Below are 72,089 nucleotides of genomic sequence, written 5' to 3'. Positions count from 1 at the left end.
CGGTTGAATAGTTTATCTTATAATTGCTTATAAATGCAACTTGAACTCCAAAAATAACCCCAAAATAAATGATTCCATAATAAAAATAATCCAAAAGTTATCCATATTAAAAAAATAATACAAAAGCACACACTTTAAAAAAAATAGTCCTAAAATTTATACGTTTCAATGTTAATTATTGGGTTAAAAGTAATTGTGAAAAAATATGGGCCCAAAATATCAAAAATTTCTCATACTTAAAACCGGTTTGCCGGTAAAACCAAAACAACCGATTCGATATTCTAGCAAACCGGTCAAAAATACTGTGCTTAAAATGCCGTCTTGCTGTGTGAAATCTGGTTTAACCGGTTTTAAAACATTGGTTAATCTAGATTATATAAGAGTTATTCTTGATTGTTTCTTTGTAGTTCTATGGTTACTTATTTAAACATTTGAAAAGAAATCGATTGCAAAATGTGAAATTGAGTTCCACTACCTTATCAGACCGGGCTATATGATGCTGTTTAATCGGTCTTTATAGAATATAGCCCTAATGGGTTTTATTTTTATTATCTCAACCAAGCTATATTAACCTTGAAAATATATGAAAATATATTTTGTGATTGATGTCCTGAATGGTTTACATAGATGATATAATATAGGAAATACCTAACCGTAAATAAGGAAAAGAGATATGCTAAGCTATTATAAATATACACAGTATCAAAAATACAAATAATGCATGCTAATACGCCCCCGCAGTTCGAGCGGGGTCTTGACCAATGCTCAAACTGGATCGAAACGACTGAAACAAATCACGTGGTAAACCTTTTGTAAATATGTCGGCATACTGATACGGAGCCGGAACATGGAGAACACGAACATGACCCGTACGGACTTTTTCCCTGACAAAGTGAATATCGATCTCAATGTGTTTTGTGCGTTGATGCTGTATAAGGTAACCAGACATGTAAACCGCGGATACATTATCACAATACACGATCGTTGCATGAGTAATGGAAACATGAAGTTCCAACTGTGACATCTGACCCGATCCGACCCGACCCAGGTACCCGTTTCTCCGATCCGATCTCCTTCTTTTATGATTTAATATTTATTTATACTTATACTTTATTTTTAATAATAATAATATATTTCCTTCCCGCCTCTTTCTCTCTCTTTTTCTTTCCGCCGTTCCGTCCCTCTCCTTTTCTCTCTTTCCGCCTTGTTTCCCTCTTTTTCTTCTAACTCTTTGCTTGTCCTTTGTTCCTTTCCGCCTAAGGTTGTCTGCGCAGCTCCACGCGCCAGACCCCTTACAAGGAATCCTGCGTGAAGACCACCTGTTTCAGCGATACGCGAGACGAACTCTTCTCGCAGCGCGCTAAGAATTGTAATTCTTCTCGCAGCGCGCTAAGAACGGTAGTTCTTCCCGCGACGCGCTAAGGATTTGTAGTTCTTCCCGCAGCGCGCTAAGGATCGTAGTTCATCCCTCGACGCGCGAAGAATTATAGTTCTTCCCGCGGCGCGCTAGGAATTTTAGTTCCTCCCGCGGCGCGCTAAGAAATGTGATTCTTCCCGCGGCGCGCTTAGAAATGGTAGTTCTTTCCGCGACGCGTTAAGGTTGTTTCTGTCTGCCTTCGCGCTCGCGCTCTCTTGACCTTTTGTGTCAGCCCTCTCGCGCTAAACCCTTTTGAGTTTTCTTCTGTTTAATCTAGCCGTTGCTTTTGAGTTGTCTTATCTTTTGAGCTGATTGACCTAATCTGCTTTATGTCTGAAAAGTTACTTTCGGCGCAGCATGCGCACCAACCCCATTGGTTGACAGATAAAGTGACTGACATAATCTTTTGAGATCTGCTTTTGCCATGCTTGACCAGTAACTTTATCTGTCCTCTCCCATGCCTTTTTTTGAATCCTGTCAGCCTTTTTCTCTTTTTCCCTGCTACCATATCTTTTGATATCTTTACTTTTCAGAACTTTTTACTGTTGATATCTTTTCTTTTACTTTTGGAGATCTTTTCTAGGGTTTGTGTCCCCTAGGGTTTGCCTATATATAGTACTATTTTCTTAACACTTCACACACTACACTTATTCTCTTCCTCCCTTTTTGCTCTCTCTGCCGCCTCCCTCCTCTCTTGCCTCCGTTTTCTCCTCTCCTCTGCCCTGTTTTCCGGTAATATATTATATATAATAACTTACTTATTAATTATGCTAACTTGTAATCAAGACTTAAAACCAATCATTAAAACAATAATCTTGTTTATAGGTTAACTTGTGCTTGTTTAAAGTTGGTTCTTGCTTTATCTATCATCGCATCTTTATCAAGTGAGTAATCTCGTACCTAATCCCTTTTTGCTTTTAATGTTTTGGGATGTTCATGTGTTCATACAAACTTAGAGTCTTAAACTTGTTTATGAGCTTTAGTCGCGCAGTATCCCATGTGTTGAGGACGTTTACTTGGCTGTTTATTTGTATGTGTGTATCATTAACCGCTTTGTTCGGCCTATTCCGCAGTTTTCATGGATCCATTAGATGAACACGGGAGACCTATCGTTTACGGTTTTCTTTGTTTACACTTGCACAGATGTTTTCTCGTTTTTGTGCTCAATTGGGAGCACGGATTGAACTATGAACTATGAGCTATGATCTATCTAGGCTTGATCACAATCTGATTGCACCCTTGTTAAACACCAGACATACACGTGTTGCGCGCAGATTTATTGTTATCTATGTATTGTATTAAACTTGATTTCTCACCAACACGCAAGTGTTTGACGTTTATTTTAACACATGTTCAGGTTTGCAGTAGCCGTTTTGGAGCTTGTGGACACATAGGACGTTTTTACTTTTGGACCTAGATTAAAATGTATCAAGACAAGTTATTGCTGTTCGAATATTTTGATTTATAATATATTGATTTATGTTGGTTTATTTATATCTTGTGTTTACTTTGCGCGTGCGCGAATGAATGTATTTATTAAATATTGACACCCAATAGTGTCACGAGTAATGAAACAATATGTGGCGCCCCGATGTATAATCCGCCTTTGGTCGGGGTGTTACAGATTGGTATCAGAGCTCGTTGACTTTAGGATAGGTGGTTAGACGTAACGGCCTAGAATACCTAAGAGTCCCTTCTCGCGCATGAGAGAAATCTCATGTTTGCGCGCTTATTGTTAATTACTCGTTATTTATGAATATGCTCGCGCTTGCGCAGTATATGATTTTATGTTTTATTCCGCGATATTTCGATTTTTGTGAATTTCGATTTTTATTGATTTTACTTACATATTCGTTTGTTGGGATTGAAAATCCGAAAAGTCATGGTGATACATGAATAGTTGATTTTCAATTTCCATTTACGATTATGTTCTGAGGTTGGAGACTTGAAAAGTCATGGTGATACATGAATTGTCAACCTCCAATACTCATTTTCTTGTATGTTTTATATTGAGGATTGAAAAGTCATGGTGATACATGAATCGTCAATCTCCAATACTCGTTTGCTCGTATATTTTAAATTGGGAATTCGGAAAGTCATGGTGATACATGAATTGTCGATTCTTGATTCGAATTTGTTACCTTTATTAAGTCTGCATTTAGGATCATTTATTTTACTTTAACTGTTGACTGTAACTGACTCCGTGAAACCAAGCTTTATAAGATTAAAACTTTGCGCTAAAACCAAGATATTAACTAAAATTAAAATTTTTATAGAATGCCTCCGCTATCTCGCCGATTTCAGAGAAGAGAAGCCTCGCGCATGCGTAGACAGCAACGTTCCCAGGAAATGGCCGCCGCAATAGCCCAAGCTTTGAGCCAAAACAATACCAACACCTCGAGTTATAACATTAAGTCCTTTAACGCGGGTAACCCTCCAAAGTTCACAGGTCTTGAAGGAGCCACCGTGATGCTCCAGTGGCTTGAGAAAATAGAAAACACTTTCCTTCACACCCAATGCCCCTCAGACAGACGAACCCTATATGCTTCCAGTGTCCTGGAATCCAGAGCGCTTACATGGTGGAATGGAGTAGCTCATGCGCGTGGCGCAGAGGCTGCTTCTAGCATGACATGGGAGGAATTCAAGGAAATTCTTACGCGAGAATTCTGCCCTCCCAACGAAGTTAAGCGCCTGGAGGAGGAATTTTGGAATCTTAAGCAGTACAGTGGTGAAGCGCGCGAGTACGCGACGCGCTTCCATGAACTAAGCCTGCTGGTCCCTCACCTTGTTACCCCTTCACGCCGAGCAATCGAGAAATTCCTTGGGGGTCTCCCCATGGAAATTCAAGATTCTGTATGGGCCAGAAACCCAGTAACCCTCTCTGACGCCATCGAGTTGGCCGCTGTGCTCAGCGACAACCATGTCAGAGCAGGAACCCTGTTCCTGCGGGGAACTGAGAAGACCAAACTCACCAAGACTGCCCCTGAACCAACAGAAACCAAACCAGAACCCTCAAACCGTAACAACCTCAAGCGCAGGCGCAAGGCCTATGCGCTTACCAACCCGCCCATTGCCCAGCAACCCATTTATCAACCTCCAGTTTACGCGCCTAACCCACTGACAGCCTACCCAACGCCTCCTGTAGTCCACAACTATGCCTTAACCAATCCCGCACTCCCTGCCCCGCCACCTAAGAAACCTTACACAGGAAATCAACCCTTTTGCCCAACCTGTAGACTTCACCACCCAACCCAAACCCCGTGTCGTCAATGTAACCGATGTGGCCGCGTTGGTCACTCAACCGAATACTGTAGAGTCCCTCCCGCCAACCCAATTGCGCCAACACCACCAGTCTACCCGCAGAACCCACAATCAATCTACCAAAACCCACGACCCAGGTCGTGCTATAACTGCGGTGATCCCAGTCATTTCCGGAACGCGTGCCCGAGACTACAAGTGCAAATCACACAAGCGAATCCGGTGAACCAGATTTCAAACCAAGTGACGCGTGGACGAGCTTTTAATATAACCGCGCACCAAGCGCAAGCGAATAATGACGTAGTTAATGGTACATTTTTGCTTAACGGATTTTATGCTTCTATACTTTTTGATACTGGCGCCGATCGAAGTTTTATCTCTCGCGCCTTCGAGCAGAAGCTTGCGCGACCGCGCAACGATTTAAAAGAAAATTTTTCAGTTGAATTGGCTAACGGTGAAACTGTTTTAATTAACTCGGTGATAAAAGATTGTACGCTTAACCTTAACGAAAACGATTTTCTAATCGACCTCATCCCTATGCCTCTTGGAAGCTTTGATGTTATCATTGGTATGGACTGGCTCTCGAAGAATCGCGCCGAAGTTATTTGCGCCAAGAAATTGATTCGCATACCTCGAGAAAATGGTGATCTTCATATTTACGGCGAAAAACCCTCCAGTGGTCTTAAACTTATGTCTTCCGCCGAAGCCCAAAGACTCATGCGGAAGAAGTGTGTTCCATTCTTAGCCCATGTGGTTAAACCTGCTGAAGAGAAGAAGCTTCGCGATATCCCTGTTGCGCGTGATTTCCCTGAAGTTTTTCCTGAAGATCTTCCTGGTATCCCTCCCGCTCGTGAAGTCGAGTTCCGTATTGATCTTGTCCCTGGTGCTTCCCCCGTAGCTAAATCTCCTTATCGTCTTGCACCCGCTGAGATGCAAGAATTGGCAAGCCAACTTCAAGAGTTGACCGCTAAAGGATTCATTCGCCCTAGCTCTTCGCCCTGGGGTGCTCCGGTGTTGTTCGTTAAAAAGAAAGATGGATCGTTTCGCATGTGTATTGATTACCGCGAGTTGAACAAACTCACCATTAAAAACCGGTATCCTTTACCGCGTATTGACGACCTCTTTGATCAACTCCAAGGTGCCTCTTGTTTCTCGAAGATCGATCTCCGCTCTGGCTATCACCAGTTGCGCATCCGCGATGAAGATGTTCCGAAGACTGCTTTTCGAACTCGTTATGGCCATTTTGAATTCTTGGTCATGTCCTTCGGTCTAACCAACGCACCCGCCGTTTTCATGGATCTAATGAATCGGGTGTGTAGGCCTTTCTTGGATAAATTCGTGATTGTGTTTATCGATGATGTTCTGGTGTATTCTAAGACCAAGGCCGAGCACGAGCAACATCTTCGGTTGGTGTTGCAAAAGCTTAGAGCTGAGCAACTCTATGCTAAGCTTTCCAAGTGTGAATTCTGGTCTGATGAAGTACAGTTTCTTGGTCATGTTGTAAACAAGATGGGTATTCATGTCGACCCATCCAAGATTGAAGCAATCAAGAACTGGATTACGCCATCCTCTCCTTCTGAGATCCGTTCCTTTCTGGGCTTAGCTGGTTATTACCGGCGCTTCATTTCGAACTTCTCGAAGATCGCTTTGCCTTTAACAGCTCTAACGCACAAAGGTAAACCATATATTTGGGGCTCGAAGCAAGAAGAAGCCTTTCTAACGCTCAAGCGTTTGTTGTGTGAAGCTCCTGTTCTTGCGCCACCTGAGGGTAATGATGATTTTGTCGTGTATTGCGATGCATCCAACCAAGGTCTCGGTTGTGTTCTTATGCAACGAGGCAAGGTTATCGCTTACGCATCAAGGCAACTCAAGGTTCATGAAAAGAATTATACAACTCACGATCTCGAACTAGGTGCAGTTGTTTTTGCCTTGAAGATCTGGAGACACTACCTTTATGGTACTAAGTGCATCCTTTACACTGACCATAAAAGCCTTCAGCATATCTTTGATCAAAAGGAACTTAACATGAGGCAACGCCGATGGAACGAACTCATCAGCGATTACGATTGTGAGATCCGGTATCATCCTGGTAAGGCTAATGTGGTAGCCGATGCGCTCAGCCGAAAACCCTGCCAGCTTAACTGTATCTTGCCGCGCACGCAGCTTCACTTCGCGCCGATCCAAAGCAACCTTGAATCGCGCATTCGTGACGCGCAGCGCGCATCCATCAGTAATGGTAACCTTCGCGCCGAGTTAGCGTGTGGCGCGGAAGCACTCTTTGTCCCTAATCTGAGTGGAATTCTCTGCTATCTTAATCGCATCTGGGTTCCGTTTGATGAGAATCTTCGCGCTGATATCCTGAGTGAAGCGCACAAATCTCGGTATTCTATTCATCCTGGCGCTGATAAGATGTACAAGGATTTGCGCATAACTTATTGGTGGCCCGGTATGAAAAAGGATATTGCTGTGTTCGTAGCTAAATGCCTGACTTGTTCTAAAGTAAAAGCTGAACACCAACGCCCATCTGGTTTGCTCGAACAACCAGAGATTCCTACGTGGAAATGGGAATGTGTAGCGATGGACTTTATTACCAAGTTACCTTTGACAGCAAGCAAACATGATAGCATTTGGGTAATAGTGGATCGTTTGACTAAGTCTGCTCACTTTCTGCCCATTCGTGAAAACTACCGTGTTGAGCAACTCGCGCAGCTTTATGTCAAGGAAATTGTCTGCCGCCATGGTACTCCTTTGAGCATCATATCCGATCGCGATGGCCGTTTTATATCTCGCTTTTGGAAATCTCTCCAATCTGCGCTAGGAACTCGCTTGGACATGAGTACGGCATATCATCCTCAGACTGACGGTCAGTCTGAGCGAACTATTCAGACTCTTGAGGATATGCTCCGATCTTGTGTTCTTGATTTTGGAGGTAATTGGGATTCGCACCTGCCTTTGATCGAGTTCTCTTATAATAACAGCTATCATTCCAGTATTGGTATGGCCCCATTTGAAGCACTTTACGGTCGTAAGTGCCGCTCCCCGATTTGTTGGAGCGAAGTGGGTGAAACTCAAATCACAGGACCCGAACTTGTTCAAGAGACAACCGATAAAATCGCCAAGATCCGTGATCATCTGCTGACTGCCAGGAGCCGACAGAAGAGTTACGCAGATCGTAGGCGGAAGCCTCTCGAATTTCAAGTTGGTGATCTTGTTCTCCTCAAAGTGTCGCCCTGGAAGGGTGTTGTCCGCTTTGGGAAGAAAGGTAAGCTTGCTCCTCGTTATGTTGGTCCATTCAAGATTCTCGCGCGTGTAGGAAAAGTTGCCTACAGACTTGACCTGCCGCCCGCGCTCAGTAATGTGCATCCAACGTTCCATGTATCCAATCTCAAGAAGTGTTTAGCTGACGAGAACCTTCACATTCCACTTGATGAAGTTCAAGTTAATGAATCTATGCATTTCGTTGAGAAGCCTGTTGAGATTATGGATCGCGAGGTTAAGCAAACCAAGCGCAGTCGTATCCCTATTGTTAAAGTTCGTTGGGAGTCCAAGCGCGGAGCCGAGTTTACATGGGAAAGGGAAGATCAAATGAAGATCAAGTACCCGCACCTGTTCTCTGCGCAACCTACTTCGAGATAAATTTCGGGACGAAATTTCTTAAAGTAGGGGAGACTGTGACATCTGACCCGATCCGACCCGACCCAGGTACCCGTTTCTCCGATCCGATCTCCTTCTTTTATGATTTAATATTTATTTATACTTATACTTTATTTTTAATAATAATAATATATTTCCTTCCCGCCTCTTTCTCTCTCTTTTTCTTTCCGCCGTTCCGTCCCTCTCCTTTTCTCTCTTTCCGCCTTGTTTCCCTCTTTTTCTTCTAACTCTTTGCTTGTCCTTTGTTCCTTTCCGCCTAAGGTTGTCTGCGCAGCTCCACGCGCCAGACCCCTTACAAGGAATCCTGCGTGAAGACCACCTGTTTCAGCGATACGCGAGACGAACTCTTCTCGCAGCGCGCTAAGAATTGTAATTCTTCTCGCAGCGCGCTAAGAACGGTAGTTCTTCCCGCGACGCGCTAAGGATTTGTAGTTCTTCCCGCAACGCGCTAAGGATCGTAGTTCATCCCTCGACGCGCGAAGAATTATAGTTCTTCCCGCGGCGCGCTAGGAATTTTAGTTCCTCCCGCGGCGCGCTAAGAAATGTGATTCTTCCCGCGGCGCGCTTAGAAATGGTAGTTCTTTCCGCGACGCGTTAAGGTTGTTTCTGTCTGCCTTCGCGCTCGCGCTCTCTTGACCTTTTGTGTCAGCCCTCTCGCGCTAAACCCTTTTGAGTTTTCTTCTGTTTAATCTAGCCGTTGCTTTTGAGTTGTCTTATCTTTTGAGCTGATTGACCTAATCTGCTTTATGTCTGAAAAGTTACTTTCGGCGCAGCATGCGCACCAACCCCATTGGTTGACAGATAAAGTGACTGACATAATCTTTTGAGATCTGCTTTTGCCATGCTTGACCAGTAACTTTATCTGTCCTCTCCCATGCCTTTTTTTGAATCCTGTCAGCCTTTTTCTCTTTTTCCCTGCTACCATATCTTTTGATATCTTTACTTTTCAGAACTTTTTACTGTTGATATCTTTTCTTTTACTTTTGGAGATCTTTTCTAGGGTTTGTGTCCCCTAGGGTTTGCCTATATATAGTACTATTTTCTTAACACTTCACACACTACACTTATTCTCTTCCTCCCTTTTTGCTCTCTCTGCCGCCTCCCTCCTCTCTTGCCTCCGTTTTCTCCTCTCCTCTGCCCTGTTTTCCGGTAATATATTATATATAATAACTTACTTATTAATTATGCTAACTTGTAATCAAGACTTAAAACCAATCATTAAAACAATAATCTTGTTTATAGGTTAACTTGTGCTTGTTTAAAGTTGGTTCTTGCTTTATCTATCATCGCATCTTTATCAAGTGAGTAATCTCGTACCTAATCCCTTTTTGCTTTTAATGTTTTGGGATGTTCATGTGTTCATACAAACTTAGAGTCTTAAACTTGTTTATGAGCTTTAGTCGCGCAGTATCCCATGTGTTGAGGACGTTTACTTGGCTGTTTATTTGTATGTGTGTATCATTAACCGCTTTGTTCGGCCTATTCCGCAGTTTTCATGGATCCATTAGATGAACACGGGAGACCTATCGTTTACGGTTTTCTTTGTTTACACTTGCACAGATGTTTTCTCGTTTTTGTGCTCAATTGGGAGCACGGATTGAACTATGAACTATGAGCTATGATCTATCTAGGCTTGATCACAATCTGATTGCACCCTTGTTAAACACCAGACATACACGTGTTGCGCGCAGATTTATTGTTATCTATGTATTGTATTAAACTTGATTTCTCACCAACACGCAAGTGTTTGACGTTTATTTTAACACATGTTCAGGTTTGCAGTAGCCGTTTTGGAGCTTGTGGACACATAGGACGTTTTTACTTTTGGACCTAGATTAAAATGTATCAAGACAAGTTATTGCTGTTCGAATATTTTGATTTATAATATATTGATTTATGTTGGTTTATTTATATCTTGTGTTTACTTTGCGCGTGCGCGAATGAATGTATTTATTAAATATTGACACCCAATAGTGTCACGAGTAATGAAACAATATGTGGCGCCCCGATGTATAATCCGCCTTTGGTCGGGGTGTTACACCAACAACAGATTACGAAGCCATGCAGTTTCAGCAACAGCATTAGCTACAGCCCGGTATTCCGCTTCTGCACTAGACCGGGATATAGTGGGTTGACGTTTTGACGACCATGATACAAGATTATTTCCCAAATAAACACAATATCCGGACGTGGAGTGTAGCGAGTCATGGCATCCCCCCCAATCTACATCCGAGTACGCAGTCATAGACGTAGGAGCTGACGGTGTAATCCGTATACCATAATCAATTGTGCCTCGAATGTAACGTAATATCCTTTGCATGAAAGCAAGATGAGGTTTCCGTGGAGCATGCATAAACAAACATACCTGTTGTACTGCGTAGGCAATATCGGGGCGAGTGAACGTGTGATATTGTAGAGCCCCTGCTAAGCTGTGATATAAAGTCCCGTCTTCAAGCAACGGCCCGTCAGTAGCACCAAGTTTAGCACCGGTTTCCACGGGAGTAGCACACGGTTTACAAGAGGACATGGAGGCCCGTTCCAGAATATCCAAGCTATATTGAGACTGAGATAAAAATAAACCATTACGGTCACGTGTGACAGTGATGCCAAGAAAATGATGCAGTGGCCCCAAGTCTTTCATTGCAAACTCTTGAGATAGCGACCAAATAATTCTGTTTAATAATGTTGTCGAGGATGCTGTTAAGACAATGTCGTCAACATACAAGAGCAAATATGTTAGTTAATCTTGAATAAAAAGAATAAATTGAATAAATCATGGGTCAATAAAGAGTAATTCTAGGAGGAGTGATCCTACGAGCAAGATTAGGTTCTGTTATTATTTAGTCTTTATGGCTGAATAATTTTGTGTCTTATTTTTAGCAAATTTCCTTTCTTAGTTACCTAGCCTACCTAATATAAAAGGGGCAGTCCTGCAGCATTGTAATCAACACAAACACAAAAATACTTTTGTTTGCTTTCTTTCAAGCAATAAGAATCGGGCTGTCTGTTTTGTTTTCTCTTGTTCTTGATTTGTGGTTTTGATCCAATTGTCTTCAATTGGTATCAGAGCACCAGGTTAAGAGTGTTCAGTTGCTTGAAGGCTCAGTCTTTTTCGACGGACAGAAGAAGAGAGTATCTCAGAAAGCAACAGAAAAGGCATGGCAAATCCAGCAAACCAAGGAGGACCAAGAGAAGCAATCCATGGAGGACCAAGAGAGCATACCTTGTCATTGCAATGCCCGATTTTGACTCCCTCAAACTACACTATCTGGGCTGTCAAAATCAAGGCTATTTTCAATGTACATGGTGTTTGGGAAGCAATCGAACCAAGGGCTGGAGTCGAGGTTGATCCGAAGAAAAACAGCCTTGCGATTGCATACTTGTATCAAGCAATCCCAGAAGAACTAGTTTTGCAGCTTGCTCATCTTGAGCAGGCAAAACAAGTTTGGGATGCTTTGAAGGCAAGATTCATCGGAGCTGAACGAGTTCAACAAGCCCGTTTGGGGCTGTTAGAAACAGAGTTCGAGGCATTGAAGATGAAGGAAAGTGAATCAATAGAAGACTTTGCTGGAAAATTAGGAGAAATCGTATCTAAAACAAACAGCCTTGGAGGGGAGATGGAAGAAAAGAAACTAGTTCGCAAGTTTCTTGGGGCTGTTCCTGATCGGTTTCTACCAATCGTAGCCTCAATCGAACAATTTGCTGATCTGGATACTATGTTATTCCAGGAAGCAATCGGGAGATTGAGAGCCTATGAAGAAAGAATAAAATCAAGTACTAAAGGTGGCGACCAACTCCTATTATCCTATGAAGATTGGCAGAACAGAAACCGCGATCAAAAGGGTTCTGGTCGGGGACGTGGGTCTGCTGGAAGGAGTAATAGAGGCCAAGGGAGAGGCAGAGGTCGATCATCTTCGAATGGTGCGAAAGCTGAAGAACGACAGCATTCAAAGGGGAGGGATAGATCAAACTTGAAATGCTTCCGATGTGATGGGAAGGGCCATTTCTCGTCTGATTGTCCCACAAAACGAAGAGATGAGGCAGCAAATCTTGTACAAGAAGATGGACCAGCACTGTTGATGACAGTTCATTCAGAAAGCAAGAAGGAATTTGTTTTTCTAAATGAAGATAAAGTGATTCCACAGCGGTATGATCAAGAATCAAAGGAAGATCACACATGGTTCCTTGACAATGGTGCAAGCAACCACATGACGGGTAATCGTGCAATCTTTTCCAAACTCAATTTCAACACGGTTGGAAATGTTCGATTTGGAGATGGTTCATACGTGAACATAGAAGGAAAAGGAATGATTATCTTAGCATGCAAGAATGGTGAACAAAAGATTCTTGAAGATGTCTATTACATACCTTATCTAAGAAGTAATATTCTTAGTTTGGGCCAATTTACAGAAATTGGATATTCGGTTCTCATGAAAGATGAGTACTTATGGATGCGAGATGCAGAGGGGAGACTCATCATGAAGGTGCTAAGGTCTTCAAACCGGCTGTACAAGATTGATTTGAAGGTGGCAGATCCGGTTTGTTTGCTGTCAAATTTGAAGGACGAGGTTTGGGTATGGCATGCCCGACTCGGGCATCTCAATTTTGACGCCATAAAGCTGTTAGAAAACAAGAATATGGCAATAGGAGTTCCAAAGATTGAGCACCCAAAACAGGTATGTGATTCTTGTCTTATTGGGAAACAAACTCGAACCCCTTTTCCTAATCAAACAAGTAATCAAGCCAAGAAGCCTCTTGAGCTAATTTATGCAGATGTGTGTGGTCCAATCTCTCCCTCCACAAAAGGTGGAAACCGGTATATGTTTCTAATCGTTGATGATTATAGCCGGTTCATGTGGGCTTATTTGATCAAGACAAAAGATGAAGTCTTTGAATGTTTTAAGAGATTCAAGAATCAAATGGAATTGGAGCTTGAAACAAAAGTTAAGAATTTGAGAACGGATAATGGTGGTGAGTTCGTTTCTCGTGCCTTTGAAGACTTTTGTAATCAAGAGGGGATCACACATCAATTCTCCGCACCATACTCACCACAACAAAATGGTGTGGTGGAGCGTAGAAATAGATCCATTTTGGAGATGACACGGACTATCTTGAAGGCTATGGAACTTCCACAAGATTTATGGGGAGAAGGAATAAGGCACTCTCTCTATATCCTAAATCGAGTTCCTACAAGAGCTTTAAAGGACAAGACACCGTATGAAACTTTAAAGGGCCGAAAACCAAACCTAGATCAACTCAGAATTTTTGGGTGTGTATGTTATGCAAAAATAATGACTACACATCTGAAAAAACTGGATGATAGAAGCCGAAGACTAGTGCATCTTGGTGTTCAACCAAACACTAAGGCATATCGACTTCTAGATCCAACAACAAATAAGATCTTGGTGAGTAGAGATGTGGTGTTTAAAGAAGATACAAAGTGGGATTGGTCAGAATCATCAAGCAACAGTGCACCAGAAGTTACAGAATTTATTGTGCACACTGATTCTGAAACAGAAGACTTCTCATACTTTGATGCATCTACGGCTGACCTAAACCAGCCATTGGATGATCAGAGTCATGAAGAAAACAATTCTTTTGTTGATTCTTCAACTGGGTCAGATTCCAGCAGCCCCATGATGGCAGTAACAGGTAGAGGACCTATCCTACCAAGGGAACCAACTGATAGTGAAGGCGTGGGAGACCCATCTATGGCTGAAGATGAGGTGTTTGATGACACTCCAATTCGGGGTTATAGATCTATTGGTGAAACTTATGAAAACAGCAACATAAATTTACTCCTAATGGAAAATGAACCCAGAAACTAAAATGAAGCTGCAAATAAAAAGGAATGGGAAGTAGCAATGCAGCAAGAATTGAAGTCGATTGAGAAGAATGACACGTGGAAGTTGACTGATCTACCACAAGGTCATAAACCCATCGGTTTGAAATGGGTATTCAAAGTAAAACAAGATGCAAATGGAGCAGTTACAAAACACAAAGCACGCCTGGTCGCAAAGGGGTATGTACAACAGTATGGGGTCGATTTCGAGGAGGTGTTTGCACCGGTTGCAAGAATGGAGACCGTGAGATTGATCCTCGCATTGGCAGCCTACTTTGGGTGGGAAGTACATCATTTGGATGTAAAATCTGCATTCCTCCATGGAGAATTAAAGGAGGAGGTGTATGTAACCCAACCGGAAGGCTTTGTGAAGAAAGGAAAAGAAAACCAAGTCTACAAACTAAGGAAGGCACTCTACGGTTTGAGACAAGCTCCTCGAGCATGGAACACACGCCTAGATAACACCTTAAAGTTGTTGGGTTTCATAAGGTGTAAACATGAGCATGCTGTGTACAAAAGGGTGACAAACAAACAATTGTTAATTGTGGGAGTGTACGTAGACGACATGATTGTCACCGGGGGGAGACAATCAGATATAGCAACTTTCAAGAAGGAAATGGAAGGCCGTTTTGAAATGAGTGATCTAGGATTACTCCAATATTACCTTGGCATCGAGGTAAGCCAAGGAAGTTGTGGCATATCTATAAAACAAGCTGGGTACGCTCGCAAACTACTGAATCTAGCAGGACTTGCAGATTGCAATGCAACAAAGTTTCCTATGGAGCCTGGTTTGAAGCTGTCAAAGAAAGATGTTGGAGCTGAAGTTGATGCAACCGAGTATAGGAAACTGGTGGGGAGTCTTCGGTACTTAACCCACACCAGACCAGACTTGAGCTACTCAGTTGGGTTCGTAAGTCGTTTCATGCAATCGCCACAACAAACACATATGCAAGCTGTCAAACACATTTTAAGATATGTTAAAGGGTCGACTGAACTTGGGATACACTATCCTAAGAATGGCAGCAAGGAAATTCTCGGCTTTAGTGACAGCAGTCACATGACCGATCTAGATGATGGTAAGAGCACAACAGGCCTTGTTTTCTTTTTCAATAATGCACCGGTAGCATGGAACTCTCAGAAACAGAACACTGTAGCTTTATCCTCGTGTGAAGCTGAATTTATGGCAGCCGCTACCGCAACTTGCCAAGCACTTTGGTTGAGAGGCTTACTTGCTGAGATAACAGGCTGGAAGGAAGAAATGGTGACCATGAAAGTTGATAACCAATCCGCCATAGCACTTATGAAGAATCCGGTGTTTTACGGAAGGAGCAAACACATTAACACGCGCTACCATTTCATACGGGAGTGCATTGAGAAAGAGGAGATAAAGGTTGAACACATCAGTGGGAAGTTGCAGAAGGCAGACATTCTTACAAAAGCTTTGCCAAGGCAACAATTTGCTGAAATGAAAGAGCTGTTGGGAATGAAGATTATTCAAGATTAAAGGGGAGATTGTTAGTTAATCTTGAATAAAAAGAATAAATTGAATAAATCATGGGTCAATAAAGAGTAATTCTAGGAGGAGTGATCCTAGGAGCAAGATTAGGTTCTGTTATTATTTAGTCTTTATGGCTGAATAATTTTGTGTCTTATTTTTAGCAAATTTCCTTTCTTAGTTACCTAGCCTACCTAATATAAAAGGGGCAGTCCTGCAGCATTGTAATCAACACAAACACAAAAATACTTTTGTTTGCTTTCTTTCAAGCAATAAGAATCGGGCTGTCTGTTTTGTTTTCTCTTGTTCTTGATTTGTGGTTTTGATCCAATTGTCTTCAAAATAGGCCATATCATTCCCTTGTCGATAAATGAATAATGAGTTATCACAAGCGCTTCCCTTAAAACCTTTGCTAGTTATGAACTTAGAAAATCGGTCGAACCAAGCGCGTGGTGCTTGTTTAAGTCCATATAATGATCTCCGTAATTTACACACTAGATGAGGTGCATTTGGGTCAACAAAACCAGCGGGTTGATGCATGTAGACATTTTCATGCAAGTCACCATGAAGAAAAGCATTCTTCACATCGAGTTGATGTATCAGCCAAGACTTGGATAACCCAATTGACAGAACAGTACGTATCGTAGCCGGTTTAACAACCGGACTAAAAGTCTCGTCACAATCGATACCCAACGTTTGAGATTGACCGTTCGTGACTAATCTTGCTTTATATCGTTCCAAAGTCCCATCAGAATGGTATTTATAACGAAATAACCACATACAACGTATAACAGGATGATTAGCCGGGTAAGGCACCACATCCCATGTACCACTTTCTTTTAACGCTTTAAACTCGTCTATCATGGCCAATTTCCAGTTTGGATCGGATAACGCTTTTTGGTAACTGGTGGGTATTGGGGAGATCGGACTAGCGGAATGGGTAGTGTGAAGGCTATATTTAGGATATGGTTTAGCAATCCCAAATTTAGCTCTAGTTTGCATGGTGTGAATATTGGGTGGAAGGTGGTGCATTAAGATTTGTGTCAAAATGTGGAGAAGTAGCAATGGGTTGTGGATCGGTGTACTGGGCCGAAGAGGACTGATTTATGGGGTTAGGTTGTGTTGAAGTGGAAGGTTGAGGGATTGGGTCGATGTGGGCTTGTGGAGGTGGAGGCGGTGTTGGGGCTGGCGATGTTGTTTGTGTTCTGGGTATCGGGTTAGGGAATGAGACCGGATGCAAATATGGTTCATCGTCAAGGAAATTATAATGAGCATTGGCTATGGGTTCATGATAGGGAAATGAGAACTCGTCAAAGACGACGTGACGCGAGATATGAACTCGGCTGGTAATAGGATCTAGACAGCGGTAACCTCGAAAATCTGCGGGATAGCCAAGAAAGATGCATCGGGTAGAGCGAGGGTAGAGTTTATGTGGAACGGTGGCAGAAAGGTTTGGATAGCACGCACATCCAAACACACGAAGATGATCGTAAGTGGGGTGGCGATTGAATAAAGCATAAGTTGGGGTTAGGTAGTTAAGTCTTTTAGTGGGTAGAATGTTGTGTAGGTAAACTGCCGTGTGAAGAGCCTCAACCCAAAATGGTGGTGGTATGTGTGCATGCATAAGAAGTGGGCGAATGATTTCATTAAGACGCCGAATCATACGTTCGGCACGACCATTTTGTGGTGAAGTTTGAGGACACGAGAACCGAAATACGAGTCCATGGGTAGAGGAAAAATTGTGAAAGTCACGGTTATCAAATTCGCCACCCAAGTCACATTTGAAAGGTTTTAATGTTACGATGAAATTGGGTTTGGACAAATTTATAAAATTTCATGAAATTGGCAAACACTTCAGATTTAAATTTAAGCGGATAAACCCACACATAATTGGTAAAGTTATCGACAATTACCATGTAATACTTATAATTTGAGTTACTAGGGACCGGCAAGGTCCATAAGTCACAATGAACAATATCAAAAGGTGCAACCGTGATAGAACTAGATTCAACAAAAGGTAAACGTTTACTGTTCGAAATTTGACATGAATGAAAAACATTGGAAATGTCTTTATTACATGAAATAAAAGACCGACTGGAAAGTAAATATAAGATAGGATGTCCCGGATGCCCGAGACGGTTGTGCCAGTTGTTGGTAGTAGTTGTAAGTAAGCAGTTTGCGGAAGCGACCGTAGGTTCGGTAAATGGGTATAGGTCCCCTATGCTGTCATGGCGCGAAAGAGTCTTCCCAGTTCTAAGGTCCTTCAAAGAAAAACCATACGGGTCAAATTCAATAGAAACAAGATTTTCACGACTAAATTTACGAATAGCAATTAAATCTTTTATAATGTTAGGTGCTAGAAGAATATTATTTAAATGAACGGTTTTCGACGGGAGGTGGTAGGTGGAATTACCCGATCCGGATATTGGTAGAGTTTGGCCATTACCAACGAGTATATTTTCGTTAAAAGGAATAGTAGATGGGGATTGGATTTTACCTGGGTGGGCCGTCAAATGAGATGTTGCACTGGAGTCCCATGTGCCAAGACGTGTCGGTTTGATTGATTTGCATGGCCTGAAGGGCGGCTCCAAGTTCAGTTGGACAAAGAGGGTTCGGACCATATCCATTAGACGCTACGTGGGCCTGCTGTTGTTGGGCCGCAAAGCCTGGTGGCATATTTGGAACATCTGATTTAGTTGTCCATGGGGAATTCCATTTGGGTTGGGCTGGATGTGGGCAAGGTGGAGGCCCAGACCACCCATGTTGAGTTGGCCCATTCCATTTGTTCCATCCAGCTAGGAGAGCCGTGCCACCCCTGTTGTGTGTACCCATTGTTCCAACCATTCGAGTTTCGACCACCACGACCACCGCCCCTGTTACGACCCCTGCCCCTACCCCGATGTGGTGTTCCCTGATGTTGTGGGTAGGGTTGATTCAACTAAGGGGTCTGATTTGGTGGAGCTGTGGCAGTAGAAGATGGTTGGGTAGGGGCAGCTAGGGCAGCCTGAGTAGGGTAGGCCTTGGCTTGAGCCAACAACCGTAATTGTTCCAACCCGACCTGATTTCGGGCATGATCCCATGTAGCTTGACCTTGATTGATGATGGCGGCCGCGACGTTGTATTCACTTGGAAGGCCGTTTATCATCTAATGATGAACATGCGGCAAGAGTAAGATTGGTAAACCTGTGTTCGAGTAGTTGTGCTCGGGCTGCCATATTGTTGAGGAAAATTTCTTTGATCTTATTCCAAGCTTTTTGAGTGGTTGAGTCAGCTTCAAGAACCCGACCCAGGATTTTATTATTGATGCTGCCATAGATCCATTGTAAAACAATGGCATCAACTTCAGCCCAAGACTCGTATGCCTCATCAGTGACGGCCGGTGGTGGTGTTTCATCAATATGTTGCAAGACCTTGTAACCTTTGGCATGCAGTTTAAAAAGTTTGGTCCAGGCTGAATATGTAACTTCTTCACCATCCAAGACCCGGATTTTGTTTTGTATGTTCGTAACCGAATACACGGGGTGAAGGGTTTTGGTGTCTGGTTTGGGAGGGTTGTCACGGAATTATTTGCATCGCCGGCCATGAGCAAGAACAGAAAAAAATTGATATGATGGCAAGGATTAATCTAGGGTTAGGTGTGGCTGTGAAGGATTAATCTAGGGTTAAGTGTGGCCGTGATACCATGAAAATATATGAAAATATATTTTGTGATTGATGCCCTGAATGGTTTACATAGATGATATAATATAGGGAATACCTAATCGTAAATAAGAAAAAGAGATCTGCTAAACTATTACAAATATACACAGTATCAATACAAATAATGCATGCTAATAAACCTGCACTTATTAGGTCACAATTGTAACTATTATTGGTTATAGGATCGCTTATTTGTCACAGCACGAGCTCTCACATACAAGCCTTCACTGATACACATTGGCAAGGAACTTCGTGTCTACGTGCCTTCTCGGATGCTGATTGGGCTTCACCGGGTTTTTTTGCAATATACATGGGTTCCAACCTCATCTCCTGGATCGAACGTAAGCATAAAGCATTATACCGGTTATCTACATAAGTTGAATACAAAGCTATACCATGGTTGAATTAACCTGGCTAGAAGCATAAGAACTTAAGGGTATACACAAAAAGATTATCTTTTAATATTGAAATCTTTTAATTAAAACATTAAGGGCGCGTTCTTTTCATGGACTTTTTTAAAGGATTTGGAATTGGAATTGGAATTGGAATTGGAATGGAATGTTTGGGAATCCCTATCTCGTATTTGGTTGGTTAATATGTATTGGAATTGGAATCTTCTTCATTCTCAGTTTTTTTTTGAAGAATGAGGAAAACGGCGGAAACGTTTTAGTTCTTTCACATTTTTCGCTTTTGATTTATATTTTGAGTTATGATTTTTTATTAATTTTTTCGAATTTTTTTTGGAGTGGTTTTTACTTTCCATAACAATCCTTATAAAATAGGTGGGATTTTAAAATCCCATGAAATGTGAGATTTGATGAGATTTAGTTTCCATTCCCATTCTTTCATTTAATGAAACGAACATATCAATTCATGAGATTTACAATCCCGTTCCTTAGAATTCCTTCCAAATCTTTGAAACGAACAGGATCTAAGGGATTGAATCCTCAAGTATAATATTTAATATGGATTTATGGGATGTATAAAACAATAATAATATGTTCCCAAAGGTGTCCAGCGATGCTTGTGCCTCAGCATCAGCTCGTCCTTAATATATTTATTTTATGTCGTTAGTTATTTATTTAGTTTTTTGGTGGACAATCTTCCAACATGTCATGGAGGAAATACATCTTTTTTCGTTAGTTATATTATTCATCTTTTGATAATTTATATTTGATTTGATTGCCAAATTGTCATGATAAGCCATTTGCTTTATATGTACTACTTACATTTTATATTATATAGTTTGGCTTATAAATATTCAGAATAACATTTGATTTGGACAATAAGATGTTCTTAAAACCATAGTCAAATACTAAAAAATGTTTAAATCTTTGATGAAAATTAGGCCATGTTTGGGATTGAGTTTGAAAAATGTTTATTGGCATATTGGTGTTTTTAAAAAGCCAATAAATTAAAATGTGTTTGCCGATCACAAAAATATTTCTTATTTTAGCTTTTTGAAAAGGGTTAAAAAAACATTTTTTTTTCAAAAGCCCCAAATTCTAACTTTTCAAAATGATTTTTTAAAAAAACAAATAAGCCAATAATCATTTTTCAAACTCAATCTTAACCTCAAGCATGACTTTTGTGAGATATGTTAAATGACCCGTATACCAACGTGCATTCGGGCTTTTTGGTTTTGATTATCTGTGAAACGATAAAACCTTGTAGTATTACTCAATTTTAGCCTTTGAAAGTTACAACTTAAAAGTTGCATTACACATTTATTCAAGGACATCCAAATGAAAGTTACAACTTACAAGTTGCATTACGTATTTGTTAGGACTTAGGGTTGAAGTTGTTCTACGCGTCGGTACAAGAGAGGCTACCTCAAAACCAGACACAATACTAATTAAGGCGTCTCACTATTTAATATTGTGAGTACAATCATATATGTCCATAGAATGCGCATTAGTTTGTTAGTGTTATGTACCAGTGCGTTAATGTTGTAAATAAGTATGTGATATCCAAGTATTAATCTATTATATATGTGCATCGGTAGTAAAATCACATCAAGTTAATCTTAGAATGAGTGTGAGGTTGTGAATTGGCAGTTTGTAAGAAATTGTGCATCAATGTGTGAAGTAATGAAACTACACTATAATTGTTAAACTTATATATTGCTTTTTAAACTGTTTATTAATACGCTTAATCTTAAATATATATAAACGAAACCTTTAAAAGTTTTCTAGTTGCTTTCTATTTTTTCTTAAGCCACCAGATTGTTTATTTTCAAATTGAGGCTTCTCATGCATTTGACCCGAATTCACGGGTATGGGTCTCACCAAACCCAGATAGCCCTTAAACTGGTTAATATCATTAAATTAAAATTTTATCTCACCAAATATTTGATATGAAAATTCTATAAAATATGGATACACTAAAAATTAATATTCGATTTTTTATAAAAAGATAATAGTTATAATTAAGAAACAATTTTATAAAAATAAATAAATAAATAAATGGGTCATGGGTCTCACCAAACCCAGATAGCTTTTAAACCGGATTATAACATGTTTTTATTTGTGAAACTCTTTAATGATCAAACCCTAAGAATATTATTAACTTTCTTAAAATACATAAAATTAAAATAAAAAAATATATGAATATTAGAAACAAATAATATAAAGCAACCCCGCAATACGGGTGATAAAAGCTAGTGTATTATATATTTGATACTAGTTGATGGGTCTCCTACGCCGGAGTTTCCATGTTATTGTGGTCTTCGTCAAGGAGATCCATTATCACCATTCCTATTTGTATTGGCAATGGAGACTTTGACTGGTACAATGAAACGAGCAAGCACTGTGGGGATTTTTAGAGGGTTAAAGTGTGGAGGCAATAGGCCAACTGTTACACATTTACTATATGTCGATGACGTGGTCTTTTTAGGTGAGTGGGATAAAGATGACATGCTGAATCTACGAAGAATTTTGAGGTTTTTTATATGTTTCTGGGCTAAAAATCAATTTGAATGGAAGTTGGGTGTATGGGATTCGGGTGAACGAACAGGAGCGTTTGGATATGGCTAGTGGGTTGAATTGCAAGAGAGAATCTTTCCCATTTAAGTATCTTGGGTTATAAGTAGGGGGAAACATGAATTTGGTGGCGTCGTGAGACCCGATTGTGGAGATATTTTGAAAAGGTTGTCAATTTGGAAGGCGAAAAAACTGTTTATAGGTGGGAGAGTGATGACTATAAAAGCCGTACTTAATTCTCTTCCAATGTATTATTTTTCATTGCATAAGGCTCCCGATGGGGTGGTAGAAAAATTGGATAGAATTAGACGCGTATTTTTTTGGGGAGGGTCTGAGGAGGAAGCAAAGATAAATTGGGTTTTATGGTCAAAAGTTACGGCTCTGGTTAAAAGTGAGGGTCTTGGTAGAGGGCCGCTTCGCGACTCTAATTTCTCGTTACTTGCAAAATGGTGGTGGTGGTTTGGAAACGAGACAAATGAGTTGTGGAGAAAAATCATTTGGGCTTTTCACCATTCGGAGAGGTCATGGTCTTGTATTCCAGCAAGGATAGCGCTTCCGGGTCCTTGGAAACATATTGTTAACATCTCAAATGGGTTGAAAGAACGCGGGTTAGATCTTGAGAACGGTTTCGGCGAGAAGTAAAGGAGGGGAATAACACTTTATTTTGGATTGATCGCTGGTGTGAGGATACATCTTTCCAGGTTCGGTTTCCGTTATTATTTCAACTCGAGACCCACAAATGGTGTAGTGTGTCGGATAGGTTGATAATGCATGAGGACGAGATATGTGGACAACAGGATTGGTCTAGAGTCCCAATTTGCCAGGTGGAAATTGAGGAATTGAGAGGCTTGTTATTGGCATGTCAACAGGTTCGACTTGTTTCGGGTGTTGACCGGTTCGTGTGGAGTTTCGATGAAGGAAAAGAATTTTCTATGAAAAGTTTTAAAACAAAGATGGATGCGATAGTAGGTAGCGACGTTGGCTATCTAATCGAGTGGAATAACTTTGTTCTGAAAAAAGTTTGGATTTTAGCTTGGAGGGCGGAAATGGAAAGGATGCCGGTGTTGTTGACATTGGCTAGGAGAAATGTCAATGTGGAGTCCATTTGGTGACTGATATGTGGTGATGCGGAGGAAACAGCCAAACACCTTTTACTGTCATGTAACTTTGCCCAGACCATTTGAAATGGAATAGCCAATTGGTGTAAGGTGCCGGCGATATATGCCTTTTCCACTCATGATGTGTTAGAATTATATAAATATTGCCATTTCTCTAAACGAAAAGCGAAGATTTTTCATACGGTTTGTCTAACGACGGTATGGTGTATTTGGAAGGCTAGAAATGTGGCGGTGTTCGAGCGGAAACCGTTAACCAATGTAATCTTATCGGAGAAATAAGAGCGATGAGCTTCCTTTGGGTTCGTAATAGGTCGAATAATACACACATTTCACGGGACTAGTGATGGACTGGCGGGATAGCTTCTTTGTTGGGGGTAAACTTTGATGGTGTATTTAAGCGAGGTAGCTTCTTGTTATTTCGTCGTTTTTATTGATTGATCGTTTAAAAAAAATTATATATTTGATACATAACATGTTTTCCCTTTGTGTTGATTATCACTAGTTAAGATGTCACCATGAGTCAACGTTTACCATGAGTCAAGGCTTACCATGCTAAGATGTCACCATGAACCAATCATACATAGCCAATCATTTTGTTGGTTGTCACTTGTCACCATGAGTCAACGTTTATTTGTTAGCATTATTATGATGAGAATTGAAAATTTATTTTATTTAAACAATTAACATAAATTACCCATTGATTGAAATCAAGATTGGTTTTTATAAATCAATAATTATAGATTTTAACTGCTTCAAAACCGATTTCAATAGAGTTGTTAAACCGATATCAAACCGTCCGTTCAGTTGAAACTGAGACCCGTTTCACAAAACGGTTCATAGGGCATACAATTGCAACTCCAAAAACACAAACAATCATACACTAATCGGGCTGTTATTCGGATTAAACATATATAGAACTGACTATTTGGATCGAGTCATCTGCAAATGCGTATTTGCGTTTATCAGGGCGAAAGTGCAAAACAAACCTAACTCCAAATAATCCAAATAACATATTGTTACTATATATTCCGAATTATAAACACTCCAAGTCAATATCTCCAAACCAACTAACCCATGTAAACCAACATAAGGCATAAGCATTAATATTTAATAACATAAAATTCAGGCAATTCAACAAATTTGGTCATACTTATTAACGAGTTAAACTTTTCAATCATAATATTCATAATCATCCTCGTCAGAAATGACACTGCCAACAGAGAATTCATAGTCTTCTTCATAAAATCCATCTTCCGAAAAGTCATCCACATCAGAATATCCAGACGAATACATATCATCAATGTCATCATACGCATGAGCTTGAACAATAAACCCGCAGTTTTTTGTTGAGTCGTTAGGATGCTTAAAATCTTGAACCCGCTCTAAACACAGTTTTCCTAAATTCCCAGCAGCAAGGTTAAGGTTAAAACACCGGCGAACATCAAGTGATTCTAGGTGAGTGCAGCCATGTAAAATGGCTTGAAGACCTTCGTTGGTCATTTTGTTTCCAAATAACTGCAAATGGCGTAACTCGGGCATGCTATTTGCAATTGCAAAGGCGTCACCATCAAATTCAATATGGGGTCGGCTGAACTCTTTGTTCAACTTGAAGGAGTTGAGACGAGGGCAGTTTTGTCCAATTAGTTCAATGTCTTCCACATTGATGGAGGTGTAGTAAAGGTGAAGTTGTTCCAGCTGTGGTAGCTTTTTAACTGCGTTACTCAACCCGCTGCTTGTGACATTGTAGCAGTTTGAAAGGCAGAGCCTTTTCAGCTTACTTGAACTGTATGCACAAGAAAACATATAGCTTATGTTTCAATAATGTGATATAATTATATGCATGGTTGAAAAAATCGGAAAAAAAAAACCAGGTGGCAATTAGTCGGGACTGATCGCTAATCGGTCCTCTATTGATTAAACTTTTGGTAATAGGGATATTAATCGCTAATCGGTCAAAGCCAGTCAAAATAGCCCCTAATAGGCCTTAGATCCAGCAATTTCCAGCGATTTAGATCCTGACTGGGTCGAGGAGGGGTTAAAACCTGCCTATTTCAAAAGATAACATATAAAAATGTGTGTGTGTGTGTGCGCGCGTGTGTAAAACTGAAAATTACATATAAAAATTCCAATCTGATTAATCGCTAGTTGGTACCCCCACCGGTCGAGTAGCTCCTAACATGTTCTACAACAATGATTATATAAAAGTTCAAAATCTTCTGATAATAATCAACAAAACAAATAAAAGATGGCATCAAGTTATGAATTCACATCAATTTATAGATTAACATCACACATTATGATCATCAAACTGACCTTAAAATCATAATCAAATAATCCAAAATCCATAAACAAAATCATCAAGAACGGATGAGAAGCACACGTGAAAGCCCTAATGTGATTTTACCAAGCCATTCTTCATCTCAAAAATGATATCAATAACATTATACTGCCTATGTTCCAAATTCTAGGCCCAACCTATCAAAAGTAACAGTTTCCACATCACAATTCATAACCTAGGGTTTATACTTAGAAATCAAAATAGGTATAGATGTCAAAATTAACTGAAATCGAGAATAATTTACGTTACTTATGCATCATGATTCAGGAACTAAACTGAGCACCAATGGAATTAGACAGAAACGTGCAGTTGAGAAATGTAATCGGTTAATCATATTCGCTTAACTACAACCGTTGGTTTTGTTCGATTATGGTTAGTTTTGGTTAACTTTCTAGGTTCACGGTTCGGTTTTCAGTCATGGTTAGCAAAATTACCTAAAAAACACATTCAAGCAATCTCAAAGCCATAAACACCTAATTTGAACTTACCAAGCCGTTCTTCAATCTAAAGTATTAACTCATTCACATTATACTGCACCAAACCTAACAAATTAACAGTTTCCAAAACTAAACTCATAACCTAGGGTTTACACTTATAAGCGTCCAAATTAACCGAAATCAAGAGTAATTACGTCACATAGCATCACAATTAATAAAAATTATACTGAATACCGATCTAAAAGAATAAGAAGCATACAATTTAGAAATGTAATCAGTAATCGGTTAACCATATTCACTTAACCATAACCGCCGCATTTATTCGGTTCACAGTTCGGTTTTCGGCTACGGTTAAAAAAAGTAAAAAACTGACCTAAAAAACACATTCAAGCAATCTCAAATCTAAAGTATGAATCCAATCACATTATACTTCGCATAACCTAACAAACTAACAGTTTCTACCACAAATAATATAACCTAAGGTTTACACTTAAAAAATAGAAATATCGAAATTAACTGAAATTGAGAGTAATTATGTTACTTATGCATCATGATTCATGAGATACAGATGGAATTAGAGAGAAACGTTCAATTGAGAAATGTGACCGGTTAATCATATTCACTTAACCATATTTTGTTCGGTTATGGTTAATTTTTCATCTCACAGTTCGGTTTTCAGTTATGGTTATCAAACTGACCTAAAAAACACATTATACTGCACCTAACCTAACAAACTAACAGTTCCTATCACTAAATTCATAACCTAGGGTTTACGCTTCAAAACGTCCAAATTAACGGAAACCAAAAGTAGTTACGTAACATATTTATCATAATTCACAACAATTAAACTGAATACCGATCTAAAAGAATAAGAAACGCACAATATAGAAATTTAATCCATTAATCATATTCACTTAACCATAACCGTCGGTTTTGTTCGCTTAATTTTTTCGGATCACAGTTCGGTTTTCGGCTACGGTTACCAAACTGACTTAAAAACACATTCAATCAATCTCAAATCTAAAATATAAATCCAATCACATTATACTGCACCTGAAGAGGTAGGTCCCAGCAGAGCCCAGTTGGACCCGCAAGACTCACCTTCAACAGGGACGTCTGCGCAAAGGCTAAACTCGCAACTCACCTTGAAGAGACGTCTGCGCAGAAACCAACTGGATCCGCAGGACCCGCCATGCTCAGAGACGTGACGTCCTTACGCGCAGTACGCAAGCTGTTCCCGCAGGAAAAGCCTCCCAATGGTCGACGTACTCCGCCTGTTCCCGCAGCAACGGATACTAGCCATCAGGGAAGGCTACCCGCGCAGCAAGGCTACACGCACAAGGCACTTAACTCTTAAATAATTCAGTAATGTCACCTGAAGAAGGAGTGAGCAAGCCGGGAACACTCCCGCACAAAGCCGGGGAAACTCCCGCACAAATGAGCTAGTCCGTACGATACTGGAGGATCTTTTGTACAGTACCTGACGAGGTATGGACAAAAGATCTGACCAAAGATACGACAGCTCACTGACAACAGTATGACGAGCAGCACGCTCTTGTACTGTATGTCACTATCAGCCGTTGCCTACTCACCAACCTGTCGGAGGACGTGCGTAGCCTGCAGTTGGTGGAACAGGAATAGTACACAGCCGGCCTGGTCACTATCAGCCGCTGCCTACCCACCAACCACCAGCATGGCACGTGCGTAGCCCACAGTTGGCAGAACAGGAATATTATTTAGCCGGCTGTACCTGCTTGGAAACCTACCTTCGGCTATAAATACTCCAACACCTTGGAATGGTATGGACACATTACATTACCTTATCACATCTTATCTTTTCTAGCAATCTCTTAATATACACTTATATTCAAGAGCAATCTAGTCTGATTCTCACGCCGGAGGGTGGTCACAAGGAGGTACCCCCCCCCCCTTCTAAGTGACGAGCTCACGGTATCTGTTTTGCAGGTCACCAGAATAACCATCTTTGCCGGACATAACCCCTCGTGGGAAACATCTATTTAACCCCCAGATTATCCGTAATCTGCCCGGGGTCAATTAGTGTTTCTTCATTGGCGCCATCCGTGCATAAAAGCTAGAACTAATTCTCAGTTTTTTTTCAAAACCTCCGAAAAGATGGTTAACGTTACTTCGGTCCCCAGGCCAGGGAGTAACCAAGAAACCCCGGTAACCACAACCCCAGCTACTGGGGGGAACACCGGCGAATACACATTTTTACGAACACTACCCCGGTTACCCAAGCCGGGGCAAGTGCAGTAAATTTTACGAACACTACCTCAGTTACCCGAGCCGGGGCAAGTGCAGTAAACAATCCTTCACTGGGATTCACCAATACCCAGTTGGAGAGACAACAGACGAGGCTCCCCCGCCAAACACTCGAACAAGTTAAAGCGTGGGCGGAAAAACGTCAAAGGGAATTCCAAGCTGAGTTGGATGAACGCTTACGTTCACTCCAACAGGCTGACGAATTCGGAAGCACTCGACAACAGCTCAACATGAGCAATGAGTGCGATTACTTGGATGATGATTCGGAGGAATCCGACACCGACGTAAACCCTCGCCATAAGGCGAAAGGGAAGCGTAAGGAAACAGACTTCCAACCAAGAAGGAATTTTGGAGAAACCTTCAAACCAAAAAACGCTGGTGGAAACCCACGTGACTTCTCTAAAACCTTCAGACCAACCGCTGCAAATGCGGGAACCTCCAAGTTTGCAAGGGACATTGCGGAAGCAATCGCCCCAAGAAGTGCCAAACAGATGTCCAACATCGGCACCTATGATGGTATATCCGACCCAGACGATCATTTGAACAGATTCATAGCGGGGGCAACCGTCAGCAACTGGACGGAACCCACGTGGTGTTATATGTTCCAGATGACGTTGGTTGGAGCAGCTAGAGCGTGGTTTGACCGTCTACCGGTCCACCACATCTATGATTGGGCAGACTTCCAACAGAAGTTTAGCCAACACTTCAGCCAACAAAGAAAGTATACCGAAGAGCAATGGACAATCCTCAATTGCATTCGAGAGGAAGATGAATCTTTGCTAGACTTCATCACTCGCTTCAACATAAAGAAGCTAAGTCTGGGTAATATTAGCGAAGAACTTGTTCGCGTTGCTTTCATCCAGGGCACAAAAGACCCAGAGCTCATCCGCACCTTAACGGGTAAAGATGGCATGCCATCCACATGGGATGCCATCATGACAGCAGCTAAACGCTTCGCGGAAACGGAAAAACAACTGGGTAGAGATCTTCCCCAGAGCTTAAACCTCTACACCCAGAAAACAAGAGAAAACAATGTCCTTACCGCCCGATTAAACAAAAAGAGGAAGCTAGGCATTTGGCAGTCAAGGGTAAACTTTGACACCTCATCCGGCTCGCACCCTCGGTTAGGCGGAAAGGATAACATGCAGTCGTCGAACCGGAACTCCAGATGGACGACACTCACCAAAAGCGTCACCGAGATATTCGACACCGAGAGGCTCCCATGGCCAAAGGCTCCAATAATCCGAGAGCGTCACAACGCTGATCAGAGCAAATTATGTGACTTCCACAGGACAAGAGGCCACAACACCGAGGAATGCGTAGACTTGAAGGACATCGTCGAAGCATTTGTCAGAGATGGGACGCTCACGCACCTCGTGGCGTAATGAACGCTGAGCAGGCTAATGCGTGTAGAACCCCAGTTGGGGAAAACACGAATAAAACTGCAGCTTCAATGTCGGAGACTACATAGTGCGTAAACAACGAGATTCCGAACCAAGTGCATATCGGCTCGAAAGGCTCGATGACACTCCCAAGAACATGGAAGGGAGCTCAATTACACAGTCTGCATGTAGATCAATTCCAAACTTGTAAAAGAAAAGGCCCAGAGCCACTTCTAATGGAAATGATTCTCCTTATCACATTGACGCTGATGGTCTTACATTTATACTTAATGAACTTTCCACACTGATATGCCGATCTTCACCGCATACATAAGTGGGAAAACAAGTCGTTGCGTGTGGAAGGCGGCAAAACCCGCATAAACACAAAAAACGGCAAACCTTCACGCAGGTCAGTCATAGGTAAAGTTGGGTCATCCCACTAAATGAAAGTGCCGGTCCTACCCGCACAAATCATGATAGAGGAAACCGAACTAACCTATTGACAACCGCGCGTCGAACGGTTAATTATTCAAAACACTGATGCCGGTTTTCACCGCATAAATGAGTGTGAAGAGAAGTCATTGCGTGTGGAAGGCGGCAAAACCTGCATAAACACAAAAAAAGGCAACAGTTTCTAAGGAAAAGATGAGGAAAATCTTCACGCAGGTCAGTCATAGGTAAAGTTTGGTCACCCTACTAAATGCAAGTGACGGCCTTACCCGCACAATCATGATAATAGGAAACGGAACTTTAACCTATTGACAACCGCGCGTCGAACGGTTAACTTATTCAGAACACTTAGAAAATATCTTCAAGGAAAAAATGAGGAAAACCTCCACGCAGGTCAGATATAGGTAAAGTTTAGCCATCCTACTAAGTGCAAGTAGCGGTCTTACCCGCACAATCACGAAAGAGGAAGCAAAACTTTTAACCTATTATCTGCCACGTTGATAGGTTAACTTATTCAAAGTACTTAAGAAATTGCTAAGTTAAACTAGAGTATGCACAAGCGAATCATATATTGTTTATGCGGCAAAACAAGTGCCAAATTAAACTATAATATGCATGAGCAAGTCGTATAACGTTTATAAAGCAAGAGTGACGGTCCTACCCGCACAAAGGATTTACATTCCATAAAAATTCAAGTATTACAAGAATGCCCGGGTATCTACCCGCCTACAAGAGTGTAAATCTATACAAAAACATAAACCTATCCTAACAGTGGAAAAGGATCTAAAGGTTCAAGCTTCAGGACCACTTCCTCCAAACCCACTTGTACCCGCACCATCGCTTGGCTGTGGCGGTTCAAGGAAGGTCTTGAGAATGGTTAACCCATCATCAGCAGCAGCAACTTCGTTCACCTTCTCCACCACTGGATGCGGGAAGGCAGCATACTGGTTCACTGCTTGGTCATAAGCAGCTTCAGTGTCCAAATCATATAAAGGGAAGTTGGAAGGAGGGATGCCCTTCTCAACGAACCCTAGACCAAGCAGGAAGCCAGCCTTTTCCCCATCCTCATGAGAAGCGTTGAGGGCCGCGCTCATGGCATCGTCATATGATGTGTCCGTGAAGACCCGATGCACAATCTACAAAACAAAGACAAGTATCAAAACCTTTTCTAAGTATAAAGAAAAGCGTGAAGACATTATGAAGCTAAGCTTACCTGCGACAACGCTTCTCGTAGAAGCCATTCCTTGGTAACCAGAGCCTCCTGGAGGGCAGCTTGAGCTTGGTTACGGGCGCGTTCGGCTTCACTTTTGTTAAGGTTGGCAAGCAACACTTTTTTAGCCGCAGCCTCTTCGACGCCCTTTAGCTTACGCTCAGTATGGTCAAGCACGCCCCTCTGGTCCAAGATCTCTTGGAGCTTCTTGGCGTCTTCCATGGCCAAGGCATCATGAGCCTGTTGGAGCCTCTCTAGTTTGGCTTTAAGTTCCTCATTCTCGAGGCGTAGAGGCTCAGCAACAGCTTCAGCCTTGGTGGCCCTCTCAGTTGCGTTCCGTGCAGTTTCCTTAGCCAGCCGAAGCTGTTCGTTAACAGCTTGGGCAGCCTTGGAACGGGCCTCGAGACGGGCCTGAACTTCAACCTCGAGGGACTTGAAGGCCTTCTCCTTATCCGCAGCAACAGCGGAGAGCCTCCTGTTCTCCTCTCGGGCAGCCCGCGCCTGAGTTACTTCTTGGATACGAGCTGCCTTTAACTTGTCGTTTTCACGACAAAGCAGCTCGACGCGCGGCTGCATTCGAGCTAGGAGAATCCGGAGCTCATTTGTCAGCTTACCCTCCTGGTAGCTTGACATTGCTTCCCCCAGCGCCCCACTCGACGCAATCCACAGCCATCCGAAGGGTGGTTCCCCGGCGGATGTTCCACCGCGAAACAAACACCTCATTCGAATCCGACACTGCAAAAACAAAAAGCAGTTAGGAAAAGATGATAAAAACAAAAATATATATAAAAAACATAACAGGCCAAAATAACCCTACGCACCTCTAGGGTCGACGACAGGCCTGTAGCCGCCAAACCCATCACCCGAACCTAACGGATATCCATCCAAGAGGTTAGGCAGATGGGAAGGAGGCAGAGATTGGCTAGACGCCGCAACCCCGGACATACCTGAAGGACCGGCCGTAGTCGCCGGCGCCGGAGGAGGCATGGCGGAGGCCGCCGTGGTAGAGACCAACGGAGGTGAACTCACCGGAAGTGAACTCACAATCGCGGTCGTCGCTGCGGAAGAGACCACAGAAAAACTCACCGCCGGCTCAGTGAAAGAATCAGTGAATATGGCACTGACAACCGGCGGAGACGTCGTCACAGTTGGAGCAGTTGCCTCAACCGAGTGAGCAACTGAACCAACTGAAGCAGGCGCAGCCGCCTGGGTCATCGCCTCAGGTAGGTTGACCAAACCTACCATCATGGGTCCGGAGGTGCTCCTCCCCGCTCCACCCTGGAATGCGGTAGCATCCACGCCTACACGAAGAAAAGATATAAAAGTATAATGGCGGAAAAATATGAAGTTAAAAGTGAAGGAAGTTTGTACTTACGAGTCCTCTTGAGCTTGAAGGTACGAACAGGCGGGGACGAACCCGATGGAACCGGCCTCTTTACGCCGGTCACCGTCGCTGTACTGGGCTGCCCGGAGGTGACAGCCGTCTCAACCTCCGGAGCAGTTATCTCAACACCACCAGGGTTCCCCGCCACCTCCTCGCTTTCGGTCTCTGAGTCAGACCGATTCACCGGATCGGCAGTGGAGGCAACCTTCGCCTTCCCCTTCCCGCCGGCAGCCTTCTTCTTCCTCACGAAGAATGGACCATCTGCGGATTCCTCATCAGAAGATAACAAGATTAGAGGAATTCCAGCAGAGGTTTGAGCATTGACAGGTCGAGGGTTAAACAACTCCTTACCTGGCCGCGTGGCGCTTAGAATCGGGTGGCCCGGCGGGTAGACCTCCACGAACATATCCGCCGTTTGCTCAAGGATGGGCAACTCGTTCTCATCTAGAGCACGAGTACCCATCCGAGCGGGACCATCACTCTCCCGCGGCTGCAGGAGAGACTGCAAGTCGTTTCCCTCTGAAAACAAAAAGAAAAAACGGTTAGAACAAAAACCCTAAATTAACGGATAATATGAAGCATACCGTAAGGGACAGAGTTCAAACCGTATTCGAGGACGATGGGAATCTGTGACACCTCCTTCCACACCCGGCTCATCCCGAGCATCACCATCCCGGACTCCGCAAAGCGGTAAACCGGAGACTGGATCCGGGAAACCTTGGAGAACCATTCCGCCTCCTGGTAGTTGGAGGCGTGAAGGTTTAGGAGAGCTCTCCCGTTCTTGAACGTCATCGCTATGGGGACGACGCGAGCGGAGATATAGAAGAACTCCCGCTTCCAAGATCAAAGACTGCGCTCGGTAGCGCTGATCTTCAAACCCTTGATCCGATTGACCAATGTATACCACCCCTGGATGCACCTCCAGGAATAGAAGGTCATCAGGCGGTCAACATGGGGCTCCACACCCAGAATGAGACACACCCACTCGAAATGGCGGATCTTGGCGATCGCCATTGGGTGTACCTCAGTCAGATGCACACCGTGTCTCTCCAGAACACGGTATACAAACTTCTTCAATGGGAACCTGAGATTCTCATAGACGAAGAATGCAGCGTACACCCCTATCTTGCCCTTGGGGGCATCGTACACCGTCTGATGAGGTGCAGGAAACTCAGGCTCGAAAGGCTCGAGCATGAACTTCCTGACGACGTACTGATAGAGGTCGACCGGAAGAGCAGACTGGCACTCGTCAGCAGTACTCTTGTCATCCTTGTCCGACGTGGACGACGGATTCTCGGCATACACGTCAGACTCCTCGGCGGTAGCCTCAAGATCATGAACAGAAGACATTTTTTGGATGTAAAGAAGAACGATTTCAGGAGAATGCTCGACAGAAAAGTTAAGAGTATTCGCCGGAAATCGTTTAGAAGAAGAAGAGAGGTGAAACTGTGAGTTGAGATGCAACCTCTCCTCCCTTTATATACTCATCGCAATGAATGCGATGAATTTAATGCGGAAGAGAGAGGAAAACACTGGTGCAATGAAACTATGACACGGGGAAAAAGCAAGCTGGAAACAGCTGTTGACAGGACGCGTGCCGTAAACTTCGCGGCCACGCGCCCGAAAACTCGCGCCCACGCGCCTGAAAAAGCGTCTGGAATGACCATATACTGTCACATCGTCATAACTTCCTGCACGTCCTGACACTGCCAGAAGAAACCGTCGGACGACATTTCAACAGTTTGGACTGTTCTTATCCTTTCACCAACCCTTCGAATTTCAAAAAGATTCAAAAGTAAGCGGGACTATACCCCTTACCTTGGCAACCAAGTAACTATAAGACAGGTGCGAGTACAGTGTTAAGGCAAAACCCTTCACATACTTAGCACCTGCAGGGAATTGAAGCCAAGAATACCTCGGCAACCAAGTAACTATAAGACGGGTGCGGGTACAGTGTCAAGGCAAAACCCTTCATATACTTAGCACCCGCAGGGAATTGAAGCCAGGAATACCTTGGAAGTAAAGTAACTATAAGACGAGTGCGGGTACAGTGTCAAGGCGAAACCCTTCACATACCTAACACTCCGCAGGGAATTGAAACCAAGAAGAATCTTCTGGGCCATGCTTGCGGAAACGGGAATAACATCCCCGCATAGCGGGAACGTCGAGAACTAGATTGTTTGAAGCTCCAAGATGGAATTGGTTGTTTTAACATAATTGATCACTATGTTCAAAACTACCAAAACCTCAGGGAGAATCTATACAAGTGGAACTTAACGCTCCTGACTTGCGAGGAGGTTACAGACCTACCCGCAGCATACCCAAAGATCAAGCAGAAAAGTCGGGAATTTCTGCACGTGACACTAGGACTTCCGCGGGAAGAATCCCCATGAAAAACCTTAAAACTAAAACCTTTTTCAAAACCCTTTGCTTAAGTCCAAAAGTTCACCTCACTTATTAATTCATGAGAAGAACATTGGACTGGGGGGACTTGAAGAGGTAGGTCCCAGCAGAGCCCAGTTGGACCCGCAAGACTCACCTCAAAGAGGGACGTCTGCGCAGTTGAACCCGCAAGACTCACCTTCAACAGGGACGTCTGCGCAAAGGCTAAACTCACAACTCACCTTGAAGAGACGTCTGCGCAGAAACCAACTGGATCCGCAGGACCCACCATGCTCAGAGACGTGACGTCCTTACGCGCCGTACGCAAGCTGTTCCCGCAGGAAAAGCCTCTCAATGGTCGACGTACTCCGCCTGTTCCCGCAGCAACGGATACTAGCCATCAGGGAAGGCTACCCGCGCAGCAAGGCTACACGCACAAGGCACTTAACTCTTAAATAATTCAGTAATGTCACCTGAAGAAAGAGTGAGCAAGCCGGGAACACTCCCGCACAAAGCCGGGGACACTCCCGCACAAATGAGCCAGTCCGTACGATACTGGAGGATATTTTGTACTGTACCTGACGAGGTATGGACAAAAGATCTGACCAAAGATACGACAGCTCACTGATAACAGTATGACGAGCAGCACGCTCTTGTACTGTATGTCACTATCAGCCGCTGCCTACTCACCAACCTGTCGGAGGACGTGCGTAGCCTGCAGTTGGTGGAACAGGAATAGTACACAGCCGGCCTGGTCACTATCAGCCGCTGCCTACCCACCAACCACCAGCATGGCACGTGCGTAGCCCACAGTTGGCAGAACAGGAATACTATTCAGCCGGTTGTACCTGCTTGGAAACCTACCTTCTGCTATAAATACTCCAACACCTTGGAATGGTATGGACACATTACATTACCTTATCACATCTTATCTTTTCTAGCAATCTCTTAATATACACTTATATTCAAGAGCAATCTAGTCTGATTCTCACGCCGGAGGGTGGTCACAAGGAGGTACCCCCCCCCCTTCTAAGTGACGAGCTCACGGTGTCTGTTTTGCAGGTCACCAGAAGAACCATCTTTGCCGAACATAACCCCTCGTGGGAAACATCTATTTAACCCCCAGATTATCCGTAATCTGCCCGGGGTCAATTAGTGTTTCTTCAGCACCTAACCTAACAAACTTCCGCCACAAAATTCATAACGTAGGGTTTACACTTATATCAAATTTAACTGAAATCGAAACTAATTCACAACAGTTACGTAACATATAATTCACAACAATTAAACCGCAAACCGATCTAAAAGAAAAATAATAATAATAAAATAATAATAATAACCGTACAATTACGAAACGTGATGAAGCAAATCATCCGTACAAAAGCACTCGAGGTTAATATCAATCAACTCTCCAGAACTCCGATGGACGGCCTGTTTGGTGAGACTGACGAGATCGTAATCCGTATCCCAATCCACAACCGATTCGAGCATGTTAATGACCTTCCACATGGCCGGATCCTTGCAAATTTTGCGCCACGTGGTGCATACTTTCTGTATGCTGTTGAGGATCTCAACGGCGTCCAGCTTTTGAAGGATCATTGACATGAGTTCGGGTGGTAGGTGAAGCCAGTTTGGAGGTTCGGACTCCGGTGAGGTGGATGTGGATGCCATGTGCTGTGTCTCAAGTCCGGTTTGAGTTGATTTTGACTGGTTTGGTTTGGATGGTTATAAGGAAGTGACGTGTGGGAACAAAAGTCCTCTTTTTATTGGAAAACAGTACTATTAAATTTAAAAGTGCTTTTTTTCGAACGGTGACTTTCTCACATAAGCGATATCACGACCGTATTATGGCCCCATCATCTCATTCGGGCCAAACTATGTTAACATTATCGGAATCCACGCTGGTATCTAAGTTTGGCTTGGCGTTCCTGGTAAAACCCAGTTGGCTCACCTCGCCCGAACGCACGACAGGCTTTTTTATGCTCTGGGAAAATCCGGTCGGCATCAAGGATCGAACCCGAGACTACTTGGAAAAATGAAAATAATTATTATTAAATTTAAGTACTTGGGAAAATGAAAATAATTATTATTATTTTGGTAAATTGAAATAAATAATCACAAACTTTTGTGTATTGGCTCTCAACTTTAAAAATAACTACCAATGGTATCAACTTTTAACTATTTTTGTCTCAATAGACTCTCGTTAAAAAACACTAACGCGTTATGCTTTTTCCCGAGTTTTAAACCGATGTTTTAGGTATTTTAATCGAAAGAACGATACGAGTCGACCGATGTAAAACTTATCTTGAAACAATGATCCAGCGACGAAACATGTTTCAATTCGGGTGTTTGCATTTTCAATTAACAAAAATAAGTCATTTTAATCACCGTTCGAGATAAGTTTTAAATCGGTCGACTCATATCGTTTTTCCGATCAAAATACCTAAAACATCGGTTTGACTCTTGGGAAAACAGTTAACGGCATTAAGTGTTTTTTAACGGATGTCCATTGAGACAATAATAGTTGAAAGTTGGGACCGCTGGTTGTGATTTTTAAAGTTGGGGTTATTATTAGTCAATATACAAAAATTGAGATTTTTTATTTCCAATTTGCCTATTATTTTTAAAGGTTAAAGAATTTTTCAAATTGGCTAGTAGCCTTCTGGCCAAATACACATTTACCTTTTGATACGATGAAAACTCTCACCTAAGGCCAACGCATGTGAACACTAGTTCGAAGGCATGAAAATATGGTAAAATAACACTCGTTCAGTTTAAGATCCAAGTATTCAACTAGCGAACACCACCTAGTCGCCTACTCGCCTAGTCCCTTATTATCATCTGGTGCCGCCGAAACTAAATGATGGGGCCATGAGGTCACATGAAGCACCAAGTCCCTCCCTTATCACTCCACCACTAGCTTATTAGCTGGTTCTGTGTAGGTTCTTTGGAAAAGTTTTTGGTCCTTTCCCCCGATTATTGAGAATGTGTAAAACATTGATTGGCTCTGTGTTTATATGTTATGAGAGGTGAAATATCGGGTACGCTTGTTTGTTTGTTTGTTTGTATAAGTTGTTGATTGACTGTCTAATTTGAATGAACCGGTGACTTTGGCCGTTTATGATTCAGATGGTATGATTCATTCAGTTTGACAGTTTTAATGGTTTGGTCCGATTTGTATTTTTGAATTAAGTTGTGTAAACAGCGGTCGTTTAACATTTGTTATTTATATATATTTTTTTCATTTAGTTATTTTTTCTTTTTTTTCGTGAAAATATATTACTATTTTAAAATCTTTTAATACAAATTAGTGATTTAGGAAAAAAAAAATTTGGTTCGAACGACCCAAACCGAGCCACCAAACAATATATGACGGTCATGCCAACCAATCCAGCCCAGTTGATTAAGTTTGGTTTGTTATTTTCTAAAACCATAGTAAGCATTTCATCACAAAATATTTAAAAGCAGTTCAACCAAACCAGAACAATCCTGATTAACACAGATAAAAAAAGAAAAAAAAAATGAAACATAATTTAGAACCGGAAAATGGATAAATTAAGCACCAAAGTTTGAGGAGTTTGTCGGTTTTGGTTTCGATTATACTTATTGGATCAGTTGAACCTATTATGTATAATTTTCTGTAGTTTTAAGACTATTTTAGTAATAGACCACGTTTCTTTCAAGATATTTTAAAAATGTGTCTACTATAAATCTATAATAACAATTTAGCAAGACCATCTCATTAACATTCACAATGAAATGTGTTGTGGATGCGGACCAACAAGTCTACTTTTCCCTCTTATTGCTTAACATTCTCATGGGCCGGTTCAAATAAATATCTGCGTATAGCGGTTGTTATACACGTATACAACTATAAAACAAAATCACATGTTTTGCATATGACCAGACAAGAAAACAAAAGATTTAACACACCTCACCTACCATCATTTAAACGGAGGTGAATGCTTTATAGTTATTTGGGTTTATTTACAAAAGTTATACCTGCTAATATTATGTTGGACAAGTATACATTAAAAAACAATCAATAGATTCAGCATATAACCGATTCTAAAATGTTTATTATCATTTTATTCAGTTTAGGTTTACGTATACAAACATGATAAACTAATATCATCAAGTAACCAATCACCGATTAACAATCCATGAACACCTTTCTAAGGCTAATTACTACGCCTTTACTCTTCATATGTGCTTAGCTCATAATTCTAGTTACACTAAACCAAGAGGTTTTGATGCTAGGGTAGTTTATCGTATTGGTTTTAGGTTATTTGAATTTGAAAATTTCAAAACCAAATTCAAAAGGTTTACGTTCACATATTCTGCAAGTAAATTATATATCCTTCTAATTAATATTTTCAATATATATATTTTTTAATTTGAAGTGTGTTTGAGCAAATATACATTTACAGTTGAGAATTTTAAATCTAATTTTTAAATATTTATTAATACACATAGGAAAATCAAAAATAGAAAAAGTTATAATTATAAGCTATGAAGTAGGAAGAAACAGGCACCATCAATATACCAACCAACCATCTTCCAATGACACCAAACATCATAGAATTGATTGTAACATCCAACATTAAACAATTTCTGAAACAAATTTTAAAATAAAAAAAATATAGAGAGAAAGAGAGGGAAAGCTTCCATGTTTCCAACTTCATCCCCTCTCTTCATCCCTCTTATCATTCTCAAATCAACATCATACTTTTAACTGTTTTTCATAATTAATTTTAGATATGAGTAAGTTTAAGGATAAAAGACCTCTAGACCCGATCAAGGTATCGACTGAGCCACAAAATAATTATGATGATGCAGCTTTAGAAGGTAATCATTGAATCAGCTTTTTGTTTGACATTTAACAATTAACATCTCATTGTATGATGAAAATGATAAAAATTGATTTAAACATATATAATGCATTAGGTGTTGCTGCAAATGTGAAACTACTATTAAAACTTATTCAAGATCACAAAGATGCATGCAAAAAACAACAAAATGATGGAAAAAGGATGTTAAGGGTGGCAAGAATGATGACTATCCTCGAAATGGTTCAAACCAGGATTCAAAATTGTCAATCGTTTGGAACCAAACAAAGCGACCTTCTAAAATCAAGCCCATGCCATAGCCCAAAAGACAAACGGCCAGCCGATCCTGCAACATTTGATGAAAAGGAGACCTTAAAAAGAGAACTCAGTGCAAGCTTGGCAACGCGTAAGAGTCTTGAAATGATGTGCTCGAGTTTGGGTAAAGAGAAGGAGATAATGATGTGCGAGTTGACCAAAAAGGCACACGAGTTAGCAGAAATGGAGGAACATATAAACAACCTTAAGCAACAAAATGAGACGTTGTTAGAAAGGGTTAAAGGATGCGCAGATGTGTATAAACATGAAGGAAAAAGGAAAGAAACACAAGGGACCTTGGAGCTTCAAGACCGTAACAACTCACTTTCTGAACAACTTTTGAAATCATTAGATGAGTATAGATCAATGAGGAGAGAATTAACAGATGCGCAAGAAGAAAATACGGTAATGCGGTCAACATTGGAAGAAATGGGAGTCAAAGTTAGTTGCAGTTTAGAAAAAATTCAAAACTATAGAAGGCGTCTCACATCAGAAACCGATGAAATTGTGGATATTGAAGAAGGGGTTACGGAATTAGAGCATATGTTTAAATGTTTTGAATTAAATGAGAAAAAGAACGGAAAGGGAGATGAACATGTTAAAAAACCAGATGTAAAAGCTGTAGAAGGTGACAAAGAATGTACATTCGGTAAAAATGTATAGATTTATTGGTCTTGTAAATATGTAAAAAATACCCAAATGATATTTTTCATAGCACAAGCAGAAGTTTAAACAAAGGGAAACCAATTAAGGTTTTCCATAATAGTTTATATATGATATGCCAAAAGTCAGATATAAATTCAACCATGATTATATTCTATACATTATTTTAATAAAGTTCAAAACAGAAGGATAATAACTTTTCTAATCAAGATTTTCGACCTTAGAAGCAGCAATGGAGTTTAAGATCCATGAGTTGCTCACAGCTACCGCACCACATGAACTTGCTAGTGTATCTGCGTTAGACTTTCTTTGACTCAGAATCCGGTTTTGCTCATTTGGTTTCATCTTATCAGGAAGCTCAAGGCTATAAATTATAAACTGTTGTTCATTGTTCATAGGTACCGGCTTCCTATGCAGAACTGTTCCTCCGGCAGCAATTATAAGATCATGTAAATATCCTTTGTAAGAAGCTACAAAATCTCCAGTAAAATAGAACTTAAAACCATTAAAAAGTTTTGGTTCCTGCGAAACAAAAGATACATGTCAGAATTAATATGTCGGTATTTATTAAAAAAACAAAAGAAATTTAGATGTGAAAAAACCTTATTCAACAGCCTAGACCGACCGTGTTTAGGACCCCCCTTGAATCCATGAATATCTAGATTAATTTCATAAAGTTGTTCATCAACAGGTTTCTTGACCTCCAAGCAAGCCTTGATCCCTTTTAGCATGCAAAAAGAACAAAGATTATATCTTTGCAATGAACAATTTTTATTCACTAGCAAATACTTTGATAAGTATGCATAAAAAACTATGACTACATTCAATATTAAGAATCCACTTTCCCTCTATAATGCCCATCAAATATTTAAGGGTTCTTCTACATGCACCATTCTCATCCACTGATGCAATGACATGTGTAACCCTGGAATCCCATTTCTTCAACACTGTAACTCCAGATAACTTCTCAAACTTTTCAACAGTTTCCTGTGAATTAAGAAATTAAAACATAAATATATATTCACATGAATTGCAATATGTGAAATTATGAAAATATATTATCGTACCTTTTCAGTATTTGTGAGAGCTGAGCAACAAAGAACCATTTTTGTAAACAGCCCATAAGACTCCCAACAGGAAGTTGCACTAACTGTATCATAAGCATTAGCTTGAGATTGTTTAACTATAGATTGCCTCTTCGAAACATATTTCTTTTTCTCTTTCAGTTGAGAATCACATGCTTCATTTGGCAGCTTTTGAGATGCATGAAGTGGGCATAACATGACAAAATTATCCTGTGGCAAAGAAATAGAAATCGATCAGTTGACCAACTGATAATGTTCAATGTAAGGTGAAACAACATAAAAATATTTACATTATCCCATCGGCATTGAGGTGTTAGCTTTGCACAAGTGAAATGAAAGCTTCTGCGACAACTTTTTTCATAACAACCAAGAGCTGCACACTTTAATCCACAGCAGGAGCATTTGATTCTTTTGCTTCTTGCCAGCTCAGCTTCCAGATTGACAGCAATGTCATCTTCAAAGTATACATTAGGCGCCCTGCATACATTTACAATGTCAGAACATCAACAAAAAGAAGAAAAACATTATTTTCACATAATTACCACTCTGTGCAGTTCCTATGTGCGTGTACGGCGCGTGATGCACCTTCATGATCCAAAGTTACAGGCTTTCCTTTAAGGTAGTGCGTTATGCATCCAGAAATCTGCAGTAAACATACATCTGATTAGAAATTCAGGAAGTAAATGGTTTTAGAAAGATGTGGATTTTTGAAACATACATCTGATTCTTCAGTGGATTGGCAGAAAGCACATTGCGTATACGATTGAGTGTTGCATTTATGTAAGAATGTTGCATTTGACTTCCCTGTATGATTAACTTCTCCCAGTGGTCGGCTGACCTTTGCTGCATTGTTTTCTGAAGGTGTTGGCTCATTTGTAGAAAATGTCACCTTTTTAGAAGCTTTTTTGTCCTTGATAGCTCGAGTTTTTTGAGTTTGTTTACTTGAAGTACAGGCTTCTATAGGCAGCTGAGAGATGAGATTCTGGTTAGGTTCGGGTATGTTATTATTATTGCTTCTTGAATCTTGGTTCTTCAACCTTTTAGTCCTTTGTATATGTGGCCGATCAGCGGTTTCTTTTTTCTTCATGCTTGCTGTAATTTCATCTCCACGATTAGAAGCTTCTTCAACAACTTCTTGTGCAACTTTCTTGCCACTTTGATTCTGTTTCTTATGTTTCACAGGCTCACTAGTGTTTCTGTTATTATCTTGATTAGTCTTTGACGGCACAGTACAAATCTCAGCAACTTTTTCTGAATCTTTCTTAACTCTCTTCTTTTGAGTGCTTTCTCCACTCTTTTTAGCTCTCTTCTTTGATCCTTTCACTTTAGCTTCATGGTTAACCACGTTCACTGGAAATGGGGATAAAGTAGGTAAAACCACTTCTATGGTACCGGTCTTCTTTCCATCCAATTTATTGTGCACATTCTCTAGAACTCTGTCGCATACATCAGATTCTTTGTCCTGTGTCCCAATTCTAAATTCAGTATCACGATATCAAGAAATAGGGCAAGTAAACATATTTAGGATGGCATAAGTTTTTATTTTAGCTTGATATAAAATTATACAAACTATAATACCTGCATCTTTATTGGACTTGCACAGAGCTCAGGAGAGCAGGGTCTCTGTGTCCATTCAAACATTTCACTATCAAACATGTTACCATCCTGCAACAATGGGCACTGTCAAAACGCATTCAAGAATTATCAATATTTAGTTATTCATGCTAATAAAATATGCCATTAGACTGAACTGTATGCAGGTTAATGAACTATCAATAATAACTTTTAGATGTAAATGCTCAAAAATCAAGATAACTAATAGCAACTAAATACAAAACTACCTTTGACGTCACTTGATCACGATGATCATCATAAGAATCCTTGATATCACTGAAGCATGGAGCATCCGGTGGTGACACGTTTACAGGTTCAAACGGTGTAGGTTGTGTAGGTTCTTCACTATTCTCCTCATTTCTTAACCAAAAGAAAGGGGAAAATAATGTATCACCATCCTCGTGTAAATGAGCCGTGTCTTCTGGCCGAGACACATTAGTTTGAGCTCCATCTTTAATAATCACACTTTTCCCACAATCAACATTTGCAGGCCTTGTTGGTGTCTCTTGTGGAGGATGTTGTGGCACTTGGATCCTTTTCTTTGTTGGAAACGACGGTCTCACAATATCAGAATCACATCTTTTAGCCCTCTTTGAGGATCCTTTTGAGCTTTTCCCTTTGTTTTTCTTTTGCTTCTTTATGTTTGGTGTGGTTCTGCAAGCTTCGCCGGTTCTCTTACTTCCACAAATGGTTTCATCGTTGGTTTGATCCTCATGCCCTAAATAGCCAAGAAAAAACAGTCTGAACAAGTCTTTGCAACATGTGTTATGACAAATGCATACATATGAAGTTCAAAACATTTTATATTAGACAAGTAAACCAATACCTTGTGTTTGAGGCTCAGTTTGAGTGACTAGGATGTTGACTCCTGAAGAAACCTCCATGTTCTTGTAAATGCTTACCAAACTATCCATGTGCGGAGCAGGATGAATCTCTGAAACCGGATATAATATATTTCAGTGTTGTAAAAACGCAATCAGTCACTGATTCATCGATACTTAATTGGACCAACAATTCGTTAGTCAGTCGAAGCCTGTCCAAATTGTTCAAATTCTGGCTTACATCTAGAATTATACTCATAATCTAATCCGGTTAATAAGTTTAAAAAAATTATATATAATTTCTTTTGTGCATGTATATATAATTTTGAAAAATTACATAAAGATTTCCAATCTGATTAATTCATATTAATTGCTAGTTAGTGCCTAGCGAGTTCGACAACATTATAATAAATTTCCTATCATCCACTCCTTAATCGCAATCGCTTATAAGGTTAAGTGTGACAATATAATACAGACCTAATTTTATTATTACCGATCTAAACTAAATTCAAACAAATACCTCTTCGCCTATACGGAACCTTGCATACAGGACACGTCGAATCGGACTTCATAGACTTATCAATACGCACACTGAAACCAATCGTAAACAATAAACCGTCAACATAACAAAAAGGTCCTAATAACAATAAGCAAACAGCTTACTTGCAGAATATATGATTGCACGTGAGCGGACTTGAGAAGACTCAAGCTGCAAAAGTAATTAAAAACGAAGAATAATGAAATATAGATTATCGAAGAGCTAAAAGGTTATGTGGATTAATTAAGAATATAGAGCATTTGAGCTCTTCCGCCATACGTCTGAGGTGCGAAGTGGTCTCCATTGGTGTGATGTGAAATTGAAGATGAAATGTGGATTCCTTTTTATTAGGTGAAATTGGAAGTGAATGTGAGATTGAAAATTGAACATTTTAAGTATGGCGGGAGTATTTTCATCCGCGGTTTCAAGCGGGAACTTAGCAAATGATTAGGAATTTTGTGAAAATAAATTGGGTAACTTACGATGATAGCTTTGTAGTTTTACTGTTTTAATATTGTACGAAATGCTAAATTCAAGATCAAATCAAGTATAAAATTATTATTATCTTAAATGTAATATAAATGATGTTTCCTACCTTTTATCAAGCCACCAGATTGCATTATTTGTAAATTGAGACTTTTCATGTATTTGACCCGAATTTACGGGTATGGGTCTTACCAAACCCAGATCTCTTAAACGAGTTATAACATCTCATTAAATTAAAAATTAAAGTTACCAAATATTTTATATGATAATTCTATAAAATAAGGATATACTAAAATTTAATATCCGATTAAAAAAACATATTATTTATAATTAAGATAGTAATTAAGAAATAATTTTATAGTAAAAAAAATAAGTGGATCATAGGTTTCACCAAACCCAAACAGCTTTTAAACGAGTTATAACATCTCATTTATTTGTAAAACATTTCATCATCAAACCCTAAGACTCCACGCTATAGGCGCCGTGGAGGTGTTTTTTTGGGCGCCGAGGGGGAGGCGCCTTCTGCCTTCTCTCTCTCTCATACACACACATACATGTATATTTATGTATATAATGGGGCGCCTAAGGGGGGCTTTAAACCATAACTGGGCTTTTGGTGCCCACGTGGCGCTGATGTGGCACTGTGGAGGGGCTTCAGTGTCCCTCACCATAGCAGATAGCCAAAGTATGTTATTAACTTCCTTACAATAAATAAAATTAAAATTAAAAAAAAACAAATAAATATTAGAAACGAAAATGTAAAACAGCCCCTGTAATACGGGGGATAAAAGCTAGTATTTTATATATATTAAAAAGAAGTTTAGACTGGTCTCTATGGTGGGGTTTCGAAGCCCCTGCGCAGTGCCACATCAACACCACATGTGCCTTGGGAGCATCGAAGCCCCAAGCTATAATGCCCCTCTATGGTGAGGGGGCATCGAAGCCCTTTAACATAACCCCCCCTCCACGAAAACCTACTCTTGCCAAAAGCTCTGTCGCGTTTTCATTCGCCTTCATACATACAGCCGTCGGACCATAGGTACTTGCCGGATTCGTGAGGTACGTTGCCGAAGAAGCTGCCGATGTAGAGATCGCCATTTTTTAAGCGTTTTTCTAATGTGGTTGTTGGGGTTACATGGCGGCCGGAGGTGGACTGAGATATGCTACAGTGGGTTGAGACTAAAAAGTCTGTTTCGTTGTCGGATTTCTTCTTTTTGGTGGTGACATTGTCTGACAAGGATGATAGTATTATTTGCTCCGACATGGTTTTGGAATGTGTTAAAAACACAGAAGAAATGGCGAAGGAATTGGTTGCATTTACATTGCGTTATTGAGTTTTTTATTTAATGGTTTTGACAAAAAAAGATAAGAAAAATTTTCTTTTTTCATTTTTGAGTTTTTATTTGAAAAGAAAATGGAAAGAAACGTTGGGTTTTTTTCCTCCAAAATTTTCCAGTCAAATATAGCCTGATTGTGAAAGATAGTTTATAGTCCATTACAATATTACTAATTTGACTTATTTCAATTCTCTTTTCCATTTGGTTATGACGACATAATTGTAAAGTTACAATTTTTTATATCTTTTCCTTCCGATCTAATTTAAGAATACAATTAACACTTTATTTTATTTTAACTCGAGAAATGCCTTTTAATTATATAATTTATTTTCCTTTCTTCCCATGTCCAATATTATCATTTACTTTTCTTATATGTATTTTAAACCCGAGAATGCAGTGTTAGATAGAGAGAGAGAGTGTGTGTGTGTATGTGTAAGCCCCTCTCTACGACGGCCGTCCAGAACGACCCCCCCTCCCTTCGTGCCCCATAGTAACCAGTCTTATGGTTGTGTGAGGATGTTACTATTCCTCTCTCTGTTTGGTGTTTTTATACGTGGAGTACAGCTACTTGATGCTTATACTTAATTGCACTATGTTTGATGTTTTATTTGTACAATACAATCAAACAACGCTTATATTTGACTAGTAACTTTTTATTCGCTTTCATGTTTCGCACTTGGTAGTTGACACAGATGATTCTTCCATATGCCTAGCCTCATAAACAAGCAAGAGAAGACAAACCTATTTAGAGGGTGTTTGGGATTCCTTATTTTACCTCCTTATAATTTTTCATTTAAGTTAATAAGTTACAAAAGTATAACTTATGAAACTTTTCCTCACATAATGTAAGCAATCCTAAACATCTTTTTACTTTTCAAAAATTAATAAGTTATAAGTTATTAAAAATAAGCATCCCCAACACCCCCTTACTATCTATTGGACTTTTTTTTTCTTTTGTAGTTGGTATCTGTCTCTTCATTAAAAGTTTACACCACATTTGTTGTGAAAACTATTTACTACGAAGTTAATTTAATTCATAACTATGAAAAAAAAGCAATCGAACAATATAGGTATTGGTGTCGGTATTATTGAAGTTGGTATCGGTACTATTGTTACAGTTTTCAACCCTTATGCTAAAAACAATATACGCTGTAAACCCATTTATTTTTTGTAATTATTTAGTAATTATAATTTCCTATAATAACTTGCGTTCGATAACTCTTTCATAAAACTTAATGCAAGATTTTGATTTTCTTCTCAACGTCTTGATATAAATTTAAAAAAACAAAGTTGTATTCGAAATGAAATATCTTTAGTGCTGTAAGCTATACCGAGCGTCAGTAACGTACCGGTATGCGACTAATCATACTGTACTCAGGGTCGTCCCGTATAATCCATAAAAATTTGTGGGCTCGGGTCGAGTAAAAAAAAAGGGCCCTGAAAATATAAACTCAATAACATGTGTATAAAAAGTCATTAACACGTCAATAATTGTGATATCAATGAACAAAACAAAAGTATTGTACCAAAGAATACTTAAACGAATGGGAGTCTTTCCTAACATTTTTTATTTTGAATTAAAAGGTTCTTTATATAATAAAGTATTAAAAAAGGGATTAACAAAACGTATGACTCATAAAATGGACCTATCATGTGTTGTTAATTTTGCTTTGTATTTCTTTCTTGAACTTTGTATGTTTAGGTCTCTCGCTGCTCACTTGAGGCATCATTTCTTTTTTCTACAATATTAGGCGGTTCCAGTAAAAAATTAAACAAATAACATGTGGTTAAGTTCATGGGCGAAGTTTACTCAGGGTTCGTGCCCCCCCCCCCCCCATGTTTTTTGCGCAGTGGTGTAAATTTACCCATTTTCGACTTCAAAATATGAGACTGGCCCCCCGCGCTTATAAATTTTTTTAATACATTTTGAGTTCAACCCCCACGACAAACTCGTCCAAGATTGTCCGCTGGTTATGTTAAAGATCAAACTCTTTAGTGGGGCTGAGCTTGCAACCAGCTAGTAAAAAAACGTGTGAGATGAGAGATTCGAACATGCACATGCTGCTTGGAAAACGAGCATGCAACCAGTTAAACTAACTTTCATTTTGTAATTCACGTATGTTTGTTTATAATATAATAAGTGTGAAAAACTTTTATGGGCCTGAAATATGATGGGTCTGGGGCTGTAGCCCTCTCCGCCCCACCCTATGGACCGAGCCTGCCGACACTGATACCGACCTAACAACACAGATAGCAATGTCGATGCTAGCGGGTTTGATAACATTATTCATTTTTATGGATTTCGATAGATACCGACATCAGTATTATTGGGAAATGTATAAGTATTAGGTTTTATAGTTTTCGATTGATGTAAAGCTTCGCCGCAAACGCGCTATGGTGTTTACTAGTTAAATTTAATAATACCTTTTTAACGTACGAGTCATATATGGTTGCTATTCATTCTATACTGCTCGTATGTATAAGGGTATGCTAATCGCATAGAAGATGTATGGCGAAACGGGAAGTGTGAATGGTATGACCCTTAAATAGAGAGCAAAGTGTTATTTCCGTTCATAGTATTTGATAAGTTATGCTAGTTTAGTATATTTTTTTAGTTGGACCTTTTAAGGTTTCCACATTTTGTCACTTTTATCAAAATTGTCGCTTTCTATCCAAATAGATAAAAGTGTATAAATACCTTGACTTAATGTTCAAAAAATTAGCAGGGTTAGAAAAATGGACAAAAATGAACAAAAAGAAAAAATATGGACAGAAATTACAAAAGTCGCCAAACTACATAGACGAAAATGGCAATTCATTTTATTTATTAACGAGGGTACCCAAGATTTGGAAACCTCAATTTCCACCATAACAGAAATGAACAAAAAGGAAAAATATGGACGGAAACAATAAAAGTCACCAAACTATATGGACGAAAATGGAAATTTACCTTGTTTATTATCAAGGGTACCTAAGGGGTAAGGACTGTTTCTTTAATGGTTATTAAAAAGATACCTCTTATTGATTAAGAGATAGAGTCCAAATAGTTACTTTAGAGGTAACCAATTAACCATGTTAATGGTTTATATTCTCAAAGTATTAAGAGATAATCTTAAGTTAATAGTTAAGAGGTATAACCTTAAGTTAATAGTTAAGAGGTAACCAACTCTTATAACTATTAAAAGCCCATGAACCATTAAAAAGATATCATTTTAATTTAATAACCATTGAAAGGCTAAAACAAAAAATAGGGTTTAATTAGGCCCATATCTGGGTGGGTCCAAATTAAGTTTAGTCACATATGGGTGCATTTTTGCCGTTAGGGGTCTGTTGGCAGTGGTTTGCTTCAATTTGATGAAGTTAGGGTTTCTCTAACCAATTTTCGTTCGAGTTGGAATTCATAAGTGAAACTGAAACCACTTCAATAAATTATGCTCAATAAAGCATTTGATTACTAGTTTGTTATTGGCTTTGATGGGTTTAATTTAAATGAAAAAATACATGTTTTTTTTTTTAAATCATGTTCACTGTATCAGAACCTCACGATTAGAAGCTTCGTCGTGAGGCTTAAATCAGTGGTATAACAAATTTTAGAGTTTCCAAATAATAATAATCTTAAAGTTACAAGATGCTTATCAATGGAATCACTCAAACATCTTTAACAGCATGCATTCATATTCATGTGATGATAGAATTTCATTTTTGTACACGTTGCATCAAAATATTTTGTTATTTTTATTTCAGTCAGGCTATTTATGTTCATTGCATCTTGTTTTTGAAAATGTTAAGCTATTACTGGACCAATTTGGTACTTATATGAGCTTCTATTTGAAATCAATCAAAGGTTAACCTTCTGGTAAACGTGGTTGGATGCGGTGCGTTGGCTGGCTTGGTGTATAAATAATGTGATATTGGTATGTACCCTGGTCCCTTAGAATCTATTCCCGCCTAAACCCAATTTACCAAACAAGCGGGAACAGTTTTAAGTAGAATTTAGTGGGGCAGTTTTGTTCTAGAACTGCCAATTAGGTTTAGTGTTAATAGGAGTATCTTTGTTTTATTAGTTAGGTATGTTTATGTTTATCAGAATTAGGGTTCTTTAACCTTGTAATTGGATATCAAGCCTATCTCGAATGTGGCTATTATCTTAATTTCAGTACAGTAGAAACTCGATAAATTAATACTCGATTATTTAATAAACTCTCTAAGATAATATTTTTGCCGGTTCCGATTCGGGGATAGGGTGCTAAATTAATAATTCGCTAAAATTATAAGATAATACATTTTTTATAATTTCTTTAGACCCCATATAAAATATAAATTAATAATTCCTTATATAAAGCATATTACATGAATGATTTATGAAGGTTTCTTAAAAAATGACTCAATTGTCCTTTGTTTTTTGTTGAAATCAATTTCCCCTTGAATCTCGTTTCTAATTTTCCTTAGCATGGTAAGAACTTCTGGTGTTGTTTTCTCATAGCTCAACAAGAAATTGTTCAATGTGATTGCCGCTTTAATAGCTTCGTTTCGCAAAGGGGGCTCAATTGTAGAACTTTCATCATCTTCTTCATCGATATCATCTTTATTAATTCCAATAACGCTTTCAATAATTTCAATGATTTATGAAGGTTTCTTAAAAAATGACTCAATTGTCCTTTGTTTTTTGTTGAAATCAATTTCCCCTTGAATCTCGTTTCTAATTTTCCTTAGCATGGTAAGAACTTCTGGTGTTGTTTTCTCATAGCTCAACAAGAAATTGTTCAATGTGATTGCCGCTTTAATAGCTTCGTTTCGCAAAGGGGGCTCAATTGTAGAACTTTCATCATCTTCTTCATCGATATCATCTTTATTAATTCCAATAACGCTTTCAATAATTTCTTCATCAGTCAACAACTGTGCAACTATATTTTCTTCTGGGTGAGTCAGAACATTCTACTATAAATTAATAAAATATTAATTAATATATAAATTAATAATTATTAATTTATCGATTAATTAATAACTCTTTTAATTAATAAATTTTGGTGGTCCCAAGTGTATTATTTTATAGAATTTCTACTGTACTTTAGATTTCCGGTTTCTATCAGATATGCTTCTGGTTCCACGATGTTTGTATCAATTGAACAGCTAACAATTAGTATCCGGTGAGTTTGCCATATACAATACGTTACGGCACTTGATATCTACAATGTCTTATGTTGCAAATTTAGTTAATGTAACATATATGCTTATTTATTCATATCATAAAATTGTAACACTCATGTTACATTCATGTTGTTGTATGTCTTTGATATTAAATAATTTCAGTTAGTGTTAACAACATAAAGATGCAAAATCAGTTCTATACAATTTAATTGTACATCCAAGCTTACAGTCTCAATCTCAATCTCAATCTCAATCTCAAGGGCACATTAGCAGATACTCAAAACCCAATGGCCCGTATATCAATCACGAATCATGATCGCACTGACCACAATCCACAGTTCGGTGTTACATATGTTTTCACGACATCACAACAAAACCATGATGCATATAAACCAAAAACAAAAAACCCACACACACCAATCACTAACTTCTTTTCTCATCTAAAGTTGCAGCATCGAGGCCGTCCTCTTGCTAAATTATCCCACAAACAGACCATCTGTCTCGGTGATTGGTAATGCGCAGTGTAATAATTATCCATGCATCCGTATTGACAAAACCTAGCATGGTGAGAGTATTGAACTGGGCTCGTGCTGTTGAACTGTTCAACCCACATTCCCATGCTCACGTCTTCCATTTTAAATATCTGCAACGAGTCACAAAAATGAGTCAGGAATTTGTTAAATTCAGAAACTTAGAGGGGTGCATAACTGACCCTGAGCTTTCTTTTCGCATGTTGAGATATAATGAATTTGGCTATATCAATGGAAATTATATATCCTGGTCCATTTGCATAAGGTGGATATGCTGCTTCTGGCCATTCCTGCAACATTAATTTGTAAAATTAAAGAGTCATTTCAAATCGGACACAACGGTAACTGTCTAATTATTTAATGTTACCGGACCTCAAAACTGACAGCCCATTTGCCATGTCTGAGAGGTCTGTGAAAGAGATTAAGATTTCCCATATAAAGGGACTGCTGATGTGGAACTTTATTAAGTTCTTTCAATACGGTATCCACCCGTGTAAAAGTGTCGTCATCACATTTCATCACATGTGAAGCACTCACATTTTGAATCTGCAATTTCAAGTGACAGGGGTGTAAACAAAATGAATGTAAAGGTCGATTTAAAACTATTGAAGAAGGGTTTCATAATAGTTACAGCATATTCGCAGATGGCTATAGTCTTAAGCACCACGAGCTCATAATTGTCCATGAATGTTAACACCACAATATCACCAAAGTAAGCAGCTTCATTTTTTATAACTGCATTCTGCTCTTTCCTTGGAGACTGCAATTAAAACTAACTTTTAATTTGTTTTAATTAAAAAAAAAAAAACTTTAGATTTCTTACCAATGCGACAAAGAACCGAACAACAACATCTGAGGATTTAACTGCTGAAGACTGCATCCATGTTTTCCTAATAGCCATACGCTCAGCAAAGTGATTTGTAGCAGACAAAATCCCAATAAAGACTCGTATATGATGACGTGGCAAAGGTTTAGCTTTCCATTTTTCAGACATTTCTATTACCCTTTGAGGTGAGAAGTTCGGGTGAGAAGTTGGTAGTGATGTGGCATAAACAGAATGCACATCTACATCACCTTTAACTGCTAACCCTGTTGCATCCTCGAGTGTATACCCCTGTAACAATAATATATTAACATCAATAATCAATTGCTGATTATAGATGAATGTAATTGGTTGAATCAGCATATGCTAAAGCAGTATTATGAAATTAAATTAACATACTGTACGGTATGGGAAGGAGGTGACATGGCGGCCTCCAACATTTATATGGTATCCATCAACTCCAGCACGTATGGTCAGCACAAATAATTTACCTTCCACAAAAGGAAATGGCCATGTCACTTCGGGTTTCTGTGCCCGCCCTATGAATCTTTTGAACCATGATGATGTTCGTGATTCTTTTGAATCGACAGCATCGTTACGCATCCATTTTTCACATCTTGGAAATCCATCAACTGCCAATTGTAGTAGATTAAATACCAATATAATGGAAATGACATGATCACATTTAAAATGAACCTTAGCAATGCCATATGTTAAATTTCTACAGAATAACATCCTTAAAACACCATGAAAGCTGCAGCCACAGATCAGAAAATAATTCACTGGCTAGCTCATAAAATTTGATTATCAATGTATGGATGTCTGAGACAGCATTCTATGAAGTAACTGATCTATTATATCTATAAAGGATGTTCTTTTTTATGGTAATTATAGAAGCTACAGACTACCCATAAGCTTATACTATTGATATCATATCTATATGCATTAAGATAAACCTTAATAAGAAGTTCTTAGCATGCAACATACTTCAAAGCAGAAACCTCAGAAACTTGTTGATCACTTTTAACACTTAATTTCAGCTATGTATTTCATCCCAAGTTGTTCACTCAAACAAGGTTCAATTCCAAGAACCCCTTTTTTGGGCAACTCAAAATGCACTTCACACTTGCATCCTAACACATTGATCACGTAAATCAGATAATTTTCAATCTCAAAGAACCAAATGGAATATCGTTAATTTGGCACAAGAAGAATGCATATATTGAGAAAGTCATCCTGATGGGCTAAAAAGTGGCTAATTAATATTTAAAGAAAGAAGACAACATATAATAAGCCAATAACTATAGCAATATGCTTACCAAGCATGTCATCATCGTCCTTTGACGGTAAACCATCGCACCTCTGAGCCGCACCCCATTGCATCCTGTAACACGTATTATGTTCAATAACCGGTTGATGACTCCAATCACCTCTCAACCGAGGATTCAAATGCAAAATCTTTGGTGGATCTTCTCCAACCACAGCTTTTAACCCCTGCAACTCAACCTGAAACTGAGAAACCAAAACCATAGGATCACCACCCCTTGTTCTCGCAAGCTGCGCAACATATTCTTTATGCCCGTAGCGAGGCGTCCCCACCACCGTTATAGACGACCCTGCAGCTAAACCGCATGGAAGAAACATCATCCGATCCGCTTTAGTTAACTCTTCACCACTTATCGACACCCATAGCGGACACCGTTCGTGTTTCCCTTCAACCACAGAAGACAAATTACTACCTTCCTCACTATAATTACCAACCTCTTCCCATGCCTTTAACCCTAAACTCCACGCTTCATCCGCCATCCTCTCCAATCCCGACATATCACTCGTCCTACGCCTCTGCCTCAAAACATTCCCAGTCAACCGCCCGTATCGAACATCAACAGGCGGAAAACCATCATCCTTCTCTTCTCGACTAACCGTATCAAACCGGATCTCATTTCTACTTCTTTCACCAGATTTCATTTCTAACCTGTTTTCTTCTTCTAACGCCTCGCTAATCTCATCGTGATACACAGATCTAATCGACGAATCACTCGCTTCTAACCGAAGCTTAGTCACTACTTCATCATTATCATTATCATTATCATTATTACTACTTGATGCCTCAAAAAACACATAGAACTTAAAGCAAACAAAAATCAAATACAATGCAGCTAAAGCTAACAAAACATGAGGCAGTTTGACTCTCCTGAATCCAAACACTTCACTCCGTGACCTCTTCATTCTCATTTAACAGATATTATTATTATTATTGAACAGAACATATTGAGCCCTAATTTGGTAACCTAAAGCAATCTAATTCGATAAACAGGATTAGTTACCTGTAAATTAACGGCAGTTTGTGGAGATGAAAAACATTATTATTATTTAGTTTAAAGAGCAGAGAGATAATGGAGTGAACGTGATAAAAGGTGGGAATGAATGTCATGAGTAGACATGAATATAATTGATAATAATTGTATTGTTTTGGGCAGCTGATTGTGGAAGGAGCACTTGTAAATACTAATAATAATAATAATAATAATAATAATAATAATAATAATAATAATTTGACGGTTGTGATCCGGAGAATGATGGCTTGAACGGATAAATAGAGTCACGTCACTCACGAACACCGCAACGGGTGTCAAATGAACGGTGGCTTCAACGGTGCAGGTGAGCCGGTTAGCGGTCGCGATAGGCAAAAAGTGAAGGGATAGGGGCGCGAATGGCTAGAGGACCACAACGGGCTTAAGCGAACTGTGGCGCGAATGACAGTTAGTGAAGGGTTAGGTCCGGTCGGCGTTATGTGATATGATGAATCTTGGTGGTGGCTTCAACCACAACACATAGTCTAAGCGTTGATAAAATGTGTGTTCTAAAACTTGTGTACTAGATCACATTTTAATAATTATTTAATGAGATTTTTAACCAATCAAATTCTGCAATTTATCCAAAAATCTTAACGGAAGCTAATTAATATCGTCAGAGGTTAAGATAATATCGTTGGAAGCAAGTATGAATCTCGTCAGAAGCCAATATAAATCTCGTCGGACGCCAAAATAAATCTTGTCGGATGCCTAAATAATCTCGTTTGCTTAAGATTTAAAAAATAGTGATCCTATGGTTTTATGACGGGTCGTAGAATTTGGTTGGTTAAAAATCTCATCAAGTAATGATTAATAAGTGATTGGGTTGACGAGTTGTAGAGTAGATACTTTAAGAATTGATTGGTCAAATGGACATTTTGTCAACATTGACCCGTCAAATGCACATTTTGGTTATTATCCCTAACAAAATAGGTCTTTATCGTCCAAACATATTAGAATAATTTAACAAAAGTGGTGTGAGTATGTGACTTAAGAGAGTTTAACTGTTTTAAGCATCAATCATGATATTCATGAATACGGTTTTGTCGAGGAAAAAAGACAAGATGTTTAAGCTTTGCACGTTGTCATTTCCATGTTCTACATGACCAAGTTATGTCTTGGTTTCAGTAACATGAAAAATACACGGATGGTAAGAAACTCGTTGGTTTACATGTTATGTGTCTTTAAGTCTTTTATACTGTGTAAAGCGTAACAAAGTCTTCTTTACTTATTCGATTCATTTGTCATGTCTTACGGGCTTGTGGCATGTGTATTATATTGTATTTGTTGGTTTTGATTTTTTGTTGGACTTTATTTCATTTTACGTAATATTCTATAATAAGAGAGTTTAATTTGTTTTATTTTTTGTAAAATGTAATATAGAAGACGACTACCTATTTAAGAAAAAAGATATATTTTTCATTCTTTATGTGAAACTCTTGATATGTTTCTCATTTAAGGATGTCGTGGACATATCTCCTAATCAAACATTGAAACCAACGATGAGTCATCAATATCGTAGTTTAATTCAACATAAATTGTTGGTTTGTTATTTTGCAATATTTATTTTGTTGGTAGTTTGGTTCAATTTGGTTCAACGCATTGGGTAGATTGCTTGTTCAACCGTCTTTTTGCTAATAGTTCATAAGAGTAAAATTGTCATTCTATACAGTTATTCAGATGTCCAATCAAACAACACTTACTCTTTCAGCACTTATTCATTCAGATGCTCTTACCTGTTCAGACCTCTTACCGGCACAACACTTAATGGTTCAGCACTTACCAAACAGCCCCTTATCCGGTCTTAACGTACTTGATAAGAAATAAACAGGAGAACGTTGTAGAATAGAAACTAACTTTCAAGTTTATTTCAGTTAAGTCACATATTTTTTGTTTGACTTAGTTAGATCACTCAACTCTCAACGTGACTCAAGGTACGTAAAATGTAAAAAAGGAACACTAATTTAAAGTTCAGTGATCGACATTTAAAATCAGTGGCGGAGCCAGGGACTTTTTCCTATGGGTTTGGGATTTTTTGACGCTCGGTTTTTTTTCGACATCACAGTTATTGGGCCCAAAGTCATATTTAATAAAAAAGATATTACATATAATAATTGTTTCATATGCATCTTCATGTTTTGAAAACGATTAATAACATCTTCAATTGCGACTTCAAAACATAGCTCACTTTCAATATAACAAATGCAAGCAACATATATTTAGTTGTCACCCATATGATTACGCAAAATCAAAGAAAGATTCATCGTGAGTTCTGGATCGATAGAAGGCTCATCAAAGAAAGAGTCAGTCGGCCAACTGTTGTTGTCTATTGGTTGAAGTCCGACAGGCAAGACGATGGTTGAAGCCTTGAGGCAAACTGGCGACGGCGACGAGGCAATGGTCGTTTAGTCGATAGAAACATAATTTATCGGTCGCTGAGGCGATTAATGTTGTTTTTTGTTTTTTTATTTTATTTTCACTTAGGTATTATGTTTAAGAACGTTAATTGGGTTGGGTTTACTAGGCAATTCGATAAATAATTTGGACTTTTTTTTTATAATCTATATATGAGTTATTATTGGCTCATATATAATATTTGTTAGCAATTTTTAAAGTTTTTTATATTTTATATATAAAATATTCATTACTACAAAAATATTAACTAAAATTTTCATATATAATTAATGGGTTTGATTATTTTTTTTAGAATGACACTGAGTTTGTTCGTCAAAAAAGAATAGGTTCGCTTGTTGGTTCGATACTATAGATTATATATAAAACCGAAAAAAGATCGGGTTCGGCCAAACCCGGTAATCACAATGTGGAAAACCCGGTAATCACAATGTGGCTCCACCACTGTCTAAAGTTGAGTGCCTTAAGATGTTTTCCTAAAATAAACAAATCTTATAAATAAATGAACAAAATTCATTTACAATGCACCCAATCGATTGGGGCTGCAATTTTGTTGGTATTTTGCAGGTAATACACACATATTACACGCAATGCTCCCAATCGCTAAGTCACACGAATAATATAGAACTTATTACTTAAGGTATAGAAGGTGAGCATGCATCTATTTACAATGACTATGCTGTCAAAATATGACTCAAAACTTGTGCAGCTCACGTAGCTCACGTGTTCCGTACTCTTATTTTTCAGTTTCTACTTTCTAGTTATTCAAGTTGCAAATAAATGCTGGTGACATATCGTTATTTGTTTACCGAGTCATTAGGGATTAGCTGTTGTTTATGACTCGTTATTTGTTTTTCACTATCTTAATCTGCTCATATACCAACAGATTTATGTTGTGACCGTAACTAATATTTATTTTTATGTTATTATCTCAATTGAAAATTTTAGCAAATAAAGTAAAGTTTTCATCCTATAATTACTCGTAGAAATATCATAATTGGTTTAGAATTTAAACGATCATGGTATGTCGGATATGGACGAACATGTCATTCGGATCTTATATATGTATTTGTACGTTTTATTCTTCGGTTTTCTTCTACCTCATATCTCATAGGCATACTTTCTATTACCTTATCTCTATCATATTCATATGTGTAACCGTCGAAAATGATGACAAGGGAATAAAAGAATAAATGAAACAGATAGAAAAAAATTTATTATCTCATAATGAATTATTATAAAACAAGAAACCTGTATACGCAAAGAACATACACGGCGCATACGTTTATACGGCGTGTAAGATAGACGCCATATATAACATATACGACCGTATATGTCGTATCGCATATGCATATACATATAAGCTCACACTACATACACGCTCATATACATATACGTTCAACCTCCCTCCCTCTCAAGTTGGAGGTTGAGAAAACCCCAACTTGCATAGAAGCTCGTGAAAATGAGGCCTTTGTAAGCTCTTTGTAAAAATGTCAGCAAGTTTATCTTTTGTGTTCGTACGCACCAAAGTCACGAGGCCCTCTTGTAACTTCTCGCGAATGAAATGACAATCAATTTCAATGTGCTTAGTTTGTTCATGAAAGACATGATTCTTTGCAATATAGATTGCAGCCTCACTGTCACATTTAGTCCGTTCACAATATATCCCTATCCCTTTTTTTTTTCTACTCGGTGATTGAATTAATCTTCTACTCAATACATTAATTATACAAAACATAATTTTTCAAAAAGTAATCAAGTATAATAATAACAAAGAGTAAAAAAAATCAACTTAATGAATACTTTAATATACACATACAATTACATACTCTTCAACTGCAACAAAATTAAAAAGGAATTAATTAATAAAAACTTAAATCTTGGTTCTACAACCAAGCCACATAATAAACAAATACAAGGCAAAAATCATCATAATATGATTTGTTTATTTTGCGGCTTGGTTGTAGAAAACATGATCAAACATCGCTAGCCATGTCCGGTGGACCACAAACACCATCAATCAACTCATCAATCTTGAGGTTCGCCCCACATTTCTGCCAAGTAACTATCACATTTGGTACAACTAGAACCATTAGCGAGCAAATCAGGGCTAGCTCTCTTGGTTCTAGTCGGTTGGGTCTTTACAGACCCTTTGTGTTTAATATTATGTCTATACTCTGATGCCACATGTTCAAATACTTCCACTTCGAACATATTGAGCTTAATCTTTGGGTTCATTAGGTCCCTCACAAATGCAAAAGGCAGTTGGTCTCTTGGGTTGAAAGCTTCTAGCTCATTAAACAAAAGGCATGAAAATAGATTGCTAGCCACCCCATGCTTCCTTAAGATTATCGCACTATCCGGAACGTCTGACAAAATAATCATATCGTCGAAACGGTTATTTTACGACATTATAAAATGTGTATTATAAACGTTTTACCTACTTTATATTCTTACAAACGTGTATTTTTGAGGTTTATTACTATATATTGCGTATTCACTATGAATGAAAAAGAGACATAGGGTAACAAGATTCTTGTGTGGAATGGGACCATGCATTTAGTAAAATAACATGCATAAAGTGTAGTGTACGTAAACTATAAAAGATATATACCATGTCATATAATATAATAGCAATAACTTAAGTACAAGTGTGATAAATGAATAGCGACACTTTTCTCTGTTTCATGGGGACTTTTTGTAGAAGCTTCAACTACCTTTTTTCTGTTTCTATTGTCATAAAACTTTGTAAATTCTAGAAAACATTTATGATTCTTATTTTGTTATTTTTGACACATTTAGCTTCATAAGGTTTAAATAGAAAATGGAAAAAATTCTCTCCATGAAATAAGAAAAAATATATACACTTAGAAACAGAAAAAAACTAACAGGACGATTATTGAGGAGTAATTGAACAAGTGTAGCTCAAAATCATACAAAAATATTGCGTTTATTTTATAGAATTAAAATTCAAATTATCTAAAAACTAAAACTATATATTAAAAAAATATATCTTACACTAATACTTTGAGTGCATTATATATCCTTGAAAAAGAATGCACTTTATTTAATTATTTATGTCAAATCATTATGAAGTAGCTTTCAAGTTAAGACTACTTTTATCTTTGTCATTTCTTGCATGTTTGTTTGTTAACTTGTCCTGTGTTACATTTCATTATACATACACCATTTTTTGATATGCTTAACAACGTATTAAATTATACATATATGTTTATTTCATTTGAAATTAGAAGTAACATTACCTGAAGGGTAGGGGTGTTTCTTTGACGACCATGGTCGCAATCCATTTTCGCAATACGTCTCAATCTGAATCTGCAACGAATCAACATCCCACCATTTTTTCCACCTAGCGGTTGCCACAACTTCTTCCATCGTATGAACATATAACGGATGCTTAGATATAGCCATATCCGCGTCTTTCACTATCAAAAGCGAATGAAGCAACAACAATGGATCGACCACCAATTGCATCTTTGCATCAACCCAAATACTATATTTCGAGCTTGGAAATAGCCTATGAACCAAGTATTTTGGGACTATGCCATTCATAGCCGGATTTTCGTATAGTTCTTCACTAGAAACTTTCACAATTCTCCACGCCCCGATTCTATTTTCTTTGGTATTCTTCGATAGCATGTTATGGTAACGTAGTTGTTCTAACGTGACCTCGTCTACAAACATGTAGAAACATACATTGTCTAGGGTTTTATATCCTAAGCCTTTCGGTTGACGAATTTTGTCATGGTCTCCAAATATAGCCGAAACCACCACCACTCCGTTGCAACTTTCCATCGCCATTCTATCTGCAAACCAACAAAAACTTTTAATACATAACCAATTTTAAATAATAAAAAAATACGAGAAACCATATAATACACTTTCAGCAGTATTTTGCTGAGATAACAATAAAGTGTATTCAACAACCTACGTTTTTGTATTTACTTTTAAAATCATTTAACGTAAATTACAAAGTAAACCAAATCGAACCAAAAACATCTTCACAAGAAACAAAATTCGACTATGAATTCGATCAAATACACTAACCATGATCACTAATAGGAAATTTCTTAAAGAACCCACAAGGGATTTCACTTCCACCATCTCCATAATCGAAATACGAAAGGCGTTTACGCGTACTATAATTCCTCCCAAAAGAATCACCATTCCCATTCCCCTGTTCATACTTCAAATCCCACAAAGAATCATCACCCACAAGCCGCTGAATTTCACTCAAAACAAACCCATAATCTGCAAATCCAAAGAATTATAAAGAAATGTAATGAATGGAATTAAATAATGAATGAATTGTTATGAACCTGAGAAGAAAACAGGGGAATTGCATGATGAATGAAGGGTGGGAATTGGGTGTTTGTGTGGGTTGTAAGATGGAGGGTAATTGAAGAGAGTGGATTGGAATTGGCATTTGGTGGTGAATAAGGTGAAGATGAGAGAGAGGAAGAGGTAAGAGAGAGAGAAACAGAGTGTTGTTGTTGTTACCAGCTTTCCCATTTTCCAATGAAATCAAATCCTAATGTTAACATCATCCATTCATTGTGTAATGAGGCAACAAAGTGTTTGTTGTACCTCATCAACCAACATAATATATTTGCATATTATAATGTTTGGCACCCTCCTATATTATACAACATTCTAGAGTTATATATACACAATTAAACTCTTAATATCTTATACTCTGCTTTATTTTTAGGAATTTTCAAATTGTTCGTCGCTCTATGTTTGCTAGTCACTCATTTAGAATCAGAAACTGTTTGAAAAATGCTCGTTTGGTTTTGGTTTCATTTGGAAATGAGTTGTTTAGCTCGGTTCGGTTTTGAAAACAAGCAAAGCATGAGCAAAAGCTCGCTCGGTTCGTTTTGCTCGATTTATTTATTAGTTATATATTTATATAACATTTTAAAGTTTTTGAAACTTCTCTCTTTTGTGTTGACTTCAAAGTTAAGTTTTAAACCATAACCGCTCGTTTTATATATGATTTCTTGTTAACTCTAAGTTTTTGGCATTTTAGAGTTGGAAAGTATAGACATGTTGAAGTTGGAAGTCTTGAATTAATAATATTCTAGAGTTTTAAAATTTTAAAATTGAAAACTTTGTATGAATTGATCAAGTCAACTTGTGATTTATTTGATTACGTTACTGGTGACAAGTTGGCTAAGTTGGTTTGGTTTTCTAATTGTGATAGGATTAGTACGGTAATGTTATTGTCGTCAAGTTAGGCATGATCAATGGAAAATTTTAATAACTAGTTTTTAGTTAGTTTTACTTTGCGAGTATAAAGTGTTTATCGATCTTATACCTTGATATGTTGGTTAGTGTTTGGTATGAAAGAATGAAAGGCGGAATGTAATGAGTCATTCCAAAAAAATGAAAAAGAAATGTTTGGTTACTATGAATGAATGAAATGGATCATTTCATAAGAAAAGAAACCCCTTTCATTTTTAAGATTTTCATTTTTTGGGTATGAATGTTTTTTATTTTCTTTTTGTTTTTTCCCCATTCAAGAAATGGAAAAGTCAAAAGAATAGACAATTATTATATATTTTTATTATATAATGATTATTATTATTATTTTCTAATTATAATAATTATTATCATTATATTGTTATTATTATTATTGTTTTGCATATATTATAATATAACTATTATTATATTAGAACTATTATTATATTATCAATATTATTATTTTAATTTGAAGACTTGACGTTTCATAACGTACATACATGATTCAATATTTTTATGATTATTTTTATTCGGTTTAACGATCTCGTTGCAGCGTGAGGGCCTTAACAATTAGTTATTATGAATATTTATATTATTATTAATATTATTTATTTTATTATTATTATTACTAAAAAAATATTAATCTACCTATTTTAATAAAGTAAAATAAATAGGGACATTTGTCATGTTTTGGTTAATTCTTATAATTTTTTTCCTCCAAAACTAATATACCCTAATATATGTAATAAATCAATAATTATTCACTTTTCCTTTTACACTATATTTATATAATATCTATATATTTTTATAAATATAAATATTAACATATTATTTTACTATATATTTCAAAATACTTAGTGAATTCCAAAAATCAGCAACATATCATGTTTCTCAAATGAAAATTGTTTCGTGTTTTATGTGGAAGTTAAATTTGATTTTATGGGTCAAAAGTTGGTAAATAGATTGTTTGGTACAAATTAACTACATTTAGGTCAAATTTGTTACGGATCAAAAATGAAAATTTTGAGTATTTTTAAAAGTTTGAGAATGCAAAATAGATTTATCGTCAAATTTGTTACGGGTTCAAAGTGTTGACTTTAAAATGTCAAAAGTATGAAAGTTAGAATTTTAAACATGATTCGGGTTACAAGTTTATTTTTAAGGGAATTTTTTGAAATAATCAAAAGGTTCGGGATTTGGCAAACTGACTATTTTTCCCTCAACTATTAAAACTTAAGAAAATATAGAAAATATTGCGAACACATTCGATATGCCACCCCCATGCCTATCAATGCTTCTAACTTTTATCATATTTCAAATATTTATGTCAACATTAATTTTTCCTTCAATGGTGATCAGAACGTTGTATGGGAAACATGTCATGCAAAACTATACTCAAATGAAACAAAATATTCACAAAATTGAATGGGTTAAAATGTTATTTTTTATGTTGTCATTATGACAAAGTCGAGAAACTCTCTGGAACTTATCAAAATTTTTTTTATGGTGTAGCTCAGAAAAACATAGTTCTTGAAGAACATCCATTGTTACAATTTAATATTCTACTTTCTTTTGATGGTTGGTAAACTGATAAATATATCAATAAAAGTAACGCCTCTTTTGTATTTAGGCCGAGTGGTTAGAACTACTATCGTATGAGAAGTATTATTTTTGAAATTGGTTAAAAAAATTCTTTCAATTATACATACATGACAACGAGAATGAATTTTTCAATAGAAAGAAACATTATCGGGTATGATTTTGCACGGACGTTTTTTATTAAGTTCACTTAAAAAAAATCATTTTTTGATATAAATAAAATCAATTTATGACTTTATGTACATAGTGTATAGATACAAGCATAGATGTAATACATTTTTTTTTCATATACGTCATGTAATTATTTGTTTTACTTATAATTTTATAATTTGAATTATCCCGTGTGTAACACGGGCTCTAAAACTAGTAGTAATAATAAAGTGATTAATCATTCCATTCGTGGTAACCAAACATGACAATGAAATGATAATAATCAATTTCATTAATTTGTCCATTCCATTACCATATACCAAACATACTCTAAAAATTGAGTTTTTGAATTTATTAATCCGTTATAATTAAAAATGATAAAAGGGGAAACTGGTTTATATCTTTCACAACCTTCCTCTTCTTCGATAAAAAAATTACTATTTTATTAGTATTATGATATTATAGATACTGCAATTATCAACTTTATAATCTTTGACAACCTTCCTCTTCTTCGATAAAAAAATTACTATTTTATTAGTATTATGATATTATTGTAGATAAAAAAAATTACTAGCTTTGAGGTTGACCCGGTTATTTCGTGCAAAATGATAATTTTCTGAAAACAATTTAATAAGTTGCATTTAGTCATTATTTACCACCATCAAATCATTAATTAGGGCGAGCAGAAAACCGAATTAATCGAATCGAAACCGAATTAACCGAAAAATCACATCGTAAAAACCGAACCGAAGTATTAACCGCTGGTTAATTTTTTGTTTTTTTGAAAAACCGAAATTTCGGTTTCGATCCGGTTATCCATTTTTAAAAAACCGAAAAAAACCGATTGATGATGATAAAGATTATCAAGATGATGAGGAATGACTAAACTTTTAAGATAAATAACTAAGATGACGAATGAAAACCGGGGCTAAACTTTTAATGTTTTTTTTTTAAACTATATTTAACAACTTTGCATTCATATAGTTCCACGTAGCACGCGCCTATTTTTGCCTTTTGAATTAAATATATATGTGGACTTTGATACCCTAACACGTTCTTATACAAGCTTAAAACATGCATTTCATGTTTTATTATTGTTTTTTGCATTGTCAACACATAATTGAAAAAAAACCGAAAATAACCGAACTGAAACCGAAATTAACCGAAAAACCGGAAAACCGAACGGTTTGCATATTCAAATAACCGATTACTTTGGTTTCGGTTTGAGTTTCGCCTAATAACCAGACCGAACCGAACCGTGCTCAGCCCCATCACCAATAATATGTAAAGTGAACAGGAGAGGAAAACGAGGGAAGCCCAATACAAATTTTGACCCAAAATAATAGAAGCACGGGTGAACTAACTCTTAATGTTAGCCCAAGCAAAACAGCCCATATCAGAGTCCAAATTGAAGTTGCACACTGGTATGCCGAACATATTCTATACAAAGACTGAGATGATTGATTCCTCGTGTCGTGGATGTATTCATGAAATTTTAATCTATATTGCATATTTACTAGTTGGGTTTAGAGTTGGGGACTGGGGTCTCTTAACCAACCTCTCCATCTAGGGTGTTATTCGGGTTTTGGGTTTTCGGGTTTCAACTTTTAGTCTAGACTTGCCACACGACCCAAATCTTTCATGATTTTTTCGGGACGAGTTAATCAGATTTCGAGTATATTAGATTTTTTTTAAAGCTATAATGCCAAAATAAAGATACATATTCATCTTTACTCGTAAAAAAACCCAAAACCCAAAGAATGTGTAGTAATACCTAAACATCTGTTGTAGTGGGTCTCATCGGTCATAAATTGTCTTCTAAGATTTTTCATCACATAACCGAACTTAAGAAAGAACGCATATCATAAGAAGCAAAATACAAGCAGCTCATTAGTAAGAATGACATATATAGAATATAAATACGATTCCTTCAAACAAACTATGGTGTGCATATGTAAATATGTTTTTTTTGAAAGGCCAATATTATTAAAACGAAAAGAAAAACCACTTACAAGAGGCAAGCAGTCCAAACAATATAAAGGAAAATAAATAACATCAACATAACATACAATCACTTATAGCAGAAAATTAACAAAATTAAACCCGCTCCACTTCTCCCAATCTAGACATTTTCTTTTGCTTATTTGTTTCACCCATAAGAAGGAGGCTGACTTAATGTCATTCACTAATTTTCTCATCACTAAAGGAGCGTTATTAGAAATAACATCATTCCTTGTCAACCATATTATCAAACACGTCACCACAATTATAGGTTGAACCGCATTTCACATTTCTTTACAAATAATATTCTTACTTGGCTAGGCGAGAATCTCTTCCACTGACTCGAAATTAGATCGTCTATGAATCTTGACCCAATCATGTATTATCGGCCAAATGCCATTAATACCCTTGCAGTCAACAAACAAGTGCTGTGAAGTTTTTACCCCTTCACCACAAAAAACACACTTCACGTCACCAAATGTAAAACCCCGTGTAATGCGATCCAACAACAATATCTAAATAAAGCAATTAATCCTAATTGGAACCCACTTAAGCCAAAACGTGACATTTTCTACCTGATGATCAGCATCGTCTGATTCCCACCTCAACGATTTAACCGAGAAAACCGAGCGCTTGCCATCTATTTATTGTCACATCCAATCATCGGGATTTTATGACATGACAACGGATGAAATAATATTAAAAAAAATTTGCAAATCAATATGTAACGGAGCCGATTTGGGCTTTTTTTTTCCATCTCCATTTCCACTTCCTTTCATTTTCTAACCAGTCGTAACAATCAACAAGCCACACGTCCTTTTGTTTTTCCAAAGCAAACAATGATGGAAACACTTTATAAAGCGGTTGTTCATTGGCCCAACAATCAAGCCAAATGAGTGTATTAACCCCCTTTCCACTTGTGGTTTGAGTCGTTCTAACACTTTTCTTGTCATGTTGTTTTCATTAGTATTCACCCGATTAATATGCTTCCAAACTCCACTTAAAGAAGACTTTACCGGAACAGCTTCCCCCACTTGTGTGTCTCTCTATTTATTGCTGAAATAACTTGTACCCATAAGGAATTCTTACTAGATTTATAACGATACAGCCACTTTGCAAGTACGGCCGTATTCATAGCATGCAAATATGTATATGCATGCCTTAGCCTCTATCAAATATAATAATTATATTTTAAAACAAAAGGTTTATCGGGTTGACCCGAAACCCAGAAAACAGACCCAAGAAAAGTCCCGAATTCTTGCTACGGTTCGTGGACGGTTAAAAGGGACCTGCCTAAGCTTTTCTAGTTGTTGCGACGATAAGGTACATTTATATTCTATACAGTTTTTCTCATAAACATTTTTCTATTCTACTTATTTGAAACCATTATACATATATGTAATATATAACTTTGGTGCCGCTAAGCCTTTATTGGGTCAGGTAGCGGCACCAAAGGGGTCGACATAATTTTATTTTTTTTAAATTTGATAATTAAACAGCTATTTGTCTCAACTCATTGATAAAACTCCCAGGATGGACAACTTTAGGTTTTTACTGACGCATGAGTTTTACCGACCTTTTAGTTTACTTCTGGTATCGTAACAAACGTAACTGAAACCGACCGAATTTGCGTCAACTCACCATCGCAATGCCTGGGAACACTTAGGTTTTACCAACACCCGAGTTTACCAACTCATTGTTGCAGCGTCCAATATCGACAATGTTCAGAGTTTACCGACTGAACAAATGTCGGTTTTTTATATTTAATGTTTTATATGTTAACCAATCGGACCCACAGTAATGCATGCCGGGTAAAAAAAAACTAGTTATGAATAAATACATCATCTCATTGAAACATTATGAGTCAAATATAACTATATATCAAAAAACTATGTACATTACTTAAAAATAAATTCGTTTTGATGATAATTAAATTAACTTACCCAATCAGTTTTTTTAAACCACAAGTTGAAACATATCTTGTCGATGTATGAAATAACCAACAAAATATTAACCTCAGAGAGTGAACATGTTTGAGAAGAAATCCATTGATTCTAGTCTCTTTTCCAGTTTTTTGTGTGTTTCCCAACAACACTCTGAAGCTTAACATGCATGATACATGACAAACTCATGTCTTCGTTTCTTGTTACCATGTCCACCATCATCGTATCCTTCTAGTTAGAAGATAATATTTATATATCAGTCTTTGACAGTTAATTATATATTTACTATACCTTTATAAAGAAACCATTATTTGGGGTGCATTTTGATTTGCCTTAAGAAATTTGTTTATAATAATAATGAAAACAAACATAAACATTATATATGTATTTACTGCATTAATTTTGATATAGTAAAAAAGAAAATCGATTAGTTCTTTAACGTGAATCACAAGTAGTTAGAGGGGGGTAAATAAGTTATTTTTAAATTCTTTCGGTGTTTTAACAACTTTATTTTAGTTAAATGATATATAACTTGCAGTATATAAAATGTATGTATAGTGCTTCCGGTGAATAATACAAATCTAACGTTCATCCACTTTCCGAAATTCAATCAAGAGTTTTCACTAATATAACTTCCTTCTAAGCTAGTAGAATTCACAATGATAACTTCTTGCCAAGAAGATAGTGATCACCTATTAAACCTCTCACTAAGTGGGCACTAATCACTTCTTTCACACCTCACTTTTGGTAGTGATCATCCTCAATGCATTCACTGTGTTTTGTCTTATATCATAAATTAAGAAATTTTTTTTATTTTTAACTAGGTTAAATACCCGTATATATACGGATTGGGTAAACTATATTAACAAAAGATCAAAACAATATGAAATACTTATACTAATTTGGTATTAGATGAATGAATATGAATATGTATTACAACAATTAATACAATAAAATTATCATAAAATAGAATAAGAAAAAGAAAATTAAATGGTAAATTTTCATTAATCCCTAAAATTTTTTTCATATACAACATTTGTAGTTACCCTCTTCATTGAATATTAGAAAATTAACTCAATCTCTAATTTTAATCTATAAAGTGTGACATAAATATCTAAAAACTTTCCTTGTATATAGTGTTTAAAATTTATTTAGTTAGCTTTTCTTACTAATAACACACTATTGTTACTAAAAACATAAATAATTAAATAATTAAATAAACAATACACAAAGTTTAAATAAATATATTATATTATAAAGCTATAAATTAATATTTGAGTTTAACATTCAAAAAACCATATATAAGCAAAATACAAAATACCAAGAGTTTAAAACAATGTTAGTCTACAAAAACTGAAAAGGTATTTTAAAACATAAAAAACATTGTCTTAAATATAAAAAAAAAAGCTTCATTATTTTATAGCAACAAAACATCCAAAATAACATGAAACCATTATAGGTTTGTATAGCAGCGACCGTTAGATATTTTGGTCGTATTTACATGTATATTTCCTTAAAGGTGGTTATCTAGATTTGATGCATATGAACATGTAACACCGCATGGCCAACAATAAAAATTACCGCTATTAACATTTGTTTTTTTAGTGAGAAATAGATCGATTCAATAAAAAAAAACATAGGATAGTAAGATCATATAAAAATTAATTTATAAGCTTTTGAGCATGTTACTACTAATACTACCACCATTGTTTTTGGAATATAATAGAAGTTATAATTATAGTCGGAAAGTGAAATATTTTAAAAATCATGAATGATTGTCAAAATTAAAGTGTTAAGTGTAGTTTAAATTAAAAATAAGACGAGTATAAAATTTAAAGCATTCACTTTTTATCTAAAATTATTAAGATTATTATTTTGTATAAGTCATTAAATTGTAAGAAACATGGAATGTTATATTAAAATTTTAAAACAAATGTTGTAAAAGGATATCATTAATAAACATTTCTTTTTGTTAAAATTAAATATTATGGGAAAAAACATGTTAGAATTTTTGGTGCTTTAATGTGATAAAGGAATAAGTTATGGAAGGTTTTAAATGATTTATTTTAATAAAATAATTAAGAATTAAAAACGAAAAGATATGGGTGCCACTTATCAAAATATTAGGTCAATCAAGAGGTGTGTGATTGAACCATCATTTTTATTTATTATAATAGTATATATATATATATATATATATATATATATATGTGTGTGTGTGTGTGTATTGGGTTTGGTCTTATGCCTTACGAAATTAATCCTTTAAAAATGGCAACATACTAAGTACTAACAGAATAGTTGTGCTATTATACCATTTACGTGGTTTTGTTACGTGCTCAGGCTCATTGGTAAGATCACTCGGCTAGTTTTTGTAACTGAAAGATTATTTTAAACCTAGGGACATTAACATTCGGATACATATATTATGGTGAGGTGAAATGTCAAATGTGGTTGAGGGGTGGGGTGAGGTGATGATAAGTAATAGATTTAACTTTTAATCAATAATTTGAAAATTATTAAAAATCAAGTTACATACCTCGTGCTCGCTGAACTAAACCCATGACTGCTTTTTTTTTGCACTCAGTGGTTGACCCAGAAAATTCTCACAGGGGTCAGAAATTTTTTGGGTCGGTACTCAGTTATATAAATATTTTCTTTCGGTCGGTTTGACCGTTCAGGTCGGAACAAATCGATATGTTATTTTTTATTGGTCTGATTTGACCGCTCAGTAGGGTCGATTCGGGTCGGGCCATTTAAAAAAAAGATAACCAAACAAAATATCAAATAACCAAAAAGTTTTCATTGTTTGAAATCTAACCATTACATGCATAATCTACTTTAGCATTCCTAAG

General features: G+C 38.0%; 3 protein-coding genes and 2 pseudogenes across 5 annotated transcripts; 1 reads left to right on the top strand and 4 right to left on the bottom strand.

Annotated features, from left to right (window-relative positions):
- Positions 1-24,634: 24,634 nt before the first annotated feature.
- On the bottom strand, positions 24,635-37,001 carry LOC143549691 (F-box protein SKIP19-like; annotated as a pseudogene). The gene is made up of 2 exons (XR_013138176.1): positions 36,676-37,001; positions 24,635-25,247 (listed from the first exon to the last, which is right to left on the bottom strand). The product of XR_013138176.1 is annotated as an F-box protein SKIP19-like (transcript).
- A 3,089-nt stretch (positions 37,002-40,090) lies between these two features.
- Positions 40,091-41,137, top strand: LOC143549704 (uncharacterized). Its single transcript, XM_077040551.1, has 2 exons — positions 40,091-40,178; positions 40,278-41,137. The coding sequence occupies exons 1-2, from the start codon at positions 40,091-40,093 to the stop codon at positions 41,135-41,137; spliced, it is 948 nt and encodes a 315-aa protein (XP_076896666.1).
- A 123-nt stretch (positions 41,138-41,260) lies between these two features.
- On the bottom strand, positions 41,261-45,499 carry LOC143549690 (protein BREAST CANCER SUSCEPTIBILITY 1 homolog; annotated as a pseudogene). Its single transcript, XR_013138175.1, has 13 exons — positions 45,445-45,499; positions 45,321-45,367; positions 45,178-45,248; positions 44,663-44,770; positions 44,064-44,554; positions 43,801-43,902; positions 42,941-43,684; positions 42,765-42,865; positions 42,513-42,699; positions 42,205-42,432; positions 41,959-42,124; positions 41,740-41,858; positions 41,261-41,659 (listed from the first exon to the last, which is right to left on the bottom strand). The product of XR_013138175.1 is annotated as a protein BREAST CANCER SUSCEPTIBILITY 1 homolog (transcript).
- A 6,995-nt stretch (positions 45,500-52,494) lies between these two features.
- Positions 52,495-55,758, bottom strand: LOC143549689 (hydroxyproline O-galactosyltransferase GALT2-like). Its single transcript, XM_077040539.1, has 7 exons — positions 54,839-55,758; positions 53,919-54,151; positions 53,520-53,810; positions 53,328-53,456; positions 53,069-53,242; positions 52,879-52,986; positions 52,495-52,809 (listed from the first exon to the last, which is right to left on the bottom strand). The coding sequence occupies exons 1-7, from the start codon at positions 55,752-55,754 to the stop codon at positions 52,603-52,605; spliced, it is 2,058 nt and encodes a 685-aa protein (XP_076896654.1). The 5' UTR covers positions 55,755-55,758; the 3' UTR covers positions 52,495-52,602.
- A 4,479-nt stretch (positions 55,759-60,237) lies between these two features.
- Positions 60,238-62,815, bottom strand: LOC143549703 (alkaline ceramidase TOD1-like). The gene is made up of 4 exons (XM_077040550.1): positions 62,623-62,815; positions 62,351-62,554; positions 61,549-62,109; positions 60,238-60,654 (listed from the first exon to the last, which is right to left on the bottom strand). Exons 1-4 carry the CDS (start codon positions 62,813-62,815, stop codon positions 60,314-60,316), a joined length of 1,299 nt encoding a protein of 432 aa, XP_076896665.1. The 3' UTR covers positions 60,238-60,313.
- Positions 62,816-72,089: the final 9,274 nt, after the last annotated feature.

The sequence above is a fragment of the Bidens hawaiensis genome, unplaced genomic scaffold, assembly GCF_021521415.1.
Source record: "Bidens hawaiensis isolate Kalapana, Puna unplaced genomic scaffold, B.hawaiensis_p1.1 tig00015763_1, whole genome shotgun sequence".
Lineage (NCBI taxonomy): Eukaryota > Viridiplantae > Streptophyta > Magnoliopsida > Asterales > Asteraceae > Bidens > Bidens hawaiensis.
This window is presented reverse-complemented; position numbering and strand designations above follow the sequence as displayed.

Bases quoted from the DNA above. Each gene is read 5' to 3' on its own strand.
- LOC143549704 (XM_077040551.1), top strand. From the start codon at position 40,091: ATGAGTAAGTTTAAGGATAAAAGACCTCTAGACCCGATCAAGGTATCG. The intron at 40,179-40,277 runs GTAATCATTGAA...ATAATGCATTAG, and splicing joins TGATGATGCAGCTTTAGAAG to GTGTTGCTGCAAATGTGAAA.
- LOC143549703 (XM_077040550.1), bottom strand. From the start codon at position 62,815: ATGGGAAAGCTGGTAACAACAACAACACTCTGTTTCTCTCTCTCTTAC. The intron at 62,110-62,350 runs GTTAGTGTATTT...GTTGGTTTGCAG, and splicing joins ATTTCCTATTAGTGATCATG to ATAGAATGGCGATGGAAAGT. The intron at 60,655-61,548 runs GTAATGTTACTT...TTATTTTGTCAG, and splicing joins GAAACACCCCTACCCTTCAG to ACGTTCCGGATAGTGCGATA.
- LOC143549689 (XM_077040539.1), bottom strand. From the start codon at position 55,754: ATGAGAATGAAGAGGTCACGGAGTGAAGTGTTTGGATTCAGGAGAGTC. The intron at 54,152-54,838 runs GTAAGCATATTG...TACAATTGGCAG, and splicing joins GGACGATGATGACATGCTTG to TTGATGGATTTCCAAGATGT. The intron at 52,810-52,878 runs GTCAGTTATGCA...GACTCGTTGCAG, and splicing joins ATGCGAAAAGAAAGCTCAGG to ATATTTAAAATGGAAGACGT.